The sequence below is a fragment of the Sabethes cyaneus genome, chromosome 1 (assembly GCF_943734655.1).
Source record: "Sabethes cyaneus chromosome 1, idSabCyanKW18_F2, whole genome shotgun sequence".
Lineage (NCBI taxonomy): Eukaryota > Metazoa > Arthropoda > Insecta > Diptera > Culicidae > Sabethes > Sabethes cyaneus.
In genome coordinates, this window is record NC_071353.1 from 117,390,059 (window position 1) to 117,462,147 (window position 72,089).

General features: G+C 39.9%; 1 protein-coding gene across 5 annotated transcripts; it reads right to left on the reverse strand.

The window, feature by feature from the left end:
• Nucleotides 1–643: 643 nt before the first annotated feature.
• Nucleotides 644–26,830, reverse strand: LOC128732918 (troponin I). 5 transcript variants are annotated; one of them, XM_053826371.1, is made up of 8 exons: nt 26,750–26,830; nt 9,717–9,897; nt 9,529–9,652; nt 6,572–6,672; nt 2,655–2,698; nt 2,427–2,568; nt 1,229–1,264; nt 644–716 (listed from the first exon to the last, which is right to left on the reverse strand). In XM_053826371.1, exons 2-8 carry the CDS (start codon nt 9,858–9,860, stop codon nt 699–701), a joined length of 609 nt encoding a protein of 202 aa, XP_053682346.1. In that variant the 5' UTR covers nt 9,861–9,897; nt 26,750–26,830; the 3' UTR covers nt 644–698. The 5 variants fall into 5 exon arrangements, 3 of the variants coding, with proteins under 3 accessions (XP_053682346.1, XP_053682344.1, XP_053682345.1); XR_008411848.1 differs by lacking the exon at nt 644–716 and adding an exon at nt 1,473–2,004 and having other exon boundaries at nt 1,193–1,264; XR_008411849.1 differs by lacking the exon at nt 644–716 and adding an exon at nt 1,649–2,004 and having other exon boundaries at nt 1,205–1,264.
• Between the last annotated feature and the right edge of the window lie 45,259 nt (nt 26,831–72,089).

Consider the following 72,089-nt stretch of genomic DNA (forward strand, 5'->3'; position numbering starts at 1 on the left):
AAAATAAAGCTTTACTCGCAAGTAATATTTCGAGAATAAAAAAATGTAAAACAACTTTGAGGCGTACAATGACGTGGTTGAGAAAGGACGGTCACTGTCTTCGGTCTACCATTTTGTTTTCTTTTTTCGTTTCGTGCAGCAGCGTGTTCTTTTCCTCTTCGGCCGTTGTGTAGCGCAATAGTCTCTTTTCTCTCTTCGCTCATCGCTTTCTCTCTCTCTTTGGATTTTCTCAAGCTCAATACGCCAGGGGTTTTGTTAATCCTTTCCTTGTTGATTGTGTACATCTCCACAGAAAATAAAACCATTTGATTACATGATGATTTTGTTATTAAATTATTAATCTAGAATGAACTTAATAGAGAGTGTAAAAGAAATATTCTAGTCTTCGCAGGGTCACCGCTTAATGATTTTTTTCTAGGTTTTTGTTGTAGTGTGTTTACGGCGTTGTTTATTCTTTTTCTTCTTCTTCTTTTTCCTCTTCAGCTTTATCTATGGTTTGCATACTTCCAGGGTATGCATGGATGCTTTCCGTCTACTGCTTGCGTCAAGTGTTAATTCGGGACGGTATGTTCTGTAATCTTTGAAATGAAATAAAAGCATGATAAAAAATATGGAAAGTGATTTCGACTTACATAGAATAGTTCAGCCATGTGATCTAAGCCGGCTTTGGTGTGTGAGTACTTTCCAGGATGCTTCGATTACTCGGCTGTCTCTTCCTATAAAAGCATTCGTACGCAACGAAAAAGTAAGCGTTGGTTAATCCGAGGGGGCTTTCGAAGAGCTTACACTGACACAAAACACAACACGTAGGTATTTTTTTAGTTCACAGAATGATTTTTACTCTTTTTTTTCTTGCTTTCCAAAATACACGTTTTGAAAATTGTAGTTAAAATACGTAAAAATAGAAGGCTTGTTGAGTGACACAACAAAGTGTTAACACTAGCTTTGGCTTGATTCTCTAGTGACACCTGAAAGGAGAGGCTTCGATTCTTTTTTTCTTGGGGTAAAGGGGATGATCAATAGGGATAAATGGAAACTTAAAATTAAAACATAAACTTTAGCGCTTCATTTCACTGGTTTGATAACGTTGTTGGCAAATATATATATTTAATATTTTTTTGTGTGATGAAAATAATAAGAAACAGACAGAGACGGTTGGATGGGGGGAGGTGTAGACGATTGGTATTTATGCCTCGGCATCAACCGCTTCGGTCGTCTCTTCTTTTACCTTGGCGTCTCCCTTTTTGGACCAATCGGGTTTCTTCTGCTCGGACGGAATGACGGTGCGATTGCGTGGTGATAGAAAATGGAGAGAAAAAAACAATTGTGCATTAGAATTCGATTGTGCTACATCTTGAGACGTTGTGAAGATATGCAGGTGCTAACGTGAATAGACAGATTAAGCTGTTTAAGTTGAGAAGATGGAAATGGGTGCTGGACTTTAAGCCGTGCTTAACTCGTATATACACTACCTGTGACTGTGCGCGGTTTGAGGAAATTTGACAGTTTATTGCTTTTTTGTCGCGACACACAATTGGAACCTTTTGCGTAGAGCTTTGGCAATTGTTTAATTGGAAACATTTGAGTAAAAGGGGTTACGAGGATTGGGGTTCAAAGTATAACTTAAGTAAGTGAATACCTTCATTACCTATGCATTCGTTTTTCGATATTTTACTATTTCTCAGGGAATTTTGAACTGCTGAACAACAAAACTCGCTTTCTTTTATAATTATGTTTAAATAGTTTCCATAAGACGATTCTTTTTATTCGCAGTGAGTTTCTGGTTTTGCACAGTTGATAAATTACTGATCATGGTTTGCAGCAAATCGTGAGTATTAACTCTTACGGTTTGGATATTAACAGTAAAAATGGTCAAAACTGATAAATAGACGTAGAGGTTTTTCTAGTTAATTTTAAATATACAAAAAGATAACTAAAAGAAAAGTGAGTTTGTTCCCCCTCGCTCTACTTCTTCTGCCAGTCAGCCTTCTCCGATTTCTTAGCCTGCGGAGTAAGAAGAAAACACGGTGTCGGAAAAGATGAGGTTAATCCTTATTTCTGACCAGCAACTTGGGTTGCCCCCCGTCATAGCAGAGGACATTACTGTGTGCATCGTCAAAAATCACCACGTTGATGCCACATGTCCTGCTTCTTTTGACTGTGGGTGCTAAAACCTAACCTCACTGCTTCAAAATCAGGTATTACAGTGGGCTTTCAAAACGGGCAAAATGGCCGACGTACGCTAGTCGAAAAAAAAAGCCGCACGTCAAACTCTGAATCGTCGACACTGATCAAAATGTGCAGTTAGTTTCGTATCGCGCTAGAGAGTATCTCAAAAATCAAATCCAAAACAATCGATCAGATCGCAATTGATCGCTTCGACGTTGTGGAAAAAAGTAGACCTAAAATTAAAGTGATACACCTACCTCCTTGTCTTCCTCTTCCAGGGTGAATTCCTTCTTTTTGACAACCTTGAGCTGGTTGCGGAAGTTGAATTCGGCGGCCTTCTTCTGCAGCTTGGCGAATTTGTTCTCGTATTTGGAGACCTTCTTCAGCGTTGGCTTGACGCTGAAAATGTGTTGAAAGAGTAAAAGAAATGTGGTTTAGCATTGCGGGATTGTGTCGAAACAGAAGGGGGACCGTGAAAAACTTACAATTTACCGCGAAGGTCGTTGACTTGAGCGTTGAGGTCGGAAATCTAACCGAACCGACGACAGCGACGAAGATGAAGATTTATTTGTTCGGAAACGAGGCGAAAAGGGCGAGAAAAAAGTTCGAGATTAGTTCGGAGTGGTCGAACGAGGGGCCAGTCATTAATTGAAGTATTGCAGGAAAAAAATAGTTCGAAATTTACAGTTAGTGGTGGAAAATACAGGTTCGGAAATGTACAAATTAACAGGTGAGATTTGGCTACGCATTCAGAAAAATTAGGTTTTTTTTGTAAAGTACAGACAAACATTGTTTGTTGTGAGAAAATTAGAGATAGTGAACAATCTAAACAAAACTTCGGTTAGCGGTGGTGTTAATTGTGTTGTAGTGTGTCTATCGTGAGAGCGTGTTGGTGAAAGCTGGCATTTCGACGGTCAACTCAAACCGGTCAAGAGAATCGGCATGCCAGTCGTGTGTTTGGTTGGAACGATTCCCTTGTCTCCGGAATGAGCCTTCAACTAGGAAAGAATTCATTGTGTATGTGTGTTGCTGTGACTGATCAAACTAACGTGAAGATAAACGAAAAAATACAAAACATCTACTACAATTTGCTTCTGTCGGACATTGAATTATTTTACTTATTAGATTACAGATGGACATGACAATTCACGGCCCGCGCGAGCTTTAGGGTGTACAGATTACTACAGCTGGCAGGTAAGTAAACATTTATAGAATTGTTGATTCCGTAACACGACACAAGACTTACGACAATCAGGCTTCTTTCCGCGAACATAAACTTGAGTTTGACAGTTGCTGAATCGCAACGTGTACCGCGAGTCTTAGGATATGTCTAATAGAAAGGCACATTGTCTTCTCGCTTTTCAGTGGATTTAGAATTTTTTTCACTTTAAGATCGCGAATCCCGGAAAGATGCGAAGGATATTTTGTTTTTGTTTTTGTTTAGTGGAATTGAATTAAATAAAAAAAAACAAATGTGACAGAACAGAATGAGAGACAATCTTGTGAAGGTACTGCACAGTATGGCACATAAAATATACCTAATTATTGATTTTCTATTATTTTTTCAATTTTCGTAATTCTAAGAAAGAGAAAGGGTGGTTGAAACTTTGTTTTAGACCAAGCATAATATTTTATCGATGTCAAATAACACATAACAACATTTGGTATGACGGCACCAAAACACTGGTTAGTACACTGTAAAATAAACTAAAATGGTAAATCACAAAACAACGTGCAATACTGGACTATTAAATAGTAGTAGTTGTTGTTCTGGCACTTGTTTTTTTTTTGACTCAAGGATCGATTGTTCCAGTTGGTAAGCGATATAACACAAAAACAAAGTAAAAGAAACAGGAGTTAGCTGGTACCCATAAACAAGGTGGGGATTCTTTAGAAAAACATATAAAATTTTTCTGGCAACATTGCGGTAACAAAATTTCATATGTTATTAACCGTGAAAAGACGGTTTATCATGTACGTACATATCGGTTTAGACAAGTAGGACGAGAAACAAACAAATACACATCGAACAAAAGTATAAATAGTAAACAGAGTAATTCCAACACTGTGCCATACTGTATCTAATGATTCCAATTCTTCTGTCAGTCTGTTTCTTCTTCCAAGTAGTAATTAATCGAATACATGTTGCTTCTTAGTTTGTCATAAACATCAAAACACCACCAATAGGAAGGACACACGCGCGGGCTTGTGTTTAGAAATTGTTATCATACGTATCAATTGACAGTTGTAGTCTTGTATTTTTTACGTTTCCCTAAAGTGCCTAGATGTATACAAAGCGACGACAGCGTCAGCACCGGAACAGTGATTATCTGTCAATGTCATTTTAATCGAAAGAATGTGCGTGAGGTAGAAAACAACAGATAACGGGCATGACATGTCGTCACACTACATTTAGGCACTCTACGTTTTTTACTGCCACTCGGAAGGAGTGTAGGTTGTATCTATGACGAAAATGTACATGGAAAAATAGTACAGAAACACACGAATAACTTTGTGTGTTGTTACGGCAATGTTGCCGGATATGCGGAACAAAATTTACTATCGGTTCAGCTTTTTCTTTTCATTCCAGTGTGTGAGAGTTATCGTTGTATGAACCCTTTTTTTCTGAGTGTATGATACTTTACAACCGAGCTGATTCGAAGAGTTGCTAGTTGCTTACGAGGAGTGCAAATCTCATTGGTTATGGTTTTTTTTTTGTTATAAAAGGGGAGAAATAGTATGTCATGCGGTTAGTAACGATTGCAAAATATGCCAAGACTTGGTTAGAGCAGAGACAGAACTTTAGTACAATGCTTAGCCACGCAAAACATGGCTGCCATGGTATACTCTGAGAAGATTACGCACAATTGCCAACACCAGAAGTACTAATTGCATCGAACATTTTCATTATTAATACACTGCTTAGTCATACAATCTATACTACTACTAATACTATTCCTACTAGCAAATATTTACATGAGAAGTTAGGTGCCATCATTCACACACTCTGCCGGTTTAAATCAGTGCCGCTTTTACGCATGCTTTCTATCGTTCCATGGCTTGGCCTTCGAAATTTCGCAAAATAGTGCGAGCGAAAGCAGGCCATGAAAAGATTCGTTCCAATTTCGAAATCTAGTACTGCGCTAACAAACACAAGTTCTACACCGCGAAAAATTAAAACGAGTCAACACTACAGTGAGTGGTGAGTTAGTAAGTAACCAAATGGTATGTTGCATTCATGTGTTTTTATTTGACATTATTTATAAACGATTTCTGCTTAGTTTCGAACGAAGTATGGAAAAAAAGGGTAGTTTTTTTGGTTTTCGTGGAATGGTTGCTGACAGCAAAACAAAGGTGACCAATGCTTAAATTGGAAACACGGGACAAACTTAACAGTTAGTTCTAGCGGATCCGTCCTGAATATGCGCTGCTTTTCCGAACCTGGCCAAGCCCTGTACGAATATGCCTGTAGAGGGACAAACGCCAAAGCTGCCATTTCAGGACGATCCACGGACACGGGACTAGTGTGTATGTGTATAAATGTATACAAACACAAAACCAAAAGTTCGGTCGGTCAGTAAAAAGTGATCAATCGAGAGCGACGGCAGTAAACAATGAAGGGAATGTTCAATTGAATACTCTTAACTCTTAAGTATTTTTACCTTTAAAATAGTTGGAACTACTCAAGCTTCGACTCTGAGTAGTTTCGAACTCAAAAATTGGTAAAAAAGAATTCAAAAGTAGGTTATTTATCATCGTGTGAATAGCTCATTCACTGGTAGCAGCCGGAATCGGATAAATTTTTTATTCAAAATCTAAGTTTGTACTCTTTAGATGTCGAGCAGTTTCAACCAAGTATTAGGGTAATCTCAACTAATTTGCAGGTAAAAATATTTAACAGTGTAGCTTGCCCTTGGTGGGAAAACAACTAAAAAAGAAAGCTTTCGATTATACCCGGTCATTTCGATCCAAGTAGGCGGCCCGCAGGCGGAGTCCTAATCACGATCGACCCAACTGGACCGGAATGAACTGCGAGGAACGTACCTAGTTAACCTGCACCATTTGTCAAAAATGAGCAAACAATGGTAGAAAGATTCAAATAGTGTAAAAATAGGGCTATTCAAAGATTTCGCTCTCGATTTCAGTGTTGGTTTTTAGTGAAACGTGAACAAAACAAGAGTCAAATTTATTATTTTGCTGTCTGGATTTTGATAGCAGCTGCTTTCCAAACTCTATGGGTATGTTTGTTGTATTTTTTTCTCAAACTTTTTTGGTTTATTTTGAAATGGACTTTTTTTGGTTTTGAAAACGAACAAAAATTAAACAAAAATAAAAAAACGAACAAGAAAATATGATCGGAAAACAACTTCAAATTATTAATTATCTATATGTTCGGCAGTACCTCCCAATCTCTTTTCCGGACTTCGAATTCCAAATCCCATTTTTGGCCTTCACATGTATACATACGGTTGAAATATTCTTTAACAATGTCTTTCAAAACGTCTGCGAATGGGAAAACGAATGTGCAACACGGTCATTTATTAGGAGCAACGAAATACATTACATAAACGATGTGATTAAAAAAACGATAGAAAGGACTAAAAGAACGATGGAAGAAGTTGAACTAATCTAAGTGCTTGGAAGGTTGCGCTTCCTTTTGTTTGTTGCTGAATTGTTGATCAGAGAGATAGTTTTTTTTTGTACACTTTTAGTAGAAAAATGACGATTTTTGCGGTATTTTTTTTCTGCTAAATTCTGAATCTGATAGTATGAGCCATGAGTCTGCGATACGAAATGACGATTCTTAGATTGTTGTTGGGTGGATTTCTTCTGCTATTGCTATTTGCTTGCACCGACCATTTTGTTTGTTGTTTTTTTTTTCGATGCGCGAAATCTGACTACGGGTGTAGTTGAGTTGTATTTTGTATTTTTTTGTTCTCATTTAGCTATATTTTAGAGTGGTTAATACCAAAAAAAAAAAAAAGAGGTGGGAACATAGCAAAACAAAATCTCTGCCTGTTTTGGGGTGTTTTATTTTTTCAGTGTAAATGCCGATTATGCGCTGTAAGTTTTGTTGGTTTGTAACTAATGGATACGAAAAAAAATCGTTTTAAAAAAACTCGGGTTTGTTTTAGCGGTAAGATTTAAATCAGTGTATGCTTTTTTTCTGTGTACATTGATTTGCAAACTCGTAAATTTTGAAATCTTCCATAAAATCCATTTTACCTCGAACTGTTTCAATTTTTCCGTTCTTTCTAAATCATACTTGTCACCTTCCAAACCAGTTATTCTTTTCCAATATTCGCGACAAAGAGTCTGTAGCTCAGCTATTGAATATAAATACATTGATTTGGAGTATTATTTTATATACTGTAGGCAAAAATCGTCGAATTTTGGGTGTATTGGTTAGATAAATTGATTGGCGATGATATTTATTCTGTTCTGGAATGTAGTTGACTATCGGGTCTAGTTTTTCTATTCTACGGTAGATGACGCGACACTCGCACTAATCTATTGAATCGTTGTTTCAACTCGGGCGGATTGATTCTTCAATAATGCATATATATGTGTGTGTATGATTCTTTGAGCCCATGTATGTGTGTATATGTGTGGGTGTTGGCGCATTTATTCTGATTACAATCAAATATCGCGAGGGGTCTTCTCAGTGTAAAAAGGTGTGCTTAATGTTTTGTTTTAGACACAAACGAAGCTAGTTCAGATCTTGTTGTTTTGTAAATTGTAGACGTCAAGAGACCAAAAAACTCGTAGCAAGGCCTGGCGGGTGATTAATGAAGCTGTAACTTGGCCAATTTAGTTCCAGCAACACAAAGACAGAGGCTAAAAAAAAGACAGCAAATCGACAGGAGGCAGGAGAAGAAGAAATACGGAAGAAAAAACTTCGTTATTCGCGTGGATAAGCGGCGGCGCTGCGGCAAGCGCGGCGATAATAGCCAATTTGTAAGACACTTTATTTCTAAGTAGGCTTCGTAATACTTTCTCTAACGGCGGCGGCGGCAGTGGCGTCAAAGCGTGTTGCTACAGGCGTCACGCTCCTTGCAAATACCATTGGCCTTAGCACAAAATGATCGCTTGTAAAAGGCGTTACACAAAAACAAAATTTCAGTCCTTGCCTCGAGATCCTTTCGAGCAACTTCATACTCATAATCAATCTTTTCGCCTTCCAGGGTACAAATTCTTTTGTGGTATTCTTTGCATATGTGCTTCAAACTTGCTACAAAAATAGATCAGAAATTTTGACAGCTGCTTTAGACAGATCCGATTTTCAGCAGTTTGATTCACTCCTAAAAGCCTTACGCTGCAGGCATGAATGGAAGGGAAAGCGGCTCTGTTTAAGCCCTGCCAATGATCCGGAATTCCATTAGGACAAAAACTGGGCAAGATTGTGGTTTTAGTAACAGTAAATACACAACATCAAAAAACAAAAAAAACGAGTAGTACGCATTCAAACAATCATCCGTTCCGGTTTTTTTTTTGGTTTCAATCCTCCAGGGCACATCTAGCGAACGAGGAGCCGGGTAATGGATCAGATGGATGAGTTTAAAACAAAAATGATGCGCTGTTTTGTCTCAAAAAACAAAACCCAGAGAATAATTATCACATCCAACTAACGTAAACAAGAGGGTGTAGTACTAGAATTGGTGCTGGCTGGTTTTGGTTGGTCAAGTTGGAAACAAATACAAATCGATCGAAAACAATCATGTCTTATTGGTTTGGTAAGAAAATCAAAGAAATCAAGCTCAAAAAGTGTCACAATGATAGAGAGAGAATTAACAAAAATCAATTAGACAGCGTAGAAATGAAGAGAAAGAGAGAAGAGTACGAAGAACTGGTACGTAGCACTAGTACAGAGAAGTGGTTCCGATAAGTTCGAGTTGTGTAGTATTTTTTTTGTTTGGTTTGTTTGTTTATATTGTACCTCGAAATCTTTCCTCTTCACTACATATTCAAGATCAAACTTCTCCTCTTCCAGGGCATTAATTCTTGCGTGATAGTCGCGGAGAACTCTTCTGATTTGCTCTGAGTGGTGGTGGTTGGCGGTGGAGGGAATGACGCGGAGGGCAATGTAGAAAGTGTCATTTTTTATTTAATGTGTGCTTTTTTGTGACATGAATGAATGAGATGGTGGCCTAATGGGTATGGAAATTGTTTTTGTGGCACAAAATGAACGGTGACTGCTGTGATGATGGTGAGTTTTTGTTCTGGTGAAGGTGAAATAGATACGATATTGGTGGTTCGGATCCCGTCTCTCGTGTACGATGACAGAATTGAACCGGAAAGTAGTTCAGCGAGAGCAATCTAGTGAACGAGACTCTAAATGGGCAACATAACAGACAATACCTTCATTGGCATCTTCGATGTTTTTGGGCTTGCCGCATCGTTCCTCAATGATGCGCCTACGTTCCGCTGCTTTACGCTCCTGTTCCTTCTTCAGTTCTTCGGCGGCTTTCTTACGCAACAACAACTGCGGAGAACACCGTTGGGTGTTAGTTTGTTTCATTTACAAGTCAGTGTCAATCGAAATTTACCCTCAGTTTCTTCTTTCTCTCTGGAGTCATGAAACCTTTCTTGGCCTTCTTTGCCTTCGAGGCCTCCTCCATACGCTTGCGCACTTCAGCGCGCTTGCGCTCGATTTCGGCCTGCTTGGCCTTCTTTGCTTCATCATCAGCCATGGTTGTTGTTGGTGGTGGTGTTGGTTAGGAGCTAAGTCTGCGAGGGGTTAGAAGAAAAATTATACTATTAGAAAAATTCAGTTGCTCGGTGATTAACTAAGGGCTCTTTGCAACGTAAATTCTAAATTCGCTGTTACTGGCATCGCTGCTGCTAGAAAAAATAGTTGAAACATCTAGTACATCATCGAATATGCAAAAGCTCAAATCGAAAGGTACAAAATTGTGATCGTAAACAGACGAGACGAACTGTAACGGCCAATGCTGGCCCGAGTACTGGTAATTCAAAGCACCTTCCTTCGTCACGACGAAGTGTAAACCAAATTGATCTCAGATATAACCGACGTACGCACCAACCGCGAAGATTAACTCGCATCACTACTCAGTAATGGTATGTTTGCGTTTAAACGATTAGTATGATTTAAAATGGGAGTTGGCAGTGGCAGAGAGAACCTGACCTGGCAACGATGGAACCACGTTCCCACTGTTCTGTGATCACAAGGAGCTGAAAGAGCTGTTTCATGTAAATGATACGCGGAAGTTCCACGGGAAGGTTACACAAATTTGCAGAGGCTCGCCTGATCACCAACCAAAGTGAGACAGTCGATAGATGCTGCAGGCACTTTTATGAGCACCTGCATGGTGATGTTTGAAATAGATTACCGACCATGTAACGAGGGATACGCTGGCTAGAGAACAACAAAGCTATCGGTAAGGAAGAACTCTCAACTGAGTAAAACCAACTTGGTAAAACGCTGCACTGAGTTTTTTCCTAGGCCTTGAGAGGAACAAATATTAACAGAAGCTTAGAATCAAATCAAAGCTTCCCAATCGCACAGGTTTTGTTGAACTGTTTTGAGTCGAATATGATTATTTACATTTACAGAGACGGCGATGCAATTTCGTGCTTGCTGCTCAGTACCGCCTTCTTGGGTATATGGAGAGCAAGTATCGACACGATTAGTACGAATTTCTCGAATCGGGGTCCAACTTTTATACTTGGCTGATGTCGTTGACAACACGCACAAAACTAAGAGACGATGGAGCACATCTACAGAGAAGGTGGTAGGTGAATTCGTGCATTCCCATTATCTTGAGTATGAACGAGGTAGCAGCATTCTAATACAGTATGACAAATGACAAAGGAAAACTTTTTTCAGCAATATTGTAGATAATAACCGGTTCTACAAAATAACTTTTGTAAATATTGCTTGACTGAGACGGTACAGTGGACCCCCGTTCGTTTGAACGATTCCTCATGCAAACTAACGGGGTTACTTTTTAATTTGAACAACTGGTAACCCTAAATATGCTGAAACCTGTGTGAACTGGCCGCCCTGCTCTTTGTTATTGTTTGGTGGTTTGGTGGTAGTTGGCAGTTGCAAGCGCGAATATTACATTTTCCGATCGGATTTCTATCTTAATCGTTTGGAAAACGAAATGCGAAACCGATTAAACACGCTAGGTCAGTACAAACAAATCGTGTTTATGTGCATTGTATGCACAAACAAGTGATGTCATGTAGAGAATGACATTTGAACCATTTTTAATTTGCACGTTGTGCAAACCAGCGGGGTTCAAATTAAAAAGCGTTCAGATTAAAAAAGGTTAAACGAACGGGGGTCCACGGACTATCAAATGAATCAGTGAAATCAAATGTGAATCAGAATTGAGCCAAAGTGACCGACCCATCCCTGATTGTGTGTCATAAAAAATGTAGATATTTGTAATAATTTATATTGGCTAGACTAGAACGGTAAAAGACAATTGCGACGAAGCAGTCACAGACCCTATTTTTCAAAAATATCATTAGTACAATGTTTCACATTTTCACATGACATTTTCATCAACTTCAAAGCAGCATACGATGCAGTCGACCAACTGCATGATAAATCGTCCACGAGAATAACATTTTAGCAGGGCTTGGCGCCAGCGTGCAGAGCTAGAAATATGTGAAGCCCATTTTCTTTACTTTTGACACGTCTACCTGTTGACCTCTTGAAGGTACGACATAGATTTAACAAACCAGTCATCACATGTTCGAATTTCGACTAAAACAATCAACATTGCGGGATGGAGTCAATATTTAGGGAGCCCCGCACTTATCTAGTACCCTAGTTGTGAAGTCTGCCCAATAAACGTAAAAGCACAGACAAACAGACGAGACACTGGCATTAATTCCATCGTCCATTCGAAAACCACTTATTTTTAAAAAAGCATGTTTCGCAACATGGCCACATCGCGGCGCTCGAGTGTTGCTTCGAGTTTTCAGTATGAAACCATACAAATGTAAAAAACCTACAGTATAAAACCCTGCAAATGTAAAAAACCTACAGTATAAAACCCTGCAAATGCAAGCTACTCCGCAACATGCATAACAAAGGGCTCTAGTGTGCAAGCAAAATGTGTAGGACGATGGTTTTTGAAGAATTTTCTTCTATGTGTCATGTCAGTTCGTCAGTGATAAAAGGTTAAGTTTCAAAAACGAAGCGTAACACCTAAGTAGTCTTTGCTTTATTCATAAAGTGTGAAAAATGGTCACCCTACTCACCGAATCTTCATCAAGTAGATCGCTACGTAGGGTCGATTTTAGAGATCTGGGCCTGTGCAACATAAGCAGTGAATCAAAAGAGGAAAACATTAACGTCAGAGAACATACGACCTGTTTCCCAGGCTTGTTATTTCCTCACTCATTGTGCAAAAAGTGCAACTTTTTTTGTTCCACACAATGAGCAGAACTGCTTTCAGAAATGAGAAGTAAATCCACACAATGAGAAACAGACTAAACACAATGAGAAAAACTGACGTGCAGAAAAATTTCTTAATGCGCTCTTTAAATGAGCAACTTTCGGTTTTGCTCCCGGTCCTCTCGGTAGCTACAGCAGTAAACCTGGAAACAAAACAACCGGTGCGCGTACAGCAGCTATAGACTCAGAGGCGTCAAGACAATCAAAAGTCGTTATATTTTGAATCTTAGCGGAGAATTGCCTTTGTTTATAATGGGACTTTCCTGTTGGTACGCGTCAAGAAGTAAATGTATGGGAATTCAAATGTTGCCATATCTAAATAACATTTTTCGCACTGTTGCCGTTGTGACATGCCTAACCATATGATGCAGTTGCGTTCACGGGCAGCCAAACTCAACTGAATATACTAAATGTAAGAATCATGATTCAACTGCATTAATGGATTAATATTTTTCTGATGGCAATGACCGCTACTGACAATCGTCGTTTTTTCTCAACGCACTACCCATGTTAAAACTACCCGTAGTTGTCATACGTCAGCGCATCGCATCAACTTATTCAAAGTGTATTAACATTCTCCTCAATGAGTAGCACAGTGTGCGGTTGCTCATACAACTGCGTTCAGCAAGAAAGAGCACAGTTAAAATTAAACGGAGCAAAATAAATCGCGTTGAAGACTGAGCACAGTTTGAATTTTTCTCTTCTCTTTTTTTCTTCTGAGGAGGTGCCATCCCTGCTGTTTCCCATAGTTTTTTAAAACGGTTAATTTTGCCCATTTGTGCAAAAAGTGGTCACTTCAAAATTAGCACTTATTATACAATTTATTTTTTGTCACCCTGTATTAAGAATCGTACTCGGCGAATGTCGGTATCAGTAGTTACAGTTCGTGATTCCATGCAAGCTGCAATGTCGATCACATTATTTACTCTTTGTTAAGTTATTGAAATTTTTATGAAATGAAAAAATATGAAAATATTATGAAAATTGTTAGCAATAATCCGTAAATCCACAAGGATTTGTAGAATGTACTTCAAGGGAACATTCTCGGGTTATTGCTATTTTCCATTTTATCAGTTTTATCCTTCCTATTGAGTAGAGACTATCCCAAGCAGAAGACTTAAAATTGTTTGCTATTATACGATCCATTGAAAACTGTGTTGAATCGATCACTAAGATGAAAAGACATTCATTATGCGCAAATTCACAGGCCAATCAATATTGCCCTACACTGGAAATAACGCACATTCGTCAAATACAACAATTTTATTGCATCCTGTACCGTCAAATATCGCCGGCCAAGTCGGCGGTGCTGAACACATCAAAGAAAGTAACCGCTTTAACGTAAAAGTCATAAAATGTTCATGCGACATCAAGCTTTTGAAGTGCACTTCATTTTGAGTACTTTTGATCATGGTTTTACAGTTAGTCCACAATCATGGATCACACACAATTGTGGGTCATTTTAGCTTTAGCTACTAATTTTCGTTTGAATATCACCTAATGATTAATCAAATTGTTAATGCTACTTATCAGTAACAATTTCATCAATCAATTAGTATAGCATTCACGCATTAATCGATAGAAAAAGGTAAAGGGACCCATAATTGTGTGCGACCCATGATTGTGGACTGACTGTACATTTTTCACGATTCAGCACTGCTGAATCAACCGATTTTCGAATTAGAATGGGTGAAAGTTCGATTCGGTTTCGCCTTGTTTAATGCAAAACTTTTTGCTCACACGTCGAACGTAGGAGTCCGACGTAACTTTTAAAAAGGCTTCAAGTAACAATGAGAGATTGTTTTTTTTTACTTTTCATTTTTCTGCAAATTGCAGGGTTTTGGAGTCGCCTTGCAGATCATAATAAAATTGCAGTTAACGGGTGAATTAAAATTTTGGAACTTTTTCGAGGACCCTATGCACAACAACAAGCGAGCTCAGGGAGAAATGAGAGTGTGAATGTGTTAGCTCTTTCTCTCCTTCTTCTGTCAATATTTTTTGTTTTGTTTATGCTTGCCAAGTTTTGTTTAAAATGGCGTCAAAACAAGAAGTATTCCGCGAGCGCGTTGTATACTTCTACCAGTTGCACAAGCATCTCGGCAAAAAGTATACGGTACAACATTTTAAAAGTAAAAATGTTGCGGCTTTAACAATTTACCATATCTTAAGAACCCCAACTACTACTCGCAAGCAAGGTAGTGGAAGACCAGCCAAAATTATGGTCGCAGAAGGACTTCTTTTCCTTTCTCGTGCTTTCTACAACAGCGATTCCGTGAGCCAACGGGATGCCACAACAAGTACATCTGCAAAACATTGCAAAGAATCCAAATAAAGTGCCGAGAAAACCCCGGAGTATACTAAGGGCTGTCCCTTCGACGCTGAAGCCCTAATGTCGCTGGTTGATAACAAATTATTTCGGAAAATGTTTTGTTTTGGACGACGAAAGTTACTTCCCTCTTTCGAAGACGCACATTCCCGGAAATGGTCGATACTATTCCATAGACACTGTATCTCCGAACATAAAACCTGTTGAACAGAAAGTGATACTTTACATTGCCATTTCCGAGAGAAGTATTACTAATTCATGGATCAAGTCCTCTGCTTTGGTTATCAATCAAGATGTGTAAAGCAAAGCAAAGCCATGGGTATAAACGTCCTGCTGAGGACGTGACCCTTCTTTATCGACAGACTTCGCAGCCGGTTAGAGTGCAGCACAATTACGGGGCTAGTGCAACGATCCTACTGACTCTATAGCAGCACCTCCCAGCCGAGATTCGAATGATCAAGATGTGTACCAGAACGAATATTTGAAAAAAAAAATCGATCCCGTTTCTTCAAGAACATAAAGCATATGGACAATACGTGTTATGACTGGATAAAGTATCATCGCATTATGCCAAAGAAAAAAAACAATCGTTCCTAAATACCTATCCCAAGTAACAATTCCAAGTTTTATTACGTTCGTATAGTGTTTTTCATGACCAATTTCATAAAACCGCTAATAAAACTATGACCTCCACCAGAACTTTCTGATGACCGCTATACAACTGCGTTCTGACCAAGTTGCCCACTCCTCATAATTTAAAAAAGCTGTTCGCTTTTCGTTTTTCTGGCAAAAGCTAATAAGTTCGCTAGGTTTGTCAACTTGAAAATATATCCGTGAGCAGAAAAGTTCTGAACGATTTGGTTTATAGCGATCACAGTAAAATATCCCATAGAATATTTATTAAATTTTGAGCAATTTCGTTGGTTTGCAACATGTTCGCATTTAATATCACGTACAACGTTCCTGCTTTGACATCAACGAAAGCTTCGTCGAACAGCCGATTATGGATCGTTTTCAAATGTCCACTAATTTTGCTTCAACAATGGACAATACATCTTTAATTTCGGTATATCAGATCTTCTTCAAATATCTTTTTTTTAAACAGAAAATTCGGATTTCGAGCCTTTTTTCGAATTTTGAGTGGCGGAAGACATTTTTTAGGAAAATCTGGTATCTCTGGCAACACGTGTTGTAAGATGACCATAATGTATCTGTTCAACTGTGTTGTCTAAGACGAGCGAATGATAATGATAGTGGATTGCTTATTAGGTATCGTCCTACCACATTTTTTTAACGACAAAAAATGTTGTCTTAGTATTTCCACTAAAGGGTGTCCCACATTATATTGCATCAAGGAAAAAACACTGTAGAAAACAACCCGGTAACAATGTGACAGCCGCCATACAGAAGAAAAACGTACCTAAAACTGCTGGTTCATGGTTCACGATAGATGTTTGAAAGCGGCGTAAAAATCAAAAAGAGTATTTATGATATTCTTTGACAAGAATATCTTTGTCCACAACAAATAAATATTAAGTCCATTTATTGCAACATTGCATTTTATGAACAACAATAGCAGCAAATAACCTCTGTTACTAAAATCAATAAAAACTTTGAGCTCTATCTAACTTGTTCTATTAAGGACAAAATAGATCCGGCAAATATGAAACAGCATTTTCTTTTTAATTACGCGTTGGAAAACTTTCAATGAAGACACGTTAGTCACAATATTTAAAACACACGTCACTATAAGTAAATGCTTTGGAGCAGACAACTCGTAAACAATAGGGGTAATCTCTTAAACAGTAAACTTAACTGGTTAAATAAATATCACTTTTTATTTTGCAAACGAATCAATCAACCGCTCCACATACTAATAGAGATTGCTGACATTTGTCTTACGCACACTTCGCCACGTATACGTATTCGCGATTTGTATTCATCGTGAGTTTTTTTTTCCATAGCGAAACCGTTTCGCGATACACACAAACCACCAATACAGTCACACACTAGCAACCCTTATAGAACTAGTTTAGAGTATATTGTTTACACTGTCTTTTTATCGCTGTCAGTCTCTCGAAAATCGAAAAAAATGGCGTCACCCGAAAAGCAACGTCGCGAATTGATTTTGCGCAAGCACCTGAAAAATCCTTAATTGCTCATCATCGAAACAACGGGAAACAACTCGGAATCGTGCAGTCAACGTTGAGTTGTGTGATTAAACGTTACTACGAAACTCTGAGCATCAAACGGAAGGATAAATATGGCCAGAATGGATGTTCTATTAGTGATCAGGATCACAAGCATGTTGTGAAAGCGTTCAAAAGCGGAATCCCAATGCTTCGGTGTGGAATGTGACGAAAAAGTTGAATTTTTCCAAGTCTTTCGTTCAGAGGGCCATGGGCCGGGAGGGACTGCATACGTACAAAGTGCAGAAGGCTCCAAATCGTGACGACCGGCAAAAACAGGTGGGAAAGTCACGAGCCCGAAAAATGTACACCCAGGTACTGACGAAGCCTCATTGTCTCATAATGGATGAAGTGACTTTCGTCAAGGCGGACTTCCCGCAGCTTCCGGAGCTACTGGTTCTTCGTCGCCCAGCACAAGTTGGATGTTCCGGTGGAAATAAGGAAGCAGACACTTTCAAAGTTTGCCAAGAAATACATGATGCTCATGTGGCAAACGGAGTGCGCCGTTTGTGACTACCGGGACTGTAAACGGGCAGATCTACCGCAAGGAGTGTCTAAAGAAGCGTCTGCTTCCTCTGTTGAAGCAACACGAGCGCTCTACGAACTTTTGGTCGGATCTAGTTTCGTGCCATTTTCAAAGGATGTCCTCGAGTGGTACGATGCCAACGGGGTTACTTTCGTACCCAAGGACATGAACCCCCCCAACGCACCAGATCTAAGGGCCATCGAAAAATACTGGACTATTATGAATCAGGCAATACCGAAGCATCCTAAGGAGGTCAAATCTGAGGAAGACATGAAGAAAAAGTGGGTTTCTGTACAGGAGAAGCTGCAGCCAGATATTGTACAGAACCTTATGAGTAGAGTTAAGCGTAAGGTGCGAGCATACGGTTATAGTATTGAAGTTGAATGCAAATATGCCAAAAGGTAATGGGAACTAATGGGCTATATTTTATTGTCCGAAAGTTTGAAAAGGATCGGTCAATTAGGTAATTTTCTGCAGCGTTTCTTCCGTGGTGCAATTTGCCATAGGTTACTCTTTATGTACGCTCAATGCTTTGTTGGTACTGCCAGCTCCACCCCGGAGCGAAACGGTTGGACACCGTTTCAGCGAACTGCGACGACCTGGTTATATTGTATGACGAGGTCTACTAACGCTGCAAATGATGGTGTCAAATATAGCTCCCATGCCATGTTGCCGAAGAAGGTCTCTCTGTGGCTGACGGTAAGTGAGAAGGGAATGCCCAAGCCGACGCTCTTTTCCTTCGGGGCTTGCGGTGAACAGGGAGATATACAGTACGAAGTGCCAGTAGAAAGCTGCTGCATTAATCAAGAAGTATTTCTAGGAAGATGATGTGTTTTTGTAGCCAGGCCGGGTCTCGGCCCATTATGCTAGGGTTTGCTGTAGGAGATGCACTGGTTGAAGATAAACGTTATACTTTCCAAATGCCCCCTAGCTGATAGTAATAGATTGTTTTTGGGCAAACCTCAAATGAAGACTCTTCTCCAATAATTTCGTGGCCAAAACCGAGAAGTACTTGATCGCTAAAACCGCGAAAGAAATGAAGAACATGCCGTCATCCATCTTTTCATCGGCCATGGATTTGGCTCCGGGCAACTGGTATAAGGCCCCCCGGTAGGACGTTGCAGATCGTTGCACTAACCCCGCAATTGTCCTGTTCTAGGGATAACCGGCTGCAAAGTCTGTCGATAAAGAAGGGCAATGTCTAAAAACAGTTTGACCAAGGTTTTGCTTTATACTTTAAGCTGGTCAATATATTAGTTGATAATTGAGCTGGTGGTTTTTGAAAATAACTTTATCCAGTAGAATCAATATATATAGAATGCCAGTGTCGCTGTTTTTCTACAGGACTCATTGCGGTAAATATGATGCTAACTATCTGTATCAAGTCTGTGAATCGGGAACTTCATTGTCAAAGTTGCTTATTGTTATTTATCTGTTCTTTATCTGTGCGCTGGTTGGTGCTGTGAAATGTCTTTAAACGCTCATTTTCTTTTCGTCCGGTTAAATTGAATCCCTCAACTGAGTCTTTTTGCACCGATTTTTTCAGAAATTTGAAGCAAACGAAGTTTACAATTACATTACTTGGCAGCCATATTCGAAATTTTAAACTGGTTGTCAAAGTTTGACAATGAGATTCCCCTTTTGCTGAATCTCAGGCACACACACATATGCAAGTATAATGTAAATACATTATCTGAATATGTATGATGTTTGCCACGCGCACTGCAGCGACACTGGCATTCTATATATATTGATTATACTCTTTACCCGTAACAATTTCCTGTAATTATTTTCTGACAATTGACTCGCTGTTCAATAAGCTGGTCTAGTGTTGGAGAAAATATGACAGTGTTGGCCTTGTCTTATCATTGCTAGCATGAGTTTCTTCATCGCCAATATTATCAATAGCGAACAGAATGATGGTATAACAAGTGAAAATCTGTACATCTTTCTTAAAAACATGTAAAAAGTTATTATGTAGCACGCATGGTAACGAAGGAGCTGTTAGAAATAATGCAAATTCATCTTTTATCTTTCTTTTTTAGCATTCATAAACAACTTTTTCCGATACACCTGTGTTGATGCCCTACGCGCTTTTACAAAAAAACATTCCATTCAATAGGCTTCACACCAGGCAATTGTAGTACATAATACTCATGTGCAAAAAGCTAATTTGAGCAAATTCTACAACCTAATTACCTTGTTGATCTTTATTTGGCAAGACATTTGGGATTAAGGCTGTGCGAGATTGACTTTTTCGTTGTCGAGATGAAACGAAACGAAATTCAAGCCAATTCAATTTCAATTGGGCGAAATTATTCGAAACGAAATCAGAACCAATTTCGAACTTTCGAAACGAAACGAAATTATGTTTAAATTTCGTCGAAATTGGACGAAATTTCGCGAAATTTTGATATTTTTTTTGACATTTTGTTGGGTTTATTTCTAATTCCCGTCGTAGTAAGTAAAGCCATTCTAATTTTCATTATTTGTTGGATGAATTTAATGAATACTCCAAAAGTTCTTGTGCTGATTTGACTAAAACACACTTACCTTCCAATTTTGAATCCAATCCAATTTGAATTTTGAAGTCAATGAAAAGCGATTATTAAAGAGGAGTTCTGGCAGCCCGGTTCAGAATTGTTGTTTTTATTTTATCGCTCCGTTGCTTTCGAAATTTTCAGTGTTAAAACTCAGTATTTATTTCTGCAGTTTGCGCGCGTGTGTTGTTTAGTGCTGTTGGCTTCCTAATCCCGCTGATTTACAAAGGATAAGCACGGATAAGTACATTTTCAAACTTAAAGTAGTTTCCGATGACATGTCATAGAAACCCCATAAAAAATAAGTGGAGATGCCAATTGTTTTCGATGTTTATTGACGAATATGGGTTTCGTTTGACATGTAGGTGGTGTTATGCATGAAAATTAAAATAGTTAAGCAGAGTTTTGAAATGTGTAGCTGAGCAACTGAAATGTTCTCTTCGGCTGTATTTTGATTAAAATTATAAAAGCGGATAATTTGAATGAATGAAATTTCGTGTTTAATGCAATATCTCCAAAATAGAACTTAAACAGTATATGTATGGAAGAGGACTATTTCAAATCAGCTTCGCATGCTGCTTGTTTCAAATTATAACTATGATTTTGTCAAATTAAATACGCGCCAGAATAATGAAAATTATTCTGGAAGTGTGGATATGTAAAAGTATCCATGCGGGGCTTATTGTTTATGAAGGCGGCTTCGGAATGTGCGTGTATATCCAGGCATTCTAGAAATGGGTCGTTGGATGAACAATAGAGCTATCACCTTCTATCGTCAGGACTAAAATTATTTGCATTTAGGAAGACAAACTTTCTAACTAAAAGATAATTTTTTTACATAAAAGCGCTGCCGGTCAGCGGGCGATGGATTGTATCACACACACACACACACACAATGAAAAGCGATTATTAAAGCATATTATGAAATTACACAACTGACTTTATTTCTTAAATTCGTCGTACCGTTTTAAAATTCGTCCATCAACATTTTAGCTCACTTTGATTGATCGCGTATGATAGACAACAAACTAAAATATTAGGGAATAACTAGTTTTGCATTGTGTGTCATAAAAATGCTAATATTTTCAATAATTTGTGTTGGATAGGACGGGAATAGGCAATTACGACGAAGAATAAACATCTCAATATGACTAGCCTATGTTTTTTTGTTGCGAAAAATAAAAGTCTAACGTTAAATATTAAAAGAGATCAGCTTTTCAAGATTTGTAGAGTAACCGAAGGGCTGCTATGCTTCCATTTGTGGGGAACATTCTTTCTGTCGCCGGAGATCTGGCAATACACAGATGTTGGCTGTTTGCCGTGGAGTTTAGAAAGTAGGAGGTTTAATTGCTCATTTGTTTTAAAGAGCTCTAGGTACTCAAATTCCGTAAACAAAAATAGTAGTTCACGTCCATCGTAATAATTGTAGCGAACTGATACTCTAGAATCCTTGTCAAAAATCCGATTTAAGTCTTTTTCATTTCTTAACTTAGTTTTCTTTCCAAGTTTATCATTCGATAACATAAAATAATGATTTTGACGTAGGACTACGTCTTACGGCAAGTTTTGAGATAGGGTGTCATTCCAAAAAATCGGAAAATGCGAGCGTCACGAAAAATGAAAGGTTTTGAGCGCTAATAGCTCAGCGGTTTTCCGATCGATTTTCAATATTTTTTACCAGAATTCTCGCTTTGTGATTGGTTGGAAGATTCTTTACGATGATCAAAACCTATACCAATTTGATATCTGTGCTTGGGAAGTAAGCCAAAACAAGTGACAAAGTTACCTCATTTCAACAAGATTTCTTAACACCGCGGTTAAACCTAGACCATATTGATGTCCTTGCTTAGGAAGTATGCCAGAAAGAGTGACAAAGCCCCCTCGTACCAACAAATTTTTTACGAACGCGATTAAACCTAGTCCAATTTGATGTCTGTGTTAGGGAAGTGTGCCAGAAAAATGACGTAAGTTCATCGTCCCAACAGATCGCAAATTCTTTACTGCGAGATGATTAAACCTCGGCGAATTTGATATCTGTGTTGGAAAAATGTACTACAGCTGTAGTGTTCGGTTATAATACGACTCTGTATGAATACGCATGCTAGCCGTTTCATTAGAAGTGTAGTGAAAAGATGTGCTGTTGATAAAATAGGATTGAATTGGTAAAATCCCTTCAAAATGGGGAACCATGGGTAATAAAAACAATCTTTAATTTCAGTAAGGTAGCAGGAAAGCAATAGTTTGTGTTCTTGATTTTGTTAAATAGTTTTCAAATGTACAATGTTTTGAGAATTGAAGGTATGCAATGTTACTACTTTGATAAATGTTACATACAACGCAAGTAGCATGTATATATGTTTTTTTTCTCTTTATTATCGAGATTTTCAGCCGTGGGCTGGTTGTATATATGTTGCATATAGCATGTATACATGAAGAATCGAATGATTACAAGCATGAATACATGCTACTATCACTACAAAGAGACTTACGTAGTCCTGCGTCACCTATATATGCGGTCGTGTCTTGTACACAACCCCTCTGATTTTTTTTATAACTATAATCTTTCCAAGATACGTAGGATGGAGGTGCTGTTTTATAGTATTTCTAGAGCGAGATAACCCAAATAACACAAGATCGTACTTTCTATGCACATTAAGTCGTATGCATGTCAATTTTACATTGGAATTGCATAATGATTAGAGTATGTCAAGGCGAAGTGTACAATAAGTTGTTTTGCGGTCGTGCGTGTCGTCATATACAACTTATTGCTGTGAAGTTTAAAGCAGTATAGATGACTGTAACATTTAGTTATATCTTAATCGTATATTGAGGATTATTAAGTTGCGTGTTCCAAAAATTGTTGTATAGAATGCAAGATAGAATTATCAAAATTTTTGAACGTATATTGCCTCCACTTATCTTATGTGGTGTGAAATATAACTTTTTCGTGCGGATATGATTTCGTATCTCTCAGTTGCAACCAAAATATACAAACTAAATGGTTTACTGGGAAGAAGTGACGAGGGAAAAAAAAATTAGTTCAAGGGAGGGGGATGGAAGTAACACTCATAGGTTCGTAATCCGTTATTTGTAACAGATTGGAAGATCCGCGGATTGATATAAGCTATAATGGGAGCCAATTATAACCGGATTTGTACCCAATTTTTCTCCCAGGCATGGTAACTTAACTCGATATTTGAATCTGAAGTATTTTTTATGCAAAACATTGACGTAGTAAAAGAATATGCGGTAAAGCATTTGGATATCAATATGGTTTAGGGATTTCGTTTGGTTTGGCCGTAAATGTCCAAAATACATAGAATACGCGCAACACCTGTGCAAAAAAGATAAATCACCCTATTTCTTTTTCTTAACGACTTAGATATGCATTAAATCTGAAGGAATAAAGTTCAGCAGCAAAAACAATTAAAATTTCGGTAGATTTTGCAGGATTTTAGTTGGCTAAAGCGAACTGAAATTTAATTTTTTTCAAGATTACCGACCTACAAATAGATAAAACTTAAAAACCTTAGCAAACAATTGATCAAAAATTGATCCAAAATCTTTTTGTAAGAAAAATTCAGGAGCAATCAGTTTTTTTAGATTTTATAACGATTTTCTAGAAACACTTTGAATAGTTCCTAAAACAAGTCAGAGGGTCAGGACTGACGGATTTTTTCTTTAGTACCAAATTCCCATAGAGCCAGTTTTTGAGTAAATATCTTTTCTCGATTGTTCCATTTATGATCACTACTTCATCTGTTTGGTCACTTTTTAGTAACTACTTTTGTGTTGATATATTATATTCAATTAATGTTATAAAACTTTGATGGTCGTAGAAAGAACGCGAATATAAATGCGATGCATACAATTAAAACAAATCTTGAAAATTGTAAAGCAAAGCAAAGTCTAGTTGCTACATTACGTTATCGAAACTTGACCTTCTGTTCTGTTATACGACAGACTTCGCAGCCAGCTGTTAGAGTGCAGCACAATTGCATGGCCAGTTGCAACGATCCTATTGACTCTAACAGCCGCTCCCAGCCGAGAGTCGAACATACGACGACTGGCTTATTGGGTCAGCATCATACCTCGAGACTAACTGGGAGGCTGAAATAATTCCAACTGTAATTGAAAACTGTAATAATTCCATTATCTAGAATTCCGTGCGAAATTTCGCGAAATCTCGTAAAGAACGAAATTTAATATTTGATATCGCGAAATTTCGATAGAAATTTAACGAAATTAAACGAAATATTTTTAAGATTTCGCGAGGCTGAAATTTCGCGAAATCTCGGGTTTGACGAAATTGTTCGAAATTATTCAAAATCTCGCACAGGCCTATTTGGGATGTCATAAACAGATTTCATTCCAGTTCAACCTTATTTAGGACAAATTTTTGTATTATTGTGATTGGTTTTATTCGTCTTTTGCCAACCACACTCTAAATAATCGTCGTATCCGCTCCAAGTGAAAAATAATGTAAACTTCTTTTACAATTTGGCATGCACTAAAATCCCTACTTAATAGGAAAGTTGGTCAAATCTAGTGGGATCGCACCGGTAAACCGGTTCGCATGAGTGAAAGTGCAGTTGATGAGCATTACCTATGTTTTCCTGTAAATTTGACATGCCAATTTTTATGAGTGCAGTTTTGTCCAACCAACTTTGGTTTAAATAAACCTTTTCTGTCAATCAACTATTTTTGATTTTTTTCCATCGAACTGCTTCCTTTCTAAGCTTTATTGAATTATATATGGGTTATAATAAAACTCCTGTAGAAAATCATACTGTGTGTTTATTCCATTAAAAATCGTCCAAGACCATGCAAAATAGTTCGCGGAGCAAAGAGTTCAAACGCGGAATTTCATACGGTTTAAGTAAATTTTTTGCGCATGATAGAAACGGTTGTAAATAATTATGAAATTTATCAGAATTATTGTAAGCTTGAACAATTAGGAAACAAATTTTTGATAGCCTTTTTCAGGTAATAAGGATCTTGGTATGTTCAGGCATGAATTTCCAATACTCTTTCAGTTTTTCTTGGAGCTCTAAATGTTGCTTGTAAAATTATATGTAACGAGATGAAAATGAGCTTTTCGAAATAACCAATGAAAAAATAGAAATTAAAGTACATATAAGGAACTTCCACGCATTCATGGGCACACAAAGTTGCGCTTCGTTAACAATCAACCATGCGTCTCCGCAAAAAAATCTAAAATTTTCCATCAAAGCAATCTCCTAAATCTAACCAGGTGGGTGAGTCATTTCTTTTCCTGGAGCTACACTGAGAGCAAAGCGAAATCCTCCGACCGTACTCTCATCGCGCACACATACGCACACACATTCGGGCAACTTTCCACTAGAATCGAAGTTGTGTTGGTTAAATTTACGACCTAACCCAGAAACCGTAAGTAAAATCCGATCTTTTTTTAACAACTTTCACTTTCCACCGGCGCCCACACGCACTCGCGCTACCCCCGGAGTGTCCGCCGTTCGACGGCAACTTGTCGGCCGCGATCATCGGCGCGATCGTTGGATGGAAAACCGAACAAACAAGTGGGTGCCGTGTGCGCGCGTTCCTGCGTGCCAGCTTCGGTCGTGTCTGTGTGTGGGCGGGCGGACGGCCAGGTCTGATTTTTCCACCCGCCTTGTCATCTAGCGCTGTATTACATAGCTACTGTTACTGCATTTGGTGGAACAATTAAACCGTAAAATGTGGCAACGAATTCTAAAATTACTCGCCATCCGTACATTCAAAATAAAAAAAGAGTCCTGCAGAATTCTGCGGCTGAACAGCGAACGCACGGTCAGCTACAAGTGTGCGCGCACAGTTTTCTCTCTGCGCAGACGCCATCAACAAAGTTTTCTTCGAGTCTTGAGCAAAAATTTATTTTTACACGCTCTGCCCAACAGTAACGGTCCGATGGTTTTCCCAAGAGCACGGTGTACCGCTGTTGTTGCCAGCAAGTTGTTCTTGTACACTTTTGGTTGGGGGTGCTATTTTTGAAAATAAATATCATTTCTACATCGTGGCACATCGTCTTCTGTGGTTGTGTCTACTATTTTCACTGAGCACGTACACACTGGGGTTGAAAATTTTTGCAAGTTGAGTCATTGGTATGTGGATGGCTGATAAGTTGCACAATTTTAGATTGGGTTCTGGGTCTTTCGCCACACTTTTTTTTTGTTCTCACAGGCTGTCATTGTTCAATCACTCACACTGATTGGTTACTGGCAAAAAATACGGCTTCCGGTTATAATAGTAACCATCGAACACCGCACTTAAATCTGGAAAATGGTCACTGTTTCTTGCTGGTCTCAATCCCTCACGAATGTGATGTAATTCACTTCGTTCGAACTCGTTTTTCATCGTATTAATTTCCTTTTATGGTAGTAATCCAGGGAAAAGTGCAACCACTATCAAACACGATCAAATCGAATCACTTTGATCAGCAACGGAACGAGACACGTCCTAGATAATGATAAATAGCAGCAGCAGGAAGCAGCAACACCAGTAGCAGCGATAGCAGCAACAGGATCCAGAAATCAGGAGCCAACTCACCTCAAAACTACAGAAAAAAGGAAGAGTGAATCACAAGCGCTCAGACCTCGGAAAGAATACTGATCAATCCGAAGAATAAAGGCTGACTATTTTCACTGCAGCAATTTTTGGCCCGTTCACGGGGGCAGTCGTGAAAGTCGTGAGTGCAAAAGATACACACACACCTTTGTATATTTACACACAGTAGATCTTGAAGACCACCCGACAGCCGAGGATCGCCTTTTCGAGTGAGTGTGTGTGTGCGTGTGTTCACCTCCTACGTGAAAAACTCGCAATGCCATCCCACTCACTCCTGTCGAGCCGAGCGACGGGGCACACATAGGCCAGTGGCGTGCGTGCGTTAGCCGAGGGAACCCCATCGCGGATTCCGAAAATAACCACATGCGGATGAATGAAATCATCCATAGTCTACGCTGCAGCAGCGGCAGCGGTTGAATGCTCGGAATCTGCCCGTTCGGAGCGGCAGCGGCAGCGATGACTGCGAAACGGCATAGTTTTCATGTAAAGGTGATTCCCCAAAGGGGGCAAGTCCATCTGTTGACACTGGACGCCACTGGCTAATATCGCGCCTAATTTGATGAGTAATTCTAAACATGCGTTTGAAGACAATGATTTAAGCGCTTGCCATCCCTCGCAGGATCGCAAACCGAAATCTGTGCTAAGCCTACCGTGCCAACGCCGAGTACGTTTTCTTTGAAAACCCCCCGGCTCGAATCGAATTCGGCGACAGTTGTGAAGCAATTTTCCCGTTTTAAAAAGACAACTTTCCGCAGATGCCGCGCGCACACGAAAACTTGTTTATTCAATAACACATTCAAAACTGGGCGTTTTGGTCTAAAAATATGGTTTTTCAGAGTCGAAAGACCACTGCACTAAAAATATCGGCCGTGCTCCGCTAGTCCGTGTCCGAAATGCTGATCGTAGATTTGTTAATAATTCCACTACCACGCACCACCGCACGCATGCATGTGGGGGGACGAGCATTTGACTATACATTTCCCAACCCATCTCCCATTAAGAAGCTGCGTGATCGGATTTTGTCTTTCGGGTTAGGTATGCGGGTACTTAGAGTGGAATTGAGATTTCGATCCTCCCTAAGAAGAGTGTACTCACGGGATGGGCAGGCTTCAACCCTGAAAATGTACCTATCACAGGCGGCTGACAGGGCGAAAAAAAAACAAACAAAACTTCGCTCCGATATTATCGTCCCACGCCCGCGATCTCGCCCGCAAATAGTGTTTGAAAAATTTATGGCACACCGTGCGCCTCCGTTGACGACACGACCGGTGGCTATAAAGTGTTCGCTGCATTAATCTCTCAATAGGGTCGATTGACTTTCGGCTCTAATGCTTTTTTGCTGTTGGAATTAAGAGTAAAATTAGATTGTCGTTTTTGCAAAAGTGACTGGTATTCTTCTTGTTGTTGTTTCTGATTGAGTCCGTTCCGGAGAATTAATATCGTTTTCTGAAGCAGGCTGGTGTCGAAACGTGCGAAGTCAATTCGGGTTGGTGGATGTTTTCTTATGTGTTTATAAATTAAATCGTAGGGAACATTTAATGTAGCGTACGATTTCGTCTCGGTTGAGCGTGGTCACCGGGTGTATTGTTAAGCTATGGTTAAGCTAAGACATTCCCATTTTTAATCCGAACTAGAATGAATAAACTTCAGGTGTAGCAATCATTTAAACTTTCTATAAAGTAAAGTGCTTTCGTTCGTTGATTCGTTCAAAATATAGCGTCCAAACTGATTGCAGTTTGCAGTGACGAAGAAGTATATACCAAACATGGATTTGGGTGGTTGGTAAATGGTTGGATAATGCGCAAAACAGACCTTATAGTGGTCCTTAGCCTCTAATCCAGCATCGGGTAACCAACCTCGGTGGAAAATAAGGTCGCAAACCAACAGGGAAGCAGGCACAGTGTTGTCTCGACACTATAAGATGGCAGCTCCATCACGAGAGTCGAGCCCTAGTAGACAGTAAGAGACAGTAAGCCCTAGTACGGCTACCTATCTAAACTTACCCCCTAAAAAGAGTCAAGAGAATTCTACTTGGAGCATTCGGCATGGAAATAAGGACTTGGAATGGAGACTTGGTACCTGGAACTGCAGATCGCTTAATTTCGTTGGTGGCGACAGGGTGCTGCTGTGGGTGGGTGATCAGTCAGAACCCTGAAATTTTGGCATCGTGGCCAGTGCTGGAAAAAATCACTTTATCGAAACTCAAAATGATTGAATTTGAGTCATCGCAATATCAAAACTCTTTTTTCCAGAAGGAGTATGAATATCATTGGAATAAAAATTCATTGAGAAACCAAGCTGCTGAGTTTCGATGTTGCTGTATATTCGTTTCGAAAAACTCATAATACGTTACAAAAAAGTCAGAGCTGAATATCATTTTCAGTTCTATGGCAGTGAATATGAGTATCAGTTTCAGTGCCTTGCACTGAATATTTATATTCTAGTGGATTAAGACGCAACATATTGCAGTAGGCTTTGTGATGACAATTTACTTTAAAGTTGAGATAACTGTTTGTGCGGTTTGCGTAGAAATCAACCATTTATGGTGAAAACAACGTTTAGTAAAAATATCAACACCTCGAGATGTAACTGACATTTTTGATACTGAGTATCATTTTTCCTTTCGAATTCGTTGATACTGATGTTTGATAGGGTTTTTTTCTTCTAATTCTCGTCGTAATAAGTAAAGCCATTCTAATTTTCATCTTTTGTTGGATGGATTTAATGAATACTCCAAAAGTTCTTGTGCTGATGTGACTAAAACACACCTACCTTCCTATCCGTGAACTTTGAAATCACTGAAAAGCGACTATTAAAGCATATTATTGAATTTACGCAATTGACTTTATTTCTAAAATTCGTCGTACCGTTTTAAAATCCGTCCATCAAAATTTTTCATCGTCCGAACTAAAAATCACAACAATGTTTACTAAACTAACGCGCATGCATTTGTGTAGGATGGCATGACAAATGTTATTCTACAAAATTTCTGCAGGTCAGGCCAGTAATGCCAGGTTTTGCTGAAGAAAAATCCGTAGTTTTACTATCTGTATTTTTTTTTTTTTTGAAACGATGATTCTACAATTGATGAAGGGACGGTAAGGGAAAGTAATGAAGAAGGATTTTTTTCCGGGAGTGAAGGGGAAAAAAAAATATTAACCCTCTAGTGCCCAAATTTTTGATTTGCTTGAAATTTTTTTTAAAATGCTCATTTCGTGGCCAGAATAATGGAAAAAATATTCTTTAATTACTAAGTTCAGGAATAGTTTGATTATTTATAAAAATTCGTAACCCGCCAATTGGCGGGGTTGGGCACCTGGGCGCAAAAAAGTTGCAAAATCAAATTTTTCGATTTAATTCGGGACATCGATTTCAGAACATCTATAACAGTGTTAGTATTTATGCAACTATTGACCCGTCGTGGCTAGCCACGATACCAAAACCTTTGAAAATGTAATATGGTTTACAATTGAAAAGCGCGTGCCCGTATTAAAAATTATTAATGAAACAGTTTTAAAATTGGCTTCTATTAATTAAAACACGTGTAATCTACAAACGAAGCATATGGGACTTAGATAAAAGGGACACCAATTGTGAAAACCATGCTGCGAGAGAGAACATTTCGAAAAAATAATCAATTTTAAAACCAAGACAAAATTTAGATTCGGTTTCGCCAAAACTATGATTGCAGTAACTATTAATTGCATATTGCATTATACCGCTTGCTGTCTAATCCGCTACCACTCGTTGGACCACAACTACAAACACATCCTTCGTTTTAGTAAATCGGACAAACTCTTGGATTAGTTATTTGCTTGAAATCGAGTCAACGCAATACGAAGTCTTGGATATAGGAGATTTCGACGACTTTTTTGCGACCCAGTCCCTTAAAAAAATTAAAATATTTTTAAAATACTTTGCAATAAATTTCTAAAGTTACTTCTATTAAATTCTTAAAGTTAGAACTTAAATTTGTAGATTTCAACACTTATGTTGCCTTATATTGAGATATTTCAGGTCGTGTTTGTAAATCAGCTTTGCAACTAAATCATGGAACAACACGTTTCACACAAACCTCATTTTGATGAATTCTGGCTTTATAACTATCTGGTTTGAATATATCCTTGATAAAACATCTGACTGTGTAAGAATACACGCTATATCACCTCTGTGTGATTAACATATCATCCCACACCTCACTCGGGAAGGGTTTTAGCAACTATATACCATTCTGGTAAGAAACTCCGGAAGAAGTAAATGTACGTATAAATATACTCAACGGGATATGCGTTTTCGCGCCTCATATTGAATATGAACTACTTTGGCAGCTTCTGATAATCAAATATAGCTTGATTAAATCATAGGCTATCCTTATTATCACATGCCAAATCACACGTTAAGAATATTTCATCAATCCCAATCTTGTTCCCCCGTAGGACTTGATGAAATCAGAATCGCATTTAGTAGCAACCCATCAAATTGCCGATTGCACCCACCCACCCACTGCTGAAATTATTGTTACCTTCACTACGCGTGTTGTAGTCTAGAAAACTTTTTATTTAACAGGTTGCTTGGATCTAGCGTTACAGTCAGACACAAGGAAACTATATATATTAATAATAATAATAATGAGCTTCAACTGAAATTTTTGACCATATGGCCGATTCCAGGTCCCGGACAAGTTCCTTCGAAATCCGTTCCGTGCTTGAATCAGAAAAGAAACCCTCCCCGAGCCCGGAACCGGTCTTGCGGCCTCTGTGAGACATGAGACGCTCGCCAATCGCTATTTTGTCGAGTGCTGATGTTTTTTGATATGCGACACGACATAATTTACTGATGCTGAAATGTCCCTTCATGGGAACCGGTTCCGGATTTATAATATCCCCCCGGATTCGGATGGAGCATGCCATGGCTCATAACTGCGGCAAAGTAACTGATATGTCCACAGTCGATGATATGCTTACAAAAATCAACAGATTTCAAACAAGTTTTAAATATTTGGCAACTTTATCTAAAAAAGCCATGTCACGGTTGCCCAAGGAACTCCGGAATAACTCCGGGACCATATGACATAGGGCTATTATCTATAGATATTAGGAAAATAGAAAATATTTCCGGAGAAATTCCCAAATTTGGTGAACAAATATTGAAAGATAAAAAAGTTACGGCCATTTTAGTAAATTTTGCAGTGCTAAAAATGAAGTAGGCCCTAGAGGGGTTAATCGAAGCGTCTTGCGGAGGAAAACTAGACTTGACTTCCAGTTTGAATGCATCATTGAATCTCCTTACCCGTAATATTGTCGGCGGAGACCAGAGATCCCAAATATATGAACTCATCAACTACTTCCAGTTCATCGTTGTCTATAGTCATTGCCCGTGGGAAGCGAATCTTTCCAAACAGACACAGAAACAGTTGTATTTTCAAAATTGGCAATGAATTCAGCAGAATCACCACGATCTTGCCTATTGATGTCCTTATCAGTAAGCAATTTGCTTTTGGGGATTCTATTACTCCAAATAGTTCCCAGTCATATATTCCTCTCGTTCTTCTCGAGTGGGGATATAAAATCAATGGTAGGGTAGATGCTCCAGTAGTTGTGGTAGTACCAGTAGTGGTGGAAACTCGAAATATATCATAATTTTGGCGGATTTCGAGATAATTTCAGTTTTCTATTGTTAAATATTTATTTGTTAACAGTTTTATCTAAGATACACAGTTAAAATTCAAGATGCTGGTGCAAAAATTACAAATTTCTTTTCAGCAGTCCAATAGAGTGCAATTGCTTAAGAAATTCGTAACAATCCATAGCATTTTAACAAGCCTACGTTGTTATCCACATGCTGCCATGCTCATTGCAAGCGTTGCTAAGGCGGTAAACAACATTCCACTATTATAGGCAAATTTTCCACTATTATAGGAACATTACCACTACTTTAGGAGCACATACTAATGTCAGGAAAAGCAATATTTTAGATATATTAACCAGCAGAATGGTATAATTTTGATATGTATTTAAAGCCAACACTATGACGCACCATATTATCATGTACTTCAATTGAAAACTGATAAATTGAGCGTTTAAATTGTCTTTACACACTACCTCCTGACATAATGCCTCCATTACTGGAGCATCTACCCTAATGCCGTATAATAATAATCGAAAAATATGATTTTTAAAATCCGGCAAAATTTTAGAAAGGCGAACAACAACATAAATAGCTGCTCCCAAGTCAGGATTGCCTACACCATAATATGCTTTAAAACTGTAACCTTTGAAAACCCTTTAGTCTGATAGAACATGAAACTTAAATCCTCATTTATGTGACTTGTTTGATAAATTGGGTTTTTCATTTTTATAGTACACATTTGTTCAGTATAATCTTTCCTCGACTGGTAATTCATTCAATTTGTTCATTAACACAAACTTATTAGGCGGTATAGATTAAAATCGATATAAAAATTCGTAACTTCTAGAGTTTTTATTTCTCCATTTCCAAATTTTGCATGCTTCTTTGAGAAAGATTAAGAAATATTTTAAAATAAAATAAATCGAGAAAAAAAAGTTCCAACTTTGAAAAAATTGCAATTGTTTATAAAAATGCACTATTCAACTATTGAAAAACAATCGAGAGGAAGTATGGTATACCAATTTTGAAAGCTTGTGGAATAGTGAACACATCTGGTAGAAAGTCATTTTTTGATATTACAAACTATGTTTACAATTAGCATTTAAAAAATAGTAATTTTTCCGGATTACAATACTTTAAAAAATCATATCTTGCAAATTCCAACAGTAACATCGAAATAGAAAAATACGTGTCGATTTTTTTTGAAGAGAAAAAAAATTTTGATTGTAAATTTCCCGTGGAATAACCCATATAATTTAAACAGGTTTTCACGAGTAACTCATCTTCAAAAAAGCCTTCTCGGTTTTTCTTTCTATAACTTTGCTAAAGCGAGGGCATGTATAACCATTCATAAGCTCCTTAAGTCTAAGAGTCCGGATTATTTATACAGCAAGCTGCAATACTTCAGAGGGTTGAGACTGAGAAAATTTGTCATTCCAAGGCACAGGACGAGTCACTATGGTAAAACGTTTTGCCTTTCTACTATATAAATATATAGTATAAAGGTATAGAAATCACTTGGAAAACCGGAAATGGAAAGAAGGTCCTGCGGGCCGAATGTCATATACCATTCGACTCAGTTTCGAAAACTGAGCATTTTCTGTGTGTGTGTATGTATGTGTGTGTGTGTGTGTGTGTGTGTGTGTGTGTGTGTGTGTGTGTGTGTGTGTGTGTATGTGTGTGTGTGTGTGTATGTGACGCTTTTAATCTCACTCACTTTTCTCGGAGATGGCTGGACCGATTTTAATGTTCTTAGTGTCAAATGAAAGGTCTAGGTGTCCCATTGGTCGCTATTGAATTTTATACTGATCGGACTTTTAGTTCAAAAGTTATGTATAAAAATATGAAAAATATGGGACTTCATTATCTCATAGGTCCCTTAACCGATTTGAACAAATTGCATATGAAAGAGGAGCCTTGCAAACCCTTAACTTCCAAATTTCATGACGATTGGGCTTGTAGTTTGAAAGTTACATAAAGAAATGTGAACAAATAGTATTTAAAACATATTTTTGTAACATATAAGCATTAATTCAATGAAAAACATCACACATTTTATTATTATTTGAAAATTACTACTGAGATCTATCAAACGAAACCGAGTTATTTAAAATCGGACAGTTCATTCAAAAGTTATTTAAACTTTAACACTTAAGCACCGTATATTAAACCGTTAAAACGTGTGAATTCAAAACAAATGTTGATTGTATTCAATGTGTGTGATGTATGTGTGTATGTATGTATGTATGTATGTATGTATGTATGTATGTATGTATGTATGTATGTATGTATGTATGTATGTATGTATGTATGTATGTATGTATGTATGTATGTATGTATGTATGTATGTATGTATGTATGTATGTATGTATGTATGTATGTATGTATGTATGTATGTATGTATGTATGTATGTATGTATGTATGTATGTATGTATGTATGTATGTATGTATGTATGTATGTATGTATGTATGTATGTATATATGTATGTATGTATGTATGTGTGTGTATGTGATCCCAAGCAACAATGTGAGTTTGATTGTACTCTTCTGGTGGTTTTCATGACCAATTTTGGTCTTGAATGTCATCATAAGAGTGTAATAAAACTCAAATTGTTACTTGGGATGACAATTTACAATTTTTAAATTTGCATTGAAATTCAAGAAAATATGTTTCTAACTTTTCTGAATCAATTGTCTGAAATTTTTGAAGCCTCTTAGTGGAATACGAAATTTGAAATTAAAGAAAAGAAAAAACTTTTACCGACTAAATCCCACTATTTAATATTTATTCGCAACAGATACGTATACGCTTTGAAATAAGACGCTGTTGAAGCCTGCACGTCGTAGGCGAACTACGTATCTGTTGCAAATAAATATTAAATAATGGGATTCAATCGAAAAGCTTTTTCTTTTCTTTGATTTCAGATTTCAATTGTCATTTTGTTCACTTGCTGTTACTCACAATTGTACACGAAAAGCAAACAGCGAAGAAAAGCAGTTAATTTAAGCATGAAGGTATAGTGGTGTATAGGATTAAAAATGAGTTGATTTTTCCAAATAAATTTATACAAATTTCAAACAAATTTTGCGCATCAATAGATGCTCTTTTCAATCAATAGATAGAGCTTAGAAATGTTATATGAAAAATAGGAAGTAAACGTTGCACGGTAGTAATTTTGTAAGATTTGTTTTCGTTAATGACATTTTAAAGGACAGATGTCTTATGTCATGTATCATGTTTCAACAAATAAATCAAAAATGACAAACACTGAAAATCATATCGATCATATTTCCCATTCTCAAGCATGTTTAAGGCGCAGCTTTTGCAACCCTCTTGTTTTCCTAACCCTCCAACATTGTAAAAACGATGCGATCAAGCTAATGACTATCTTTTCATGAAAGTACATTCAAAAAAAGCATAAGTTTTGATTTTCATGCAAAAATAATTATCTGAAGGAGCGCCAGCTAAGAAAAAGTTCAATTTCTCTTTTTCATATCTAATGCTCTATTCAGTTATTTTTTCTAATTCAGATATATTGCAAAATTGAAGCCAAGCAAACTAATAGTAAAATTTTGAGATTAATCATTTTGTTGTCGATATTCTTTGTCTTCAAAGGCGAAGTATAATAATAATTTTTCTGAACTCTTGTTTTTCAAAGATGCTAACTTTTGAACACATGGTATTAATTAATTAGCAACAAATCTGTTCTGAACACATATTTCATATTGTCAATTCAAAACAAGTTTCCTATGGGGCTCTGAAGCCCGAAAGTTTAGGCCGACCGATTATAAAACTAAATAAGGTGTTACAAGTATCTACGCACACAAGGAAAGAAAATTTAATTATTCTACGCAATACGTTGTGAATTTTACTGGCAAATAAGGATTTTGAGGAATACGGAACGGATATTTAAAAATATAGTCAAGTTAATTATACATAGATGTTCCTGAGAAATTAAATGATGATTATTGTGACAGTAGAAAGGCTAGGTCACGCCGCTAGGTGGATTAATTCTGGTTTTTCATTAGAGGAGTTGTCTACTGGAACGAACTTCCACAAGACGTCATTCATGAGAATAGTACGGTTAAGTTTCGGAGAAGATGTTTAGAACTATTTTGAGTTAGCATATAATTATAAGGTTTGGATTGAAACTTTGAATTCTACATATTTTTGGATATTAAATGCAGTCGCACTTCATATATACAACATTAAATTCAAATGTAACGTTAAAAGATATTAATCTTATGTTGCAGTAATCAATAAACAAACAAACAAACAAACAAACAAACAAACAAACAAATTAGCAATTTACAACAATTTGAATTTCACTCTGCAGAGCAAAATATTTTTTTTTCTCAGTTTTCTGGCATTTTTCAAGTTTTGCACGAAATATCTGTTTCAAATAAACGTAATAAAACAAACAAACCACTCGAATAGTTAGATTAGACTATAATGAGAAGGTATGGGTGGATCTCAACATAAAACGAATAAGGATAGTAGATTTACAACGATTTTGCTGAAGCCCGCCAATTGGCAGGGTTGGGAACTAGAGGGTTAATATATGCCTGACCGCATTTCAAGGTCATGACTAAAGTCACGAGTTTGGTCAATTGTCATAGGAACGGAGCCTTTTTTCGAAGAACCACGCTGAGAAACGCGAACTAACACGCTTTCGGACGAACAGCGTCACACGCAGTACCGTCAAACGGGGTAACTTGCAACAGCGGGGTAACATGCAACAACGCTATATCGATCCAATTTATTGTACTTTTTGATCTCTTACTTCAATTTTTAATCTTTATCAGTCACTGAAACTTGTTGTTCACAGATTTAAGAAGCCTTGGATAATGTTATGGTGATTTTTTGCTGTTTCGGTAATTTGTAAAAAATCGCACAAGATGATGTCAAGTTCGTCGTCAATTTTTCGTTTGTAAAACGTTTGTGTCGCCCACAAGCATTTCAAATAATAGAAGCTTATCATACATTCTTTATAGTAAAATGAATAATAAGGAAACAAAATAATTGATTTATGATGACTAATTTTGTGTATCCTGCTTGCTACCACATTATTCGTAAAACAAGCACTTAAAGGGGGTAACTTGCAACAGCTGGTGGATATAAAAAGCTGTGTTCCGTTAACTTCACGAGGAAAGTTATCATTTAATTTTGCATCAAGCAATACTAAAGTACAACGAAGAGTGTAAGATACTTTCGGTAAGTCGGAAATATGCCAGTTTTTCTCTGGATATACCGAAAACGGCTATAGAAGAGGCTAAAAAGAAAATATCCTCACTGAGAGAAATCAACCAGCAATATGACAGTGTCTAATTACGATCACTCGTAACGCAATGAACATTCATACATTACGTAACTAAGATATCGATGATTTTCAACTCCACCACTCCACTTCATGACGTGATTTTGCATAGTGGATATACGACGTGTAACGAGTTACGCAACTCCCGCTCCCCTACGTGCGTTACGTAATATGTGAATGGTCCTTAAAGAAGGCAGTTCTATCGGATCCAGACAAGAAATATCAACTGCGTGAATAATATAAAAAGTTTAATTCGTAATTTTCCGTTACGGGACTCATAAATTATTTTCACCAACGTGACATAGGACGTTAATGCGTATATTCATAGCAAAAGCATTGAAAATCGCAAGTCGGATTATCATTTGCATATTCAAGTCAAAAGAAACTCATACAGATCATAAAATTCGTTCAATTTCCAAAAACTATTGCTTGTTGCAAGTTACCCCGTTTAAGGGGTTACTAGTAACAAACTAGTTAAAAAATTCTGCAACTTCCAATATTGATCGCATATTTTTTCTCTATATGTGAAATTGTTCTATCCTAGACCTAATAACTTTGTATTAATTAAATGTCCTCAAATGTACTACAGATAAGTTTTTACTTGCACTAATAGTTGAGAACTGTTGCAAGTTACCCCGTTTGACGGTACCTTGCAAGTCGTAAGGGCCTGCATAGTGTCGTCGTTCTGAAAGTAAAAACACGTTAGATTAAAACTTCTCGGTCGGTGGTTTCTACAGTAGGTGGAGGAAGAGGCACAATTTGTGTCTAAAAATAGACCAACCCATGTCGCTATGGTTAATAAGGGGGGTTGTGCAGACTTCTTTTGTCCAGCGCCTCTGTGGTTCAAAGGTACACGGGTACCAGTGAGCGACACGCCCTGGCAGATGTTGTGGGTTCAAATCCGGCTATAATCTCTGATTACAGCTTGGTTCGACCCATGCACCTTCCAGCATTGGACAAAAGATAGGAGTCACAACGACAACTTGTTAAGCATAGCTACCTATTACCCCCCCTCCCTTCCTTTCCACCCTTCCCCTTCACTCCCGGAAAAAAATCCTTCTTCATTACTTTCCCTTACCGTCCCTTCATCAATTGTAGAATCATCGTTTCAAAAAAAAAAAATTAATATATGTCTGACCGCATTTCAAGGTCATGACTAAAGTCACGAGTTTGGTCAATTTACCATCTGTGTTTTAATCACAGAGGAAAGTGTTATAAATTATAAAACTTAATCAAATTTTAAATCAAACTTTTGATTTAAATGGAAATTTGGCCAACATTCGTTCTTCATATAAAGTGTTTCTCAGTTTTGCTAAAAAGTAACATTTTTTATCGCATAGGTATTCTTGATTGCAACTAATACTTTTTTGAATCGAATCAGTTTATGATACATTTCAAATTTCCTCTAGGTATATTAATCAAGAACGCATAGACTTGACTTTCGCCATTCGCCTTTAGGCTTTATTTTTCCAAATACTTAAATTTTTCGTCGTTTGGTTATTTTGTATCTTGTCTTCAATTTTTCGTTTTTTTGTTTTGGAGTGCACGTCAACTTGTCCGCCGTTATTGTCATCTTCTTGTCGTTTTTTTGTTTATTTTAATGTGAGCTGTATGACAGCTTGGCTCATTCATGGTTTCTGTGGGATTATAATTTGAACCTAAGTCCTCGGCATGAGAGACGTGAATGCTAACCACTACACCGTGTTAACCACTTGTTTTGTTTGTTTCCTTTTAACGTTTGTTGGTCGTTTTCCGTTATTTTTAACATCTGGTATTCTACCATCGTCTTTTTGTCTCTTTTAAGTGATTTGGTCGTCATTTTTTATTGCTTCTTGTGGCGTTTTTGATTTGATGGCATCGTCATTAGTGTCTTTTTTGACATAGCTTGTCACTGTTTTGTTGACTTTCATTTTTTCTCCAATACCTTTAGCCAAAGGCTACATCTATTTACAGTCTTTTCGTCGTTTTGTACGGCTTTTTTGGCATTTTTGTCGCTGTTTGTTACGTTTTTTGGCGTCTTTTAACCGTATTTTAGTCGTTTTTCAACTTTTCGCCTATTTGTCTTCACTTCTTCGTCATGTCTATTCGCAGGCATTTCACTGCCTGTTCGTCGATCGTTCTTTCATCGTCTTTTCGTTACCTTGCATTGTCTGTTCGTCACATTATCGTTGCTTTTTCGGAGCCATTTAGTCGTCTTTTTGTAATCTCTTTACTGCCCTTTCTCCGTATGCGTCATGTCATTGTCATTTCTCTGTTACATTTTTATCGTCTTTTTATTGTCTTTTGGCCATCTTTCCATCGTATTTTCGTTTTATGACATTTTACCATTTCATTTTCATTGTCATTTTTCAATCATCTTTCGTCCTATTTGTTTCCAAGACTACAAAATTGTTGTAATTTTCTTGTCTTTTCGTTATTGTTTCGGCGTCTTTTTGATGACTATATTCCCCATCTTTCTTTTTTGCCATAGTCTTTCTTTTTCGCCGTAGTCTTTTTTGCCTGTTTTATCGACTGTTTGACAGTTTTTAAATATCTCTTTCCCATTTTTTGTCGTGTTTTTTGTTGCAGTTTTTTGTCGCTTTTTTATCGCATTTTTGCCATCTTTTCAGCACAGTTCCATTGACTTCTATTCACATTTTCGTCAACATTCCGTTGTCTTTTGCCGGCTCTTCGTTGTCTTTTCTATTTATTTTAGTCATCTTTTCATCGCTTTCTGATCCCTCTTGGGCAAATAACGGAAAATGACGGAGATTTTATTTGTCGCGTAAAAAGAGCATATTGAACAGTAATGCATAGGGAACAAGGATTCGGTCTACTCAGAACAACCTTATTCGCTTGATTTTGAAGTTCTATCGCATTACAGAAATCATATTACGGAACTGCCAAAATGTGAGAAAAACTAAAAATGAAAATGTTTAGCCGTTTTGCCGCACTCCAACTAGGAAAATATCAGTATTATTATAAATATCTGCCGCCACAGCGAAAACTGCTAGTTTTTATTGACAGCGTAACAGCAATAAAGCAAATCTTATATTTTAAAAACACTTCTCGTTAAAAAAAGTATTCTATTCACTATTCACGCCCTGGCAGGTGTTGTGGGTTCAAATTCGGTTATAATCTCTGATTGTAGCTTGGTTCGACCCATGCACCTTCCAGCATTGGACAAAAGATAGGAGTCACAACGACAACTTGTTAAGCGTAGCTACCTATTACCCCCCCCCCCCCCCCCCTTCTTTCCATTCTTCCCCTCCATTCTCAAAAAATCCTTCTTCATTTACTTTCCCTTACCGTCCCTTCATCAATTGTAGAATCATCGTTTCAAAAAAATATTAGTATTCTATTCGCTTCTTTCTCTCAGAAACAATAAAGTTGTGCTTTTCGGGATATTATTCATTGCATGTAGCGTACGCGTACTTTTTGTCACTAAATGAACTTTCAATCTTTTCCGCAAAGTTTATGAAAATCCGTAGATTTGAGCACTTGATCCGTAGGTCCGTAGAAAATTCCTAAATCCGTAGAACTACGGATAAATCCGTAGATCTGGCATCACTGGGTCAGGCAAGTTTTCCTGGCTTCCTGGTGCTGGTCTAACAAGCCAGTCATCGTATGTTCGAATCTCGGCTAGGCGGTGCTTGCTAGTTAGAGTCAGTAGGATTGTTGCACTGGCCCCGTAATTTTCCTGTACTCTAACAGCCGGCTGCGAAGTCTGTCGATAAAGAAGGGTAATGTCTAAAGACGGTATAAACCCATGGGTTTTGATGATAGACAACTTACTAAAATATTAGGGAATAACTGATATTTTTAATAATTTGTGTTGGATAGGACGGGAATAGGCAATTACGACGATGTACCAACATACCCTATTCAGTTTTAGAGATGGAATAATGCTTATCTGTTCCAATAATATCGTGACTGGATACTGAAATTGATTTTCATGCTGATAAATATCAGTTGCATAGGGATCGAGTTGATATTCAATTTTATGAGTATCAACTGATAATTTTAAGCACTGATCGTGGCACTGCAGGAGATTTGTTGCGAAGGCGATAAGGTGTGGAGGATCTGTGGCGGCAAAGTCCAATTTTTCCAGAGCGGTGGAGCACCCTGCAAGCTGGGAACGGGTTTCGTAGTGTTGGGCAAAATGCAGGATCGCGTAATGGACTGGAAAGCGATCAACGAGACGATGTGCGTGTTGAGGATGCTAGGCCGTTTCTTCAACTAGACCATTAAAACATGCATTGTCCACACGAAGATAGACCCGACGACAAGAAAGAAACGTTCTATGCGCAGCTGGAGGAAATGTACGACAGTCGCTCAACACGGGACATCAAGATCGTCATCGAGGATATGAACACCTAGGTCGGCAGGGATCCAATCGGCTGATCGCCCAGCCAGCATCAATATGAATGAAAGTACGAAAACTATCGTAAATATATCTTAACAAATTCGGATTCGTAAATAAAGCCTAATAAGGTGGGCGCAAGTTGATATTCTATCGTTTATAATGCTTGTAACTGCCAAACATACGATTTTCAGCACAAAGTCGTATAGCTGCATGCAGCTGGTCGCGCTTAATCGGATCTTATCGTATTGATCGTATACCTATATAAGTGGATCGCTCAAAATTATTCCTCACTGCGTACATCGCCTCCAAAATGGTACGGATAAGCAGCTTTTGCGCGTCAAATAGGATTTTGTTGAATACATATCAGTACGTAACTCTTATTTGCAATCTAATTATACATATAAAAATGCTATGGGGCGGGTCCCATAGTTTGCACACCGACACGAACGATAACGGCCAGCGATGCATCAACTTTGCAGCTTCCCGAGGCTTGGTTATCAGAAGCACTTTCTTCCCCGCCGTCAACGAGGCTGCAACCGCGGTGCTAGGAGTGGAAACCTCAAGTGCACGAAAAGATTGGTTTGACGGGGAATACCAACAAGCGATAGAGAGAAAAAGAGCTTGAAAAAACTATCTAAGCATATCCACGAGAGAGAATTTGGCCTCGTAGCGACGAGTGCGGAATGAATTGACCACGATCCTGAGAAGGAAAAGCGCCAGAAGAAGGACAGAGCTTGTAAGGAGCTGGAACAACTATTCCGGGCTAATGGCACGCGCAAGTTTTACGAGAAGGTGAATCAAACTCGTAAGGGATATACACCTAAACCTGACATGTGGAGTGATGAGGGAGGGGATCTAATCACAAACGAGCGCAAGGTGGTCGATGAGTGGAAGCAGCATTTTGATGAGCACCTCAACGGCGATATTGCAGAAGGAGACGCAACCGAAGGTAACCTCAGAGTGCGTACAAACGACAACAGCGTGCAAACTCCCGATTTCGAGATCCGGCGAGAAATTCGCCAGATGAAGAATAATAGAGCCGCCGAAAAGGACCGACTCCCGGCAGAGCTTTACAAAAATGGCCAAGAACCGCTAGCAACGGCACTTCATTGGCTAATTTCTAGGATTTAGGAGGAGGAGAAACTACCGGAAAAGTGGATGGAAGGTGTAATTTGTGCCATCCACAAAAAGGGCGACCGCCTAGATTGCTGTAATTACCACGGCATTACGTTGGTCAATGCCGCCTACAAGGTGCTTTCCCAGATTTTGTTGCGTCGTCTATCCCCAATAGCAAGAGAATTCGTAGGGCAGTATCAGGCAGACTTTGCGGGGGCCCATGTTACTACGGATCAAATTTTTACTCTCCGTTAAATCGTCCAGAAATGTCGAGAGTACAACGTGTCCACGCATCATATTTTCGTAGAATTCATAGCAGCATACGATACAGTTGAACGCGAACAGCTATGGCAGATACATGAATACGGTTTTCCGCACAAACTGATCAAAGATACCCTGGAGCGAATGATGTGCTACGTGCGAGTTTCGGGGACACTCTCGAGTCCTTTCGAATCGCGCAGAAGGTTGCGGCAAGGGGATGGACTGTCCTATATGTTATTCAACATCGCTGTGACCCGGCGAGCGGGCATCGCAACGAGAGGACCGATCGTCAGAAAGAGTAACCAACTCCTAGCTTTCGCAGTCGACCTCGACATCATTACTAGCCTTCCCGATTCAACAATTCCAAGTTTTATTACGTTCGTATAGTGGTTTTAATGACCAATTCCATAGAACCGCTAATAAAACTATGAGCTCCACCAGAACTTTCTGATGACCGCTACAAAACTGTTTTCTGACCAAGTGACCCACTCTTCAGAATGTTTTCATATTGGTCCAGGGATATCTTCTGAAGCTCGTCTTTACGTACGACTGACATGGCACTGATTATGTGTTGAATTCTTTTCTGGATAGCCATTAATAGCGTGTTTAACTTAAGGCGGAACCGAAAGTGGCTAACGTTATTGTGTTAGTGCGACAAACACTGTACTGTACGTCTTATGTGTTCGTTAAAAACCTAAACGTTTATTTGAATATTGCATTAGTATTGGTAATATATGTCAAATAGCGGAGCTTGCAAACATAAACAGCTGATCCGCAGCCAACCGCACTGACTACAAACATCCCGAAAAAGGGTTTGTTTTCTTTATCAAGGCATTCCGATTCAATCAAAATTAACAGCAGCAACTGAATAATGCGTAGGATCACTAGAATGTTTAATTAATCCGCTTGCATCGAATTGCGTTTTTGATTCCTGCGTTTGCGTTTTGTTTGTTTATTTCACTCTAAGCTCATTTTAGAATGGCCCATGCTATTAATTCTTATTCTTATTCTTATTCTTATTAATACCATCACAACCACAATAAAGGATTCCTGGAAATAATTTTAAACATTTCTAATTTTAGAAATATTTCGAATCATTTTCTTGTCAGTATTAATATTTGTAAAACATTGGCAATATTTCACAAATACTAAATCGGCCAGGCCAACTGTGAAGCATTGCCGCAAAGACGATTACACGATATGAATCTTGTTTGAATAAATTTATTCATACAAAGATGCATTTCTAAATCAACAACGTCTCGTACCAACCGTTTCTGATTATTGGCAGTTTTATTTTCGTTGGGAGTATTTGGCTAGTAAAGGTTAAGTACTCCGGACCCTCGGGGATGGGACATGTACATTTACTTACTTGCCCTGGTAAATACCTAGGTTATAGCGCATTTTTTCGCTCGCCCATGCTATTAATTGTTCAAAAACGCGGAAACTATTTGGTAAAATTATGAATGCGCATTTTATTTTGGTGTAAAGCAAGTTAATTCATAATTGTGTAGAATGTAAAAGCATTAAACATAGCCACATCCCATAAAATCAAGCGATTATCCGCCATCTCATTCCACATGTAAGAAATCACGGTGTTCTCTTAAGCTTTTACCACTAGTCGGTATGCAAATTTCATAATAAATACAGTCTATCTAATTGATATACTGTCATACTCGATGATTCATCACAAAAACGGCATTAACTAGGCATGTTTTTCAAATATATTTCGAAAAACTTCAAAATACAAAACAGGGGTAGAATGCATCACGGCGGGATCGAACAGTTATAAAATATTTTTAATTTGCAGTACATATTTTGTTTCGGATTATTTATTAAAAATGTAGCAATATTATGTATTGTATAGGACTTAGAACTTGCCTTAAACCTAATTATACATTATTTAACTTACAATATTTCATCACACATCAGTTGGAGAAAAGTAGATGATTAAATTTTATTGCCAATTATATTGAGATATGAACCCATTGTATCCCAGCAAACAAGCGTATGTAACAAACGCTATAACGAACGCTTCCGCCATTTCGGCACCCTAGTTTTAGGAGTTTATACAACACGTGATTGAATGTAAATTTTTTGGTTGCGTTTAACGCCTAACTGGGCAAACTTGGTGCGTTTTGTCCACGGGCTTTGGCGTTGCACCATTAGAATTTTTTGACGTAGGACTACATCTTACGGTAAGGGTTGGTTAGATAGGGTGTCATTCCAAAAAATTCTTCTCGAAGGTGGTTTTCTGATCGATTTTCAATATTTTAGCACCAGTCGGTGGGAAAAACTTCTACGCATCGGCGCAAATGAAGATCGCTGATTCTTAAATGTCACTATTGAAAATTTGAAAATAATGAAGCATTATCCAACTGGAAATCCTCTCTTCCTGGTTGGTTGAAAAAGACGTCATCTAAGTTTTAACGTGTTTTTTTGCAAAAAAGTGACAGAAACTCCCTGTCCCAACAAGTCGAAGATTCTTTACGGGCAATTAAACCTAGACCAATTAGATGCCTTTGCTTGGAAAGTATGCCACAAAGAGTGACAAAGCCTGCTCGTCCAAAAAAAATTTTACGATCGCGATTAAACCTAGACCCATTTGATGTCTGTGTTAGGGAAGTGTGTCAGGAAAAATGATGAAAGTTCCTTGCCCCAACAAGTCACCAATTCTTTGCGACGAGACGATTAAACCTAGGCGAATTTGATGTCTGTGTTGGAGAAGTGCTGGCTGGCAAAGGGTGAACCTGTGCATTCCATAACCTCTGTTCATTAACTCCTATTCCTACCTCCACGAGGTGTCGGCTGGGGTACGCAACTTCGGTCATCGTATGCTAACAGGAAAGCGGGCACAGTGGTTCCCGCCCACATTAAGATGGCAGCCCCATCAGCGGGATAAGGACCTTAGATTAACAGCCTACTGTACCGGAACACAAAAAAGTTATCGAAAATGCAAAAAGAAATCTCTCTGGATTATTGGCAACGACCTTTATCATGAAAACACGGACACGAATCGGAGTATGGAATATACTGACTCTCGCCCAGCAGGTCAAGCTGGCTCAACTTGCAAGGGAAGCCAGCCGCTTGAAGCTTGAAATCATGGGGCTGAGCGAGTTCCGCCGGTCGAATACTGGCGAACTTATCGATTTGGTTTAGGTATAGCGACCATAATAAATCCCATAGAATATTTCATAAATTTTAAGCAATTTCGTTGGTTTGCAGCATGTGCGCATTTAATTTCATCGTGCATATTGATATGATAGGTGGAAAAAATTAACGCGCCACTAAAATTTTGCAATTTTCGAAAACTGATTGTTTTAACAAAATAAATATATTCAGTTTGTCAATCTCAATTTCTAGCAAAATCATTTTCGTTGCTTCCTGTGGTTGGAAAACTGATTGATAATAACTTTCTTTCTGCAAAACACTTTGCTTTGATGAATTTTTGTTTGCGAGCAAAAAACAAAATACTAGAATAAGGCAATATGGCCTCGCATAAGAAAATGATTTTGGTGTTGAACTGCGGTATTCTTCATAATAGCAGCAAAAAAAACTGTTTGGTCAGCGTGTTACCGATTTAATAGCTCTATAAAATTAACAGATTTATTGCGGTTTGACAAGCAACCGCGATAAGATCAATTTTGATTGGTGCGCCATTTTGTATTGTTACGCCACATTTATGGTAAGTTTATAAGAGACGTGGTGCAGCCAACAAGTTTTAACGTGGTAATATAAGCAACCACAATAAATTTGCTTTATTAACAGTTTTATCATGGTTTTCTAGCTAGCTATAAGTTTGTTTGGACTCGTATCCTTTCGGTATTGCGCAATACCACAATAAAACCAGAGGTAATGATTAATACCGCAATAAAACCTTTATAAAATTCAAGTAAAACCAAGTGCCTTTAGAATTGTTACTTGGGCAGTTCCATGGAGCGCATCCAATCTTCGACAATGCTTACAAAGTGGGCAGTCGTCGACCCAACCTCTCTGAGAGATTCACCGCAGACTTTCAAGGTGATATCGTCCGCAAAGTCGACGATCACAACCCCTACCGGGAACTTTAGTTTCAACACCTCGTCATACATGACGTTGCACAACACCGGGCCTAGTATGGAACCTTGCGGAACCTCTGTGGTGATTGAAACGCACTTCTGACCCTCCTCCGTGTTATAGTATAGCACACGATGGACGTTCTGAAGCGAATTGACTATGGAGTATCAACTAGCGCTATTGAACGCATTTCTCACGTCGGGCGTGACAATTGCGCAATAGCGGATACCTGTCCTCTTACGCTGGATTGCCACCTTGGCTGTCTTAGTGACAGACAAGATGGCATCCACCGTAGATTTGCCTTTTCGGAAGCCGAATTGGTTCCTTGACAGACCGTTTGTACCCTCAGTATACTGTATGAGTCTGTTAAGGATAACCCTCTCCAGCACCTTGCCGGCAGTATCGAGCAGACAGATCGGCCTATATGACGAGGGGACACCCGGAGGTTTTCCCGGCTTCGGCAATAGAACCAGGTTCTGTCGCTACCATCTGTCCGGGAAGTGGCCATCTTCCAGGCATCTACTCATTACTGCTCCGAATAATTCGGAAGCCTCCAAAATATCCGCTTTAATGGCCAAATTCGGGATTCCTTCTGGTCCCGGTGCCTTGCTCACCTTTAGGGATTTAGCGATCTCAATGAGTTCCTCGTTCGTAACCGTCGCTTCCTCCCCGACCTCTAAACCGCCGTCGCCCACGTTACTTTGGATGTTCGGCTAAGAGTCCGACCATCTTACGCTATGGTCTGAGATACTGGAACGTCGGCCGTGGGACGACTCAGCGGCCTGAGGCCAGGGCCTTGGCTCGTAGCGCGGAAAGAGGCCCTCGACGATTCGCTCCAGCATCTCTGGCGATCGCTCTGTGGGCGCCATCACGCCCTTGGTCTTTACCATTACGACCCTGTAGGCATCACCCCACGGGTTCGCATTAGCACTAGCACATAACCTTTCAAAGCAGGCTCGTTTACTACTTTTATCTTACTCTTAATCGCTGCGCGTTGTAACTGTTCTTTTGTTCAGTCTGAACTTCTCAGGGCGGACATAAGTCAATGCGGAGAACAAGCGAGTACGTGGAAAAGAATATAGCAGGGCTCTATGATTAAATATGATGAAAAGATAATGTAATTCACTAGATACAACGAATTTATTCAAATATCGTTTGGCGTCAGGATGGGAAAGGGTTTTTGGATGGTTGTATACCTCAACGTAGCTGTGTCGTAGCTCCTCCGAAGTCTGCTCAGGGTGGTGAATTTTAGCTGTGCTGCCACCTCGTGGCCGGGTGGTGTCTAGAACAGCCGTCTCAACCAATCTGGTGGGCGGCGGGAATCCAACTTCGCTGGCCGCCTTTAGCCGCCGGTGATACCGTTGAAGGCCTCGTTCACAGGTCGCTGGTTGGTTCGAATCTCGAGGGGTCCCGCAGTCTGCCAGTGAAATACGGAACACAAAAGAATCTGCGTCCGCGATCGTAGCCGGGTGATTTGCACGGGCCAACGGGAACGGGAAGGCACTAGATGCGGTCACTCACACACTTGGCTCACTTTTTAATTTTTGTCGTCACCTGGCGAAAATTTATACTTTTATAAAATGACGCGACTTGGTTCGGTCTATGGTTGTTACCAGAAAGAAGGCCGTCCGCAGGGCAGACGGCGTATTTATCCAACTCCGCCCAATTTTGCAAGTCATGCTGACATCTCACGTAGCTGTCAACGTTGGTCCACTGACAGGCGGGCAGTTGCGTTAATGTATACGGTTTTTGTCGGAGTTGATATGGAGGGGTATTAGGAGCGGGATTGGGATTTTATTTGAATTTAAATTTAAATTAGGTATATTTAACTCAAGAAAGGTAATTAGAGTAGAATTTTAGTTTTAAAGCAAAATATTTATTTTCATTAGATTTTAATTATTTAAATTAGAAAACATATTGGATTAATCAATTAGATGAATTAGATTTAGTTTATAATACAAAATATAAGAATTTAAATGAAAAATTTAGCTCTCGTGCATTGTAACCTACGATTAAGGGGTTACAATCTTCCCCGGGCAGGTAATAAAAAAAAATAGGAACATTTTTTTTTATCATCAAAAGGATTTACTTTCGCTCTTACAAGCTTATGGGCCTACTTCTTCCGAAGTTCCGACGGAATATGCGGCAATGATTTTTTCCATTTAAGGAGCTCTTTTCCCGCATATTAGACAGATCTTAAGGAGTGAGACTCGCCATTTCTATTAAGCATCTAGGAATTTATTTTTGCTATTAAAAGCTCATGGGCCTACTTCTTCCGGAGTTCCGACGAAATATATGGTAATGATTTTTCCACTAAAGGAGCTCTTTTCCCATATATTAGACAGATCTTCAGGAGTGAGACTCGCCATTTTTATTAAGTGTTTATGGGCCTACTTCTTCTAGAACTAAGACACAATACAAAGCGATGATTGTTTCCATCAAGGAGCTTTTTCGCTTAGTATTAGACATACTTCTAGGAGTGAGACTCGCCATAAGGAGGTATTTTCGCTATCATAAGCTTATGGGCCTGCTTCTTCCGGAGTTCCGACGAAATATATGGCAATGATTTTTCCGTTGAAGGAGCTCTTTTCCCATATATTGGACAGATCTTCAGGAGTGAGACTCGCCATCTCTTGTAATCGGTGGGAATAAAACTTTCCAGGAATTATAGTTCATTTCAATTCGAAATCTGTGAACCGGTCTATCAGGGTTCGTCAGAAAAAATGCCACTCTGCTGCCTCGCTATAACCGATATACTATCAACAATCAATGATTAAAAGGAACCGCCAATGATAAAAATTTTCTTAATTAGGTATATGCTTTTAGAAGACAGAATTTCATTGTACACTCTTCTTATATAATTTACGATCACGAGGAACGTTGTTGGCTCGGATAACATACTGGTATATTTCCATTCATTCGTCCCCTTTCGCTGGTACCAATTCCCATTCAATCTCATTCAAATTTCCTCATTCATTCCCGTGATTATATTCTTAATTTTATCGTGATTCTAGGGCGCCCTAAGCAAAATATATTGTATAAATGTTAGCTTACTCGAGACTTTTTTGAATTTACCGAAAGTGCTCTCATCGTGTACGGAGTACGTTCATGAAGCTTGACGATTAAATTTACACTGGCGAAGATTACCCCTGGGGTTTCGTCCAGTTTCTAATAATGTGCATCTACTTTATCGACTGACCGACTGTCAAATCGCAATGCCGAAATGTAGTTTTAATTCCATCATTAAAACGTTGTTAGTATCGGTGGAGGCTGAAAAACGTGGCTGCAGGTAAGTGAAAATTTAATATTATTTAATCCTTACTTTCTTTTTAGGGTATTAGCGATGGCTCATCCAGGTTTTAAAAGATTAGCTGGCCAAATGCCTATATCTTTGCCAGACAAGTCCTGTAGTTCATATGAAGAGGAACCAACTTTCGATCTAATTTTACACGGAATATATTGTTTGCCATATTTGGCATTATAATGTTCAGCCGCGTTCGAAAGTTTCATATTTTTACGGTATACCAGTTGTCCAGGGGTAAACGATTGGGCAAATCGACGGTGCCTAAGATTATATTGTTTTCGTGAGTTTTCGTGCGATTTAGTTAAATTTTTTTGTACTATTTCATACGTCTTCCCGAAATTTTGTTTACGTTTTTGCTCCTTATCATCGTCAGAAAGTTCGGGGTGTCGTGCGAGACGGTGATCGGTGCCCAATTCCGATAATTCATGACCGTGAATAATAAAGTAGGGGGTGAAGCCTGTCGCGGAATGAATACTAGTGTTAATCATGAGTTCTATCTCAGAGGTTCTAGTATCCCATGTCCGTTGATCGTCCTTAACGTAGGACCGAATAGCAGTGTTAATCGTGCGGTTTACACGTTCCACGGGATTCGCCTGCGAGTGATACCTAGAGTTCAGCCAGTGTTTGATTCCGAAGCGATCAATGAGTGCTTTAAACTCCTTCGAAGTAAACGTACTTCCGTTATCGGAGATTATTACTTCGGGAACAGAGTTCCGGTAGAACCATTGGTCCTTCAGAATCATACAGAGGGCTGAGCTGTCCAGTTTTCTCACAGGCTGAATCATCACCCATTTTGAAAAATAGTCAGCAATAACTAATATGTGTTGATTTCCCTTGCGACTGCGAGGAAGTGGGCCTATGAAGTCAATGGAAATTATTTGCCACGGACCATTTGCGTCCCGCATTTTACCCATTTCAGGCGACACTGGGACAAAAGCAGGTTTTATTTCTTTGCATGTTGCGCACTTCTGTATGTGCGATCGGACATCAAAAGCCATCTTCGGCCAATAATACCGTTTTTGGATTCGAGCTAGTGTTTTATCGCATCCAGTGTGTAGGTTTTCATCGTGATTTTGGGCTATGACGTTAGGAATTTCACTAGGGGGAGGAACAAGTTTCCATTCGAATCGGCTATCGTAAGGCTGATCCTTGGCGGTAACAAACTTGTACAAAATATCATTCTCAACCTTAAAGTCGACGAAATCATCGGGCTTATCGACAACATTTTGCTTCATACGGTTATACCATGAATAAGTGTTCGAATCTTGGATTACAGCAATGCTACGGGATAGGGCATCGGCCACTATGTTGTCTTTTCCCTTTCTGTGTACCACAGTCATGTCGTATTGCTGTAGGTCCAAACTCCATCGGCTACATCGTGATCCTACTTTCCATTTGGAATGCAGAATGTGTGTCAAGGCGGAAGAATCCGTAACCAAAGTGAAGTGATATCCCTCTATGTACCCGCGAAAAGCATCTATAGAAAGTAATGCTGCTAGTGCCTCTTTCTCAGCAGCATGATAATTTCGCTGAGGAGTGGTTAATTTGTGTGAATAGTATGCAATTACTTTCTCGTCGTCTTCTTGCTGTTGTGTTAGAACCCCGGCCACGGCAACGTCACTGGCATCCGTCTGGATGATATTCTTTTTCCAAATTTGGACTGCCCAAAATCGGGGCGCTTATTAGTAATTCTTTGATGGTGCAAAATGATGTTTCAGCCTCATTGTTCCATTTTATCGTTTTGCTAGAAGATTTTAAAAGATCGGTCAACGGTGCAGTAGCCCCGCTGAAATCAGGAATAAATCTTCGGTAATAGTTTGCCATCCCTAAAAACCTTCGAAGTTTAGTGATGGTGGTGGGTCTTTCATAATCCACGATTGGTTTAACCTTATCGGGATTAGTACGAAGGCCACCTGTGCCAAGAAGGTACCCAAGAAAGGGAACTTCAGAGACACCAAATCTGGATTTTGTGACGTTAATGCACAGATTTGCTCCATTCAGCCTTCGTGCTACCTCACGTACGTGGGGCCAATTGTAACTGTTCTTTTGTTCAGTCTGAACTTCTCAGGGCGGACATAAGTCAATGCGGAGAACAAGCGAGTACGTGGAAAAGAATATAGCAGGGCTCTATGATTAAATATGATGAAAAGATAATGTAATTCACTAGATACAACGAATTTATTCAAATATCGTTTGGCGTCAGGATGGGAAAGGGTTTTTGGATGGTTGTATACCTCAACGTAGCTGTGTCGTAGCTCCTCCGAAGTCTGCTCAGGGTGGTGAATTTTAGCTGTGCTGCCACCTCGTGGCCGGGTGGTGTCTAGAACAGCCGTCTCAACCAATCTGGTGGGCGGCGGGAATCCAACTTCGCTGGCCGCCTTTAGCCGCCGGTGATACCGTTGAAGGCCTCGTTCACAGGTCGCTGGTTGGTTCGAATCTCGAGGGGTCCCGCAGTCTGCCAGTGAAATACGGAACACAAAAGAATCTGCGTCCGCGATCGTAGCCGGGTGATTTGCACGGGCCAACGGGAACGGGAAGGCACTAGATGCGGTCACTCACACACTTGGCTCACTTTTTAATTTTTGTCGTCACCTGGCGAAAATTTATACTTTTATAAAATGACGCGACTTGGTTCGGTCTATGGTTGTTACCAGAAAGAAGGCCGTCCGCAGGGCAGACGGCGTATTTATCCAACTCCGCCCAATTTTGCAAGTCATGCTGACATCTCACGTAGCTGTCAACGTTGGTCCACTGACAGGCGGGCAGTTGCGTCAATGTATACGGTTTTTGTCGGAGTTGATATGGAGGGGTATTAGGAGCGGGATTGGGATTTTATTTGAATTTAAATTTAAATTAGGTATATTTAACTCAAGAAAGGTAATTAGAGTAGAATTTTAGTTTTAAAGCAAAATATTTATTTTCATTAGATTTTAATTATTTAAATTAGAAAACATATTGGATTAATCAATTAGATGAATTAGATTTAGTTTATAATACAAAATATAAGAATTTAAATGAAAAATTTAGCTCTCGTGCATTGTGACCTACGATTAAGGGGTTACAGCGTGAAGCAACAAGTGTTACTCGACATTCAGCCCTACCTTAACTGAGCAAATAGACATTCAGCCCTATCTTCATCCGAACGAGCTCTTTGCAAAATTCTTCTCGCACGAAAGCACGCTCCGCGTAGTTCCACAATTTCAGCTCTCCACCAGTAAACCAGTCACCTCCCATACCTAGGTCGGCGTTTCCTAGGCATGGTAGCGTCACACGCTCGCGGCAGTACCTCAATAAAATGATCAGCGTTCGGATCGGGCATATCGCGATCACCGCACTCTCTTCGGATCGCTTCCACAAATACTTCGGGATCGAAGTATGATGTCTTCCATCCACAGGTGGTTGGAGTGTCGGCTCTACTCGCCACCTGCCGCCTCGTTATCTGATCGACACCACAGCGGACCGCCTGATGGTCACTGTGAGTGTAGCCATTGTCTACCCTCCAGTCACCTATCAGACCAGGACTGCCGAAAGTCACGTTGATGATAGACACCGCATCGTTCCTACTGAAGGTACTTGTGGTCCCGACGTTGGCCAGATCTACGTTAAGCTTTGCCAGAGCCTCAAGCAGAATCCGACCCCTGCAACGACTTCCCCACTCTACCGCCCAAGCGTTAAAGTCGCCCGCCACAACCACCGGTCTTAAATCAGTCAGCACAACTGATACTCAGTCTACCATCCGCTTAAACTGCTCGATAGACCAACTCGGCGGAGCATTGGATCACTCCACCCACTTTGGCAACCGCAAATCCCTCGTCTGCAGTTGACACAACCACAACCTGGAAGTCTTGCTTGACTCGAAACTAACGTTGAAGAACCACATTTCCTTCGTTGTATCCAGGGCTTCCTCGCGACTAGGATTTCTGTTCCACTTTGCTAAAAGCTTTAAGGATGTATATTGCTTAAAATCTCTATATTGCTTGCTAGTTCGTCCTATGCTGGAATACTTTGCCATTGTTTGGTCACTTTTTACCAAAATGCAATTCATCGGATTGAAGCAGTTCAGCGGAAATTTATTAGATTTGCCTTGCAACACCTATGCTGTCGTGACCCACGTAACCTACCGAGTTACGCAAGCCGTTGCAAGCTGATTAATTTAGAATCGCTGGAAGGAAGGCGCAATGTGGCTAAGGCGTGTTTCGTCGGAGATCTCCTTCAAGGACATATCGATTGTCCTGCATTGCTTAGTCGCCTTGATATCAACACTACCCAGGTAACCAATAAGCATTAAAATAAGCAGTAAATCAGCCGTTTATTAGCATCCCTGGCGTTTTATACTGCAGGTTGTTGTTTATCAGCTTTTTGACTGCATAACTGTTGTAAATTGGCATCCACAATTCTATTTAAATTCTTCTTGTTGGTAACTAGCTGCAAATAAGCATTGTCAGCACTATAAGAGGGCTAGCAGTAAAGTAGCCGCATATTTTGCCAAAATAGCATTTAAGTAGCATTTAAGGCAACTTGCAACTTGGCTTGCTTTTAAATTGCATTGGAAATGCTTATTGGTTACCTGGGTAGAAGACGTAATCTTCGTTTGCACGCCTTTCTCGTCAATCGGCACTCAAGAAGTAACTGCCAGAACCAGTGCTTAGTATGTAACGGGTTTTTAATAGCTGCTACGAAGTGTTTGATTTTAATGTGTCTCGTGAAAACAAAGAGCGTTGTTTTAAAAGATGTTTGTGCTAGGTTAGTTCATATATGTTTTATTTAGATAGTTGTCATTAGGATTATACTTTATCTGTTGACTGTTATAAATGTAAATGTAAATGACAAAATATTGTATGATTGTAGCTTTCAAAACATTTGGGATGGAATAGATTTGTAATATTTTGCTAGCAGCTTCATTAATGAGAACCATAACATGTTTACATCTCCTTTTCCAATGTCATATAGAAAAAAAAAATCAAATAGGAAAACGCAGTTTTGTCAGTTCCTATCAGTTTGCTTACCACCAATGTTGACGTCATTGTTCCAAATTCGATATGCTGAGAATGTGTACCCACCTGCAATGGTCACCTTCAGCAGCCGAGAAAAGCAGGAAAACAGAACCCGGGCACGCAGCTGCCAAACGCTGTAAAAAAATCTTGCACTGATCTATCCACTGATCGGAGAACCTCATTCGAAAAGTCGTGTTACGTACTGAGTGAACCTAACCACAGTCCACGGTACAAGAAAAGTAGATCGAAAGGCAAACAAGCTACGAAAACAAGCAAAACGATTAGCAGCCGATTTAGGTTAAAAATGGGAAAACGAACTAAAAATAGATCACGCTTCTCCTCCACTTCCAACGCGACAAGTCAAACGAATCAATCAAATCTGTTTATCTTTTGAGGTCATAACCATTTTTTTCTAGATTTTGAAGGAAAGCGTCGGTGGAAAACCACCAAAGACGAAAGTTATTTGTTCTCAAAATGTGATAACTTTATGTTTTTCCTATCGAACCACACTCATCGACTTTGTTGATTTTACTCACGGCCGTCAGTTCTCCTGTCAACCCATACTATCGTCGTAAGCTATTCAGTGACTCTAAAACAATCCGCCTTTTCCAATAAATGCTGGCTGGTTAGTTGGTTTTAAAGATGGTGCTGCACATCGTTCATGTGCTGCTGTAGCGCTGATTGTGATGACGTCATTCATTGAACACTTTTTCATTTGTCCGGAATTGTTACAGGGTTTCTTTTTTTGGAAAAAAAAACAACTCTTGAACAGTGTTTTACAAACTAAAATAATCGGCAGCAGCTCATCCTTTAAGCAAAGTAATTATTTCATTAAAATTTATGTTTGATTCTTACTCAACCACAAGTGGTTCCGAAATAAGGCACACCGAATGGGCCGATATAGGTCAACGTTCCGTACCACATCACCTGTGCGGCAGCTTCCCGAGATCGTCTGTTCCCTTCCTGCATAATGCACCTGCCGCTCTCTGGTTGGAACTGGAGAAGAAAAACGGAAAGAGAGATGATCGGACAGGATGAAGCAAGTGCGATTCACAAATTCAGCAGTACCAACCCCCGTCCTGCGGTGCACACTTACTCTGGCGTCCATTGAGGCCCATGGATAAAGAGGAAAAAGAGCACGTACCGTCGTCGTCGTCGTCGTCGTCGTCACCGCAGCCATCGTCCGTCCATGCCAGAGATCCTTTTCAATGGGACAGGCGAAGTTCGTGTGAAACCCGAACCACGTGCTTCAACGAAATCATGGCAAAGGAAGCCATGAATGGTACTCCACATCCTTTTCTCATCAACGAGCCTGAAACGAACGACACGGTGCGGCTCTCATTCGCACATTGAATATCTCCTGCTCTATCACTCTTCTTCTTGCAGCTATTTCGCTCGTCGCAGGTTGCATTCGTGAATGCTTATTCATAAAATCGCAGCCTCACGATTTCTCACAATGAACGTTCATCCAGTGGCACTGCTGACTAGTAGTTGTGAGTTCCACAGGAAAGTCCTTCCGATTCATAACGAACAGTTGTTCACTGTGCCCGTACGCCCGGTAGTAGTGGTGTGAGTTCCCACAGCTCCGTTACCGTCGTCGTAGCGGAACTATTTTTATCCGAACGTGCGGCGCACATAGACATGCAACAACGTACCCAATTACAACGAAAGTCTATTTTTAGACTACCACTAGGCCCCTTCTCCTGGTACCCGCTGCGCTGGCAGCGCGGCAGTATTCGAAAGACGGGCAACTTGGGAGGCACGGGAGCGAACCGAGTCCGACAGTGGCTAGCAATAGTGAAAAACTTTGTTTATTGATCGTACTTGACATGCGAGTATCCGTGCCTATGTATGCCGAACAGCTCGTTTCCATGCAGAAAGGACGAACGAGAGCTTGGTGAACTATTTTTCCCCCAAACTGTGCTTGTGTTGTTGTTACCGTTTGGTTGAGCAAACTTATTAATGCCAACAAAATTAGTTTTATTTGTGAAATTAACGTGTGGGGTAGATCGCACATGAATTCGACGCTCAACAAATAAAACTAGCTTAAAAATGTTGAATGTTAATCTTGGGTCACCTGACATAATGTAGTACATATATTAAATGCACCAGTAGTAGCTCGTTTAAGTAAGGCATTCCCTTCAAGTTACTTGAGTTTGTAATTCTCACGTAAAGGACGTTCAAAGAAGCCACATCTTGGTTTTTCGCTATCAGCCTGCTTCTGTTCTGATTAGTATTGAGTTTGAGAAGTTTTCAGCAGCAAATGATTTTTGGTACGATCGACATTGAATTTCAAAACTTAAAACTTTTTGGCCACATCAAAACCAAAATCTTTTTTTATTTAAAAAAAAGATCTATTGTTAAATGTACTCCGCCAGCAAGAAATCCTCTTCCTCGTACTTTTTGATCGGACTAAGTACCGCTTTTCAAGTCATTGCAAATTTAGATGTTTCTTAAATAATCGGCACTTCATTCTGTGGGTAAATTTTAAATTCGCAATAATTGGAGAAAAAAATATTTTGATATTTTTGAAAAATTTGTCTTCAAAACTTCAAAATTTAAAAAAAATCCGAAAGAGTGTCCAACGATAGCTCTTCACCAGATTTTAGGGCATAACATTTTTAAGGTTTTACAGGTTGATCAAACGGTAGAAACTCAGCTGAGCCAGCTCAACCTTCCATTTATCGATTAGCGAAGTTAGTTTGAACCATAAACTAGATTCTCAATCTCTAACCATTGCCCGGTAGGAGCGTAGCGCCGAGTTCTTCAATAGAATTTTTAGTTCATCGCTAAACGCAGCCATCTGTGCCATCCGCATCAATTAGATCTCCCCACGGTCAAAATCGTTCTGCTTTAACGGTGTACAGGTCGTTGGAACGAGGATTTGCCCTTCAATCGGTTTTAGCGTCTCTGAAGGACCTTTCAATCTTCTCTTGCTGTTCGATATGAACCGTAACACGCACGCAATCGTTCTTACTAAGACCATAGATACAACACTCACTGTCCATTCTTCGTACCGATTAAAGCGTCATTTCAAATTTGGGCTTAGTTGGGAATGTTTCCGTTTTGGTCAAAGTGGCGCTTTTTGACGAAAGAAGGGGAATTCCCCATAAAACATATTTGCTACTTCGAGGGATACTCCTATTGCTATTTGATATTTGGGAATGTCCATCATAGATGGTGCTAGTGTTAGGCTAGATGTGAGGTACGATAATTTTTGTTGATTTTTCTTCCAAAAGTTATGTCTGTTTGTCTGTGCTAAGACCATCCACTTCGATGTTCTTGTGATGTCTATCACGAGAGCGGGAAGCGTGAACGTACAGATGCGCTCTTAGTTCTTTTCGGCGTATCTGGAATCTAATCTGGCTAATTTGGGAACTTCTGTTTCTGGACGGTATAGAAACCCCGATGCAGTGATCCAAGTGCTCGTCGAACCTACTTCAGGGTCTTTCGTCCACTTTGTGAGCTGGCCGGCGCCATTCATCCTCGTCGCAACCCAACGCCACTCAGGCAGATTTGTACGGGTAAGTAATTCGACAATACAAAGGCGCACGAATTCCTTAAATTTGCGATGATCTGACCGGGGCCATGAGAGCACAATCGTCGAGTCCGTTTAGAAGACCTGCTGCTTGATATCTAACCAATAACCGTATCGTACCGTAGAAGCTATCCTGGCTTGAAGTTCAACGGTCAAAACGATGAGAAAGTAAGCCTTGAGGATCGAACATCACCATGGCACAGCTCAACACGATCCTTTTGGTTAACCGTTTGATCCCTTGCAAAGCTGGTTAGCACTACTCTTATTCAGCAGTAGGAAAAAAGAAAACATCTTCTTCTGGCTCCCACACGATTCCCAGAACTCGCATAGTTTGCTTGCTCCTATCCCTGCTGAAGTGGACGGCGGATTAACGTTATGCTCGCCCATCGCTTCCAGATACTACTTGGAGTTAGACACCCAGCAACATATTGGGTCCTTTGAGCCATTAACTGCTAATGACACATTCCAGTGTTATGGGACACAATTAGCAACTATTTTTATTGTACTGCTTCTTGTTTCAACTACTTCTTGTTTCAGAACATTATCTTCCGAGATCGAGAACATTATCTTCCACTTAAATGCCAGGGATTTGATGAAATAGCAGCTGAATTACACAGTAGCGATGGTGTCCCGTAACGCTGGAATGTCTCTAATTGAGATTCCACCCACTGATGCAGCAGCGTCCTAAACCAGACGTACCTTAGCTGGTTTCTTGGGATTCAGCACAGCGTTTAAGGGGATTACTACACTGCGTGTTGATCTGCTCTAATGTGTGTGTGTGTGTGTGTGTGTGTGTGTGTGTGTGTGTGTGTGTGTGTGTGTGTGTGTGTGTGTGTGTGTGTGTGTGTGTGTGTGTGTGTGTGTGTGTGTGTGTGTGTGTGTGTGTGTGTGTGTGTGTGTGTGTGTGTGTGTGTGTGTGTGTGTGTGTGTGTGTGTGTGTGTGTGTGTGTGTGTGTGTGTGTGTGTGTGTGTGTGTGTGTGTGTGTGTGTGTGTGTGTGTGTGTGTGTGTGTGTGTGTGTGTGTGTGTGTGTGTGTGTGTGTGTGTGTGTGTGTGTGTGTGTGTGTGTGTGTGTGTGTGTGTGTGTGTGTGTGTGTGTGTGTGTGTGTGTGTGTGTGTGTGTGTGTATGTGTGTATGTGTGTGCGCTTCAATTTTCAATCGCCTATTTCTCGGAGATGGCTGAACCGATTCGTCTGCTATAACTTTTATTTGAAAGGTATTTTTACCTAGTATATCACTATTAAATGGTTTCTTGGTCTGACTTTAAGTTTAAAAGTTATAAGCAAAAATGTGAAAACTACGTGACACGATTTTCTCCGGAACCACATAACCGATTTCATCGATCTTAGTACCAAATAAAAGCTCTTACTATTGCTAAACTTCACGCCAATTTTTATTGAAAACAAACAAGTGGTTTAAAAGTCATGCTTAAAAAACCAGTTTAGACAAGGTTCAAATGATCGCCTGTTTCTCAGAGATGGCCAAACCGATTTACGTGCTATTAGTTTCATTTGGCAGGTAATATAGCCGGATAGATCACTATTTGATTGGATGTTTAATTTGAAAGTTATGAGTAATTCAATACACCACACCAAAATTAATAATAATTTATAATGATTTTAACCAAGAAAAATAACCTAATTTCAATTATTTTAATATCAAACGAGAGGTTTTCACACTACGAATATATGTGCAAAATTTCATAAGAATTGGTTTTACCGGTCAAAAGATATTAACCCTCGAACACTCGCACCAACTTTTATAACACAGTTACTCGCGCGCACAATAGCCCAAAACCAAAGAAAACGTGCGCACTAGAGTTTTGACTAGGAAAACTTGGTTTTAAGTTTATCGAACCTTTGGAAGAGTTTCTTGAAATTGATAGCTCTATCGTCTGGTAGAATTTGAGTTTTGATTAATCCCCCTAAAAGTGAAATAAAAAAATTATTTTCCTTCAGTTTCAATACAACACATTGATGTGTTCTGCAAAGTTTTAGAGCATATTATTACAAGAAATTTTGCTGAAGACAGCAACCTTCTATCTCTTCAACGAAGAGATCTTATTTATTGTATATGAATTTGAAAAATCAGTTTTTCTATTTTAGCTCTTATTGTAATTGTTGTATGACTTTTTCATGTATTACAAAGTTGTACAAATAATAAAAATACACAACTTTGCTGAACATAGTATACCTCTATGTTTCCTTGTTTACGAACTGTAGAACTTTGATTATAAAAAATACCCGGATTTTGACCCCGAATTACTCGACTACCAACAGACGGATACATTTTAAACAATTTACATTTGCTGGTAGTTTTGCTGCACACAAACACCATTTTCCATATGAAGAAACGAAAGAAAATTCCAGTTGGGGCCAATTGCGGTACACCTCACATGCTACTTGCTTCGTTTCTGCGATGTCGGTTTATGCTAATCTATTTTCCTAACAATTTAAAGTAATAATGCATTGAATAATTCTGACATTTTGCTCATAACAAGTTTATTGAAGAATATACGTTAGTATATACGTAATATACGATTTGTAACTATATAACAATATGGCATTCAAAAACCTACATATGGTGTACAAAATACAACAGCGTGAGTAACCGAAGGTTCATAAAAATTGATGAAATTTATTCAAGAAAACTTTATTGTTGTGAATCAAATAGAATGGCGTTACAGGAAATTATGCATAGTTCAAAAACCTATTAACTAGACCTTTACTACGCAATGTATATGTTAAAGAATAATATTTCATCTTACAACTTACTTTTACTTGCACTTACCCTCATTAGTAACAACTTTCTCAGCAATTTCATGAGAAAAGAAACTATCAAAATTTATAAGTGCTTCTATTTGTTTCAAATTTTGTAAACTTATTCAATTTCCAAAAATTTCATGTAAACCAAACGGGTCGATTTCTATCTCAAATTGCAAGTAAGACGGTATAACAAAGGTTCCTTTCACCACTAGGTGGATTAAATCAGGTTTTTTACCCGCTTTCTCTCCATGGCCTTTAGTCGTCGCATAGCCACCGGATTGCTGACTGGGAACCGCCTTTCATCTGTCCGCCACAGCAAACCCGCCTCAAGCTTCTCGCCGATCCGCGTCGCCATCGCCTTGCAGGATCTTACGTGCGCGTAGATCTTCCACCGACTATGGTCGACTATGGACGCAGCACCGCGAGTAAATACCAGGCTCGTAACATGTCATAGATTTCCGCATTACCAATCGGTTCACTGTAATGCACGTTCACTTATCTTTCTGTAACAGCAGAAGCAGCAACATGAGGTTTTTCCGGTCCATGAATCGTCCAACCTAGCTTCGACTTAACACCGAAGGGTTTTCCAGCTTCTCCTACACAAGTTTCCAATGGAGCGAATCCAAGTCGATGATGTTGCGAGGATCTTCCGAACCGTAGTTTATCACTGGTAAACCTGCTTACTGCCTATAGCGATTCACTACTTCTTCAACCGGCACGGCACTTCCACCGCACGAACACTTTTCAGATGCAACATCAGTTGTTTTTTCAATCAACGGCCTCAAGATGATCACAAGCAAGGTAAATGGTTGAATAATGCGCTCCAGAACCTCGCGGTTTATTTTATACATGCAGCTATAAAATAGATACCACGGAGGTCCACAGCCTCTTATTCAGCAAGTCCTCTCTCTACCTCCTCATGGTACCATCCGGGATACGTTCCTTAGTGGAAATCGGAAAACCGGTCGAAACTAGGGTCGTAAGCGGACAGGGCAGGAGGCACTCATGCGAATGCTGAGTGTAAATTCTCCACCTGCAAGTGACGGATCTCGGTGAGAACAGGTCCAAAGCCCCAAAAGGAGGATGGTTTTTATAGCTGTTATCCATGACTATAATGTAAAACGTAAATGGATAAAAACTCCTAATTGAAGGTGTCATGCGACCCGTGCCGAGGGATGAATGGCGGGGGGTTTTACAAATACTCAGCCGAAACGGAGCTTGTGGAGTACCAGAGCGCCCTCCAGAGTAATCTGCACTTACCGCGCCACGAGGGGACTTTTCTTTTCCCTCAACTCGTGGGATTCTTATGGAAAACAAAATCAAAAAAACAAGTGCAGATATAGTGGAAAACCCGTCCGCGAGAGGAGGCATACAGTGTTCTCCACCAAGGGTGGAGAAGGATGCAACTAGAAGCGCTAGTGTGGGTGTCAAGAACTGCGGAATGTCTACCACGCCGGACACAGCGCTAAACGGCCCAGCGCTAATCAGCGCAATGGAGAAGAATAGAGACGCAGTACCTGAAGTGGTAGCAGCGTAACAGCAGCTCGATATAATAATCGAATTCACGTCAGGTCGCGGCAATTTCTCCAAGGACCTGAAGTAGAGCTTGCTCATGCTTCGGAGAAACTTGAATGCAGCGACCAAAATGCACAACGACCTCGTGGCGCGTGCAGGAGAGGCGAAGAAGGTGACCGTGACGGCGTCGAAGGCAGTACAGATGGATGCCTGCCCTTTGACGGAATGTCGCAACGCGGCCCAAGAGGCTACGGAAAGCGCTACCAGCAGCGGTAAGGCTTCCGCCAAGCCTCTGAGACAGTCCCCGGGGATAGCACCCCTGGTGGACCGAAAAAACGCCTGATCGGTAAAAGTCCTCAGGCTAGCGGGTTGGCAGAGCTAACCAATGAACCAGCGGGAAGCTTCTAGACGGGTGGCCCGTGGACCGAGATTAAGGCCAAGAGAAAAAGCAGTGGAGGCTCCATTAAAAAAACAGCTCCACCTAAACCAGCAAGGAAGCGAGCGAAGAAGGGTGACGCTCTTATCTTGAAAACCTGCAAGTCGAATTACTCGGAGGTTCTGAAGGCCATGAGCGGAGATGCCCTACTCAGGGATATGGGCGCGGACATGCGGAGCATCCGCCGCTCACGCACGGACGATATGATCCTCGAGATAAAGACGGACGCCACCAAGAAGAGTTCCGCATACAAGTCCATAGCGGAAGGAGTGCTCGGGGACGGAGTGCAGCGACGTGCTCTCATACCAGAAGTGACTCTCCAGCTTAAGAACCTGGATGAGATCACCGAAATGCGCGAGGTCGTACAAGCTCTCAAAGAGCAAAGTGGAGTGGTGGTGGCAACCTAGACGGTTTGCTTACGCAAGGATCCGGCCGGGACCCAGGTAGCCACCATACGACTTCCGCTGGCGGACGGAAACGAAGCCCTGAAAGCTGCTAGGCTAAAGTGGGGTGGTCGGTATGCCCACTGAGCGTGCTCAAACAGTCGGAAGCTTGCTTTCGGTGCTTCGAGCACGGACATAAAGCCTGAAACTGCAAGGGGCCAAATAGGAGCCAATTGTGCAGGAGATCTGGGTCTCGGATAAGTCCGGGATGGCGGCTATATGGACGACAAGCAGGTTCCCGGTTCAGGAGGTTATGTCAACTGCAGACGTGGGATTTGCTGCGGTTGCCAAAGTGGGTAGAGTGTTCTACTGCAGCTGTAATGCTCCGCCGAGTTAGCATATCGAGCAGTTTATGCGGAAGGTAGACCGAGTATCAGTTGTGCTGACTGGTTTAAGACTGGTGGTTGTGGCGGGCGACTTTAACGCTTGGGCGGTAGAGTGGGGAAGTCGTCGCACGAACCATAGGGGTCGGATTCTGCTTGAGGCTCTGGAAAAGCTTAACGTAGAAAAGCTAGTAAAACGAACCTGCTTTGAAAGGTTATGTGCTAGTGCCAATGCGAAACCGTGGGGTGATGCCTACAGGGTCGTAATGGCAAAGACCAAGGGCGTGATGGCGCCTGCAGAGCGATCGCTAGAGATGCTGGAGCGAATCATCAAGGGCCTCTTTCCGCGCTACGAGCCAAGGTCCTGGCCTCAGGCCGTACAGTATAGTACAGTTATCCTTAACAGACTCGTACAGTACACGTACAGTACAGTACAAACGGTCTGTCAAGGAACCAAGTCGGCTTCCGAAAAGGCAAATCTAGGGTGGATGCCATCTTGTCTGTCACTAAGACAGCCAAGGTGGCAATTCAGCGCAAGAGGACAGATATCCGCTATTGCGCAGTTGTCACGCTCGACGTGAGAAATGCGTTCAACAGCACTAGTTGGTACTCCATAGCCAATTTGCTTCAGAACGTCCAAGTGCCGGTGTCGCTGTACAAGATTCTGGAAAATTATTTGCAGCAACATGTAGGCAGTGAGCGAACAGGACACTACTCCGGATAACTTAGTCCAAAGGATGTGTTCTAGCTCGAACGTCTTGGGAGCGGTCAATGGGGCTGCTACCCAGATTGTACGTGAGCTACAAAACCGCTGGAGAACCGATCAACGGCGAGTAAATAGCCTAACTACCACAGTCCAGTAGTTATCTAAGAGGGTGCGTTAAGCACAATAACCCCTCCCTGAAGTAATACCGATAAAGTGGTGTCAGGGGGAATTGAGGCTGGAGACTCGAGTAGGGTTTTAGTGGGTCTGGATCCAAACGCCCGTTAGGGGAGTCGGATACCTAACCCCACTCCCTGAGCAGTGTTTTCAGGTGATAGTACCGTATCTTCTAAAGTGCTGAGCAGATTTCCCTACGCGATAAAAAAAATAAAGATGATCACAAAGTTGCTTCACCGTGATCCCAAACTGAATAAAGGCTCTTGGGGCTGGAGCGCTGCGTACCTTCAGCAACAGCATCGCCAGGAGCTTTTCAAGTTTTCCGAAAAGACGACGGAAGTCATCAATGACGTCAGGAACGGAATTCGGAAGAACTAACCTAGAAGCCGGTTACGCCGCTTCGAGTGCGCTACCTTGCAGACTGTCTTGGAGTCACTTCAAGTTGTCCATATTTGAGAAACCACGTAGAATACTCATAGCTGCTGATGAAGCCACAGGCCACAGCTCCGATTCACGCTTGAAGATGGGTAAATTCTTGGAGATAACTTGTCTAGCCACTATTTGCTCTTGAACAACGTATTTTGCTTCCTTTGCCTAAATACGGTTGCGTATTTTGCGTCAACCGCGGCGTTTGCGATGACGACTGCCTTTGTGGCTTACCAGCCAACAGGCATGAGAGAATTTCTCGTTCTTTTCGAGAAAGCTTAAACTTCCCGCACGTTTCGTCCTGTGCATCCTTTTCTTCCTTATTCTCTGAATCACACTCGACATCTTCGGCTTCGTATTCGCTGGCTTCTTCGGACGAACTGTCATCTTCATCCTTTTCTGCGCTTATCTGCAAACGCAAGACACTTCACACCTTTTCTTGGACGGGCCAGATACTTGTCTTTCAGTTAAGTGTACGGATGCCTACTCACTTCTTCAGCCACAATTTGACTTTTTGCTCGAAGGAAGGTTTAGCTCCTTCCGCTTTCTTTCAATCACCTACAGGGGCGCGACCAACAGTAACTTCTGCAATAGTCTTTCTTGCCTCTGCGAACTCGTCAAGCATCTCTCTGCGTCTATCTTGATAGGCTTTTCTTCGGCCAACTCTCATTCCAGCATCTCGCGTTCCTCCTGCAACTAGGGTTCTTTCATCTGCCATTCATGCCGCAACTGTTTTTCACGAACTGTCTTCTCCTGAAGTCACCGCTTTTCATTCTCTGGAGCTCTCTCCATTTCCAGCCGCTTTTCTTTGGGAATCATTTCCTTCTCTGAGGCCTTTTCTCTGACACGCAGCTCCTTTTCCAGCCTTTACAGGGTATCTTCTAGCGTTCCGCCATTCCCAACAAAGCAACTCATCGCGATATAAATTTATAGGATCGTAGTAAACTGTATAGGAATAGGTATCCTTGACTTCCTGTAACTAATACTAATGATAAATAAAATTTCATTCCGATTGGGACCACCAAGCAGTGAAGATTGGTTTTCCCATTTACAAAATCTGCGTAGCTTCCAGCGCTTTGCATAGTCAACTTTCAATAAACAACTAAATATTGTGATTCTGTAACCTGGAAGAGATCACACAAACGAATTAAGTTTTCCCTCTGCCGTTCAACAAAGCAAAAAATAAACGTTTTATCGTAAACCCAGCGAAAGAGAAAAGATATCAATCACTGGGTATTTGCGTTTTCCAAACTCGCTGTTTACAGCCCAGTAGCAGCAGTTGATGTTTGAATCATTGCTCAAAAAGATCATAGCATGCATTGAATTTGTAGATCTAAACCTGAGAGAGAGAGAAGCTAGCTGGGATTGTTTTTGTGCATCGAACTATCGGGTGAAACCGGGTAAGACCTGTCACTGTGAACCGTACTAGCTTGATTATATAAAACAGGGGAAGGATTTATTTGCGATGAAATTTCGAACCTCTTCGAAAGGGATGAAATCAGAGATCTCCACTGCTGACGGTTACCCGCCATGGCTTTTACCTGTCGCCAGGACAGCATCTCGTCTACAGTCCAGATGTCGTTGGCCAAGCTCCGTCGCCATGAGCCTATGGGTCCGCCTCTTTTACGCTGTCCTTGTAGATTCTAGTCGAGTGCTTCTCTGCAAACCTCGTTCGCTCCTTTCCTCAAGGTGTGTCCGATCCACTTCCACCTACGTTCACGAATTTCTGTGGCCGTTGATGACACCGACGATGGAGTTCCTCATTGGATATCCAGTTATCAATGATATATCGCAGGCACCGGTTAATGAATACCTGCAGTTTTTGCGTTGTCTCCGCTGAGACGCAATACGTTTCGCAGGTATACAGCAGTACGGATTTAACGTTTGAATTAAAGATTCGGGTTTTCGTACGTAGAGTGATCTGGTTTGAGCGTCAAATGTTTCGAAGACCTGCAAAGGCACCCCTGGCCTTCCTGATCCGTGTGGCTATCACCATCGGGCGTTGTTTGGCTACCAAGATATTGAAAGGCATTTACCTGCTCAACTTGTTGTCCCGCTACTGTTAAGTTGGTGGAATTGTCAGTGTTCACTACCATAGACTTAGTTTTCGCTACATTGACTGTGAGACCAGCTGCCTGGGAGCTCTCGAAGAGATCATCTAACTTGCTCTGCATATCGTTTCAGCGTTGTGCGAGCAAGACAATGTCGCCGGCTAGGTCGAGGTCATTTAGCTGCTCCATCGGTACAGGATTCCAAGGCAATCCTTCATTTGGTCTACTGTCAATTGCTCCAACTAATATCTCATCCATAATGATGGGAAACAGAAGCGGTGATAAAATGCAGCCCTGTCTCACGCGAACAGTAACCCTTATGGGGTCGGACAAGACGCCGTCGTGCAAAACCTTGCACGAGAACGCCTCGTACTGAGCCTCGATGAGATGGACTAGGTTATCTGGAACTCCTCTACGCCTAAGTGCGGCCCAGATGTTTTCGTGGTTGAGTCGCTCGAACGCCTTTTCGAAGTCAACGAACACCAGCAGAAGAGAGTCCTGGAATTCGTTGATCTACTCCAATATAATGCGGAGCGTTGCGATATAGTCTACACATGATCGGCCAGCACGGAATTCAGCTTGCTGCGACAGTGCGATCGATCGACAGTAGCGTCGATCTTCTCCTGGATCCGGTTGAGGATTACCTTACAGAGTACTTTGAGAGTAATACAGAGCAACGTGATGCCACACCAGTTACCGCATTCAGTTAGGTCTCCTTTCTTAGGGACTTTGACCAATATGCCCTGTATCCAGTCCACCGGAAAAGTTGCGGTTTCCCATATATTGCTGAAAAGCTGATGCATCATCTGGGCTGACAAAGATGGGTCAGCTTTGAGCATTTCGGCTGAAATACAGTCTATCCCTGGCGCTCTACTGGATTTCATACTCTTGATGGCTGCTACAATTTCATCCAGCAACGGCGCCTTCGAGTTGATGCGATCAATTCAACGAACTGTAGGCATCATACGCTTTCGAAAAAGAAAGTAATAATAGAAATCATATAATTGCTACATCTATGATGAGCCAATCGGGATCTAAACCATGAAAATCTATTCGTAATTGGCAGAGCTCTTCGCGTTCCAAATCTGTCATACTTTCGTGACGGTAACTAGAATCTAAACTACGGAATGACACCCAGCTGTAAGACGTAGTCCTACGTCAAAAAAAGAAACAACAGGGAGTAAAACGGGACTTAAAAACACAGGCGAAACGAGGTAAAACAGAAGAGACTGGACAGAGAGGGAGGGAGAACGGGAAAGAATAGAAATATTAGAGAAAAGAAGGAAAAACGGTAAAGAAAATGGTACATACAAGACTGAAAAAGTTTAGTTTATTTTAGAGTGATTTAAGCGACAGGTCATTCACCACAGACCGAAAAGGAAAAAAAAATGGAACGAAAAAGAAACGGAATAGAAAAAGAGAAAGTAAGCAAACAGAAAAATTGTTAAACGAGAACAGAGAAAGAGGAAGGAGGGGAGCAATAAATCAAACAGGAAGACAAACGGGATGAAACGAAAACAGAACTTAACAGAAAAGGAGGAAAAGCAGGGTACTGTGAGGGATGACGGTGCAGACGATAACAAAGAAAATAAAAAAAGAAGAGTTAACGGGTCAGAAAACAAGAAACGAGACTGGAAAAGAGGAAAAACGGGCCTGCAAATGAAAAAAAATACGACAAAAGGAACAGAAAGAAAAAAACAAGAGGAAAATTGGGGATGAAACGGGATAGAAGACACAAAAGTAAAAAACGTGACAGAAAACATTGGAAAACAGAAAAGAAAAAGAGTTTTCACTCTTTAGACAAGAAAGGGAAAACTAAATAGAAATCAAGAGGAACAAAAGAGGAGAGAGAAGAAATATACTATACAAGCAAAACGGGATATAAAAGGAGTAAGATAGGACAAAATGAGAATGGGACTGTGATGGTTTTTGTTTCAGAAGAAAAGACAAACAAGAATAACGGTACCAAAGAAAAAGCTAAAACTGAAAAAAGGTGAAAGATGAAAAACAAAAAAAGGTGAAAATGCATATGACAGAAAAGAAGAAAAACAGTATAAACGACGACAAAGTACGAGACAGAGGACAGTTAGCGAGCGAAGAACACTGAAAATGAAGAAAGGAAGAGAAATATGGAAAACGGGAAGGAAAATTACAAAACAATGAGTGCGAAACAAGAGGAAAAAGAGGACGGAAATCATGAAAAAAGGACACAAAATGGAGATAATTGGAATAATGTGAGAGAAAATGCGAATCTGAAAAAAGTAAAACATGGCAAACAAAAAGAAAAACTGAAGAATAAAGAAGAAAAATAGAACAAAGAGTGGACTGTTTATCCATGTTTGGAAGAGAAAAAAAGGAATAGAAAAGAGGTAAAACGTGTGTGTGAGAGTAAGACGTAATATGTCAATCTAAATTTCAAGCAAAACTTCGTGTTTAATTTTGTATCCATGTCGAAATTCAAGCATAATTTACGTCCAATTTCAATTTTTAGTTCAGTTTCGTGCAAATTTCAAATCCCATTTCATATCCAATTTCAACTTTAATTCTAATTCGATTTAATATCTATTTTCAAGTAAAACTTTCAATCTAAATTTCTTCAAATTTAAGCACAGCTTCAAATCCAATTTTTAGTTCAATTCGAAATAAAGCTTCAAGCTAAAATTAGACCAAAATCAAGCCCAATTCAATGGTCAATGTCAAGACCGATTTTAAGTCCAATTTCAACTTCAATTCTAGTCCAGTTCCAAGTCTAATTTATAGGTCGATTTCAACTTTATTTTTAAATCCAATTGCATCCAAAAGTTCGGAGTTTTCAACCCAATTGGCCGACATTTTTTGTGATAGTTAATAATAGATTCACCATCCTACGATTACTCAATAATAAATTACTCGATTTTCCAAGACAAAACATTATTCTGAGGGGTCGGGTATCCCAGCTTTTGCTTATGGCCTGGCACGCTAGTGCTGTTTCCTAAAGAAAATATGATTACAATGTTTTCCCAAGTAATTGACTAACTCTTCGTTAACGTTACCACCGTAAGTTCCTATGAGCTTTGAAATAATCTCCAAGTTCATGAAATAGTGTATGGCCTGTAAAATCCGGAAAGATATTCAATAGATTTCTTTACAAATTACAAACTATCGAGATAAATATTCAGATGAAGTACAAATCATTTGCAGTGTTTACTGTTTGATAAATTTTTTGTTTTGCAATTTAAGAAAACGAGCACTGAGTAATGGTTAGCAAATAATTGGAATTTATATTAGCAATCATTTATACTATAGTCCATTACAGAGTTTACGCTTCCATCTTCTTTTATTTAAGTACTATGAATAAAAATCAAAATTTCTACCAGAACTCCTCCTCGTCCGATCCAAGGCCACAACTTTCCAGCCTTCACGGCAGAACGGCATATCATCCCGTTGTTGGTTGGCTAGAGCATCGCTTTTGCTGGTTGCGGCAGCAGACACTGTACATTTTCCTGCTGCTCCAAATCGTTTGTCTCCCACCGTAGCCTACATATAGGATGTAGCCCGCCAGCCGATATGCTTCTTCTCGCCGAGCCCCCCTCCCAACACAATGCGCTGTACAATGTCGGACCGCCACCGAGTCGGGCTCTCCGGCTCTTTCGTTCGGGATCGACGGAAGCTGCGGGAGAAAGATGGCAGTGCGCCGCTGAAACAGTCATTGACGTCATCAGGATCAAGCGGGAATGAGTTGTGCCGTGCCTGTGCGAGGTTCTCCGTAAACTTTACGACCGTTCAGGATGTATGTGACCGTGCATGTGTATGTGTGTGTGTGTTCGCACATGTTTGCTACCGAGCAAGAAACGATAAGGAATGGGAAAGGCTTTTCCCGAATATCGCCGCTCTAGCAGAAAAACAGCACCAAGTACGGATTTTCGTGTTCACGTCGAAACTGGGT

What these genes read in the sequence shown, in the direction of transcription:
- LOC128732918 (XM_053826369.1), bottom strand. Translation starts at nt 9,860, where the DNA reads ATGGCTGATGATGAAGCAAAGAAGGCCAAGCAGGCCGAAATCGAGCGC. An exon ending in AGAGAAAGAAGAAACTGAGG is followed by an intron (nt 9,653 to 9,716) that starts GTAAATTTCGAT and finishes TGTTCTCCGCAG; the next exon opens with TTGTTGTTGCGTAAGAAAGC. An exon ending in AACGACCTTCGCGGTAAATT is followed by an intron (nt 2,569 to 2,654) that starts GTAAGTTTTTCA and finishes ACACATTTTCAG; the next exon opens with CGTCAAGCCAACGCTGAAGA.